At 41.9% G+C, this 72089-nt stretch overlaps 1 protein-coding gene across 1 annotated transcript; it reads left to right on the forward strand.

The window, feature by feature from the left end:
• Positions 1-32640: 32640 nt before the first annotated feature.
• LOC146776112 (general transcription factor II-I repeat domain-containing protein 2-like) lies at positions 32641-42368 on the forward strand. The gene is made up of 2 exons (XM_085637101.1): positions 32641-33134; positions 40511-42368. Exons 1-2 carry the CDS (start codon positions 32641-32643, stop codon positions 42366-42368), a joined length of 2352 nt encoding a protein of 783 aa, XP_085493227.1.
• Positions 42369-72089: the final 29721 nt, after the last annotated feature.

Below are 72089 nucleotides of genomic sequence, written 5' to 3' on the forward strand. Positions count from 1 at the left end.
TGCTGTGTTCTGTTGTCTCTTTTGCCTTCACAGATCTCCCTCCCAGCAGTCCCCACCCTTTCCTTCCCCCGCTCGATCACCCCAAAAGTCCGTGGTTTCAATAGCCGGACTTGGGGTCATCCAGAGGTGGGCCCCCATAGAGCATCAACACAGCCCCGGGGACATCGGAACGAGGAACCTGACAGAATTATCGGCCCAAGAATTCTCTTATCCCCCTGGTTGTGTTGAAAGCTGGTCATGACTACTTTAGACGACGTGATGGCTACGTTAGCACAGATGCAGGTAGACTTAGCCGCCTCACGCCAGGAAACAGCGTCGATGCAGGTGGACTTAGCCGCCTCACGACAGGAAACTGCGTCATTGCACTCACGTGTCGATTACATGCAAAGGAACCCGTTTAGCATGGGTAGCCCGTTGTAACGCCCTGAATGTCTCAGGATCGTTTAACAGACACGATAATGAGAACGCAACCACTTGTGAAGGTTTAGTTATTTTAATGAAGGCAAAAATAATACAAGGAATAAACAAAGGTTATAGTCACTGGAATCCTCCAGGCTCAGTACGTTACCAGCCCACAGCACGGATGGTCCTAGCCGTCCTCTGCATATACGCCGATCCCGGCGTATGCCAACAGAGGGCAGAAATGAAATGGCCGACAATGCCAATCGGTAGGCTGTGAGGGGCACGAAGAGTGTTGGGGAGAATCGAGGAGTCAGGGAAACACCCAGCCGGGGTCTCTACCTGAAGGGAGCAGCCGCTCAACCTCTTCCTCAGACTGCACCGGGACGCGGAGTCACCTCCTGGTGATGCGTCACCGATACCCCAATCACAAGCAAAGAAGACTGAACCGAGAGCAGCCGCTCGATCGATCCTGTGGACTTCCGAGTCTGTAACGCGGCAAACACCTCCTGGTGTGCGTTACAGCTGGCAGTCCCTGTATCTCTGGTCGGGCTGGGAGTTACGACTCCAACCAGCAAAAGCGCCACTGCGCTTTGACTCAGCCGAGTCGAAAAAGCGAAGCTCAATGGTTATCCGGTAGAGCTTCCGGGTCCTTCACAGGTGACGATGGGGCAAGACACGGCCCAGGGAGTAACGACTCGACCTACCTCCGTTCTTGCCTTACTGGAGCACCACTCCGGAACACTGCTCTTCACTAAGCAGGTACGTCGGTGTAAACACAATATCCGACAGCGTTGTACCTCCCGGTTCCTCCCTTTATAGGGCGTGTTTTCCTTGAGTTATGCAACAGCTCTCCTGTTTACATAAGGGCGTGTTTTCCTTGAGTTATGTAACAGCTCTCCTGTTTACATAAGGGCGTGTTTTCCTTGAGTTATGTAACAGCTCTCCTGTTTACATAAGGGCGTGTTTTCCTTGAGTTATGTAACAGCTCTCCTGTTTACATAACCTCTCAACCGCTAAGCATCCTGGGAGATGTAGTCCGTTTTCGCTGGTTATCGTTTTCCTCCCCTCGCATGACAGGAATTCTTGACACCCGTCTTCCCCTACGTCCTTAGTGGTAGAGGTGCCGGCGGCCATTCCCCTGGCCCCCCCAGAGAGGTTCCAGGGTGACCAGAAAAAGGTTCAGGTGTTTATAACACAGATATTGCTCCACTTCACTTGCAAACCGAAGATGTTTGTCACCAATCAAGCCAGGGTCGCGTTTCTCATATATTTGGGGGGCGAAGCTGCCCAATGGGCGGTCCCTATCGTAAGGAACGACGACCATCTGCTGTACGATTGGGACACCTTTCGCATGGCCTTCGAGAAAACATTTGATCGACGAGCCGAGACGTTCTCGGCGGATAAGGATATAATGGAGCTGAAGCAAGGCTCTCTTGATTTGGTGAGCTACCTGAACAACTTTCGAAGACTGGTGGCCGAGACCGATTGGCCGGAAGCCAAACAGTTGGTCGTCTTTTACCATGGCCTCACCGAGGAGTTGAAGGACGTCCTGGCCCAAATCGAGCCGCAACCTAGCACTTGTGCGGCCCTTATCGAGTTGACGCTGCGGTTGGACCATCGCTTGAGAGAGCGGAAAGGCGCGCATACCCGCAAAGAAAGGGGTACCACATGGAGTGATCGTACCGGACCGCCGGAGAAACCCCCTTCTAAACCCGAACCTATGGAGATCGGAGCAGTGAGGGCCTCGTTAACCGTGAGCGAAAGAGATCATAGGCGCAAACAGGGATTGTGCCTCTATTGTGGCAAGAAAGGCCACTTCATCAGAGAATGCCCCGTGAAACCGGCATTTTGACGGCCACGGATCGGCCAGGCGGCAGTCGCAACCACGGAAAAAGGGGAGGAAAACTGTCGTACCTGAAATCGGAAGGAGGGAAGGTTTCAGGGAAACATACCATCCCTTCAGTGGATTTTTTTTCCTTCCGGGAAAAAGAACACTTCTTTATAAACATGCAGATAGACATCAATAACGTGCTCCTCCCGGTCAGAGCCATGGTTGATTCCGGAGCCACAGGCTGTTTTATGGATATGCAGGAGGCCAACCGACTAGGCGTACAGCTCCTCCTAAAAGCCTCCCCTGAACTGGTCTACGCCGTGGACGGAAAAGAGCTGGATTCCGGACCCATACGACATCACACAGCGGAGTACGAACTCCGGTATGAGGGGGATCATCGCGAATGGATTTCGTTCAACGTCATCCACGCCCCGCAGTACGGGATCATCCTCGGACTCCCGTGGCTACAGAAACATGAACCCCGGATTCACTGGGCCTCGAAGACCCTCCAGCTGAGGTCGGCATTTTGTCAAGCCCATTGTAACTGCGAACCAGTGCAGCCGGCGGCGGTGCTCGCCGTTGTCCATGGGATAGCCACGGCGGCAGAAAAGGAGACCAAGTTACCCGACTGCTACCTTGCCTTCCAAGAAGTCTTCAGCGACAGTAAGGCAGAAGAACTCCCTCCACATAGGGAATTTGACTGTCGGATCGATCTGGTACCCGGGGCGGTGATACCCTGTGGGCGAATATATGCTCTAACCATCCCAGAAAACCTGCACCTACGAGCATACCTTGATAAGTACCTAGAACTCGGCTTTATTCGTCCGTCCCGATCACCTGCGGCATCACCACTCTTCTTCATACCCAAGGCCAATGGGGAGTTGAGATGTTGTATCGACTTTCGAGCGATCAACGCTATCACGGTGAAGAACCGATACCCCCTCCCGTTGATCCCGGTTCTTTTGGAGCAGGTGAGAGCTGCAACGATATACACCAAGTTGGATCTGAAAGGAGCTTATCACCTCGTGCGTATGCGCGACGGTGATGAATGGAAGACGGCATTCAAAACGCGGTATGGGCTGTTTGAGTACCTCGTAATGCCCTTTGGGCTCTGTAACGCCCCGGCCGCCTTTCAATTCTTTCTCAACGAGGTGTTGCGTGATTTTCTGGACGTCTTCGTGGTCGTATACATCGACGACATCCTCGTGTATTCCCTCACAGAAGAAGAACACATAACCCACGTGCAAAGAGTGCTACACGCCTTGTTCACAAACCACCTATACTGCAAACTCACAAAGTGTGAGTTTCATGTGACCACCGTGGAATTCCTCGGGGTGATGCTGACCCCTTCAGGACAAGTGATGGCCGAGAGGAAGGTGAAGGCAGTGACGGACTGGCCCCGTCCACAGAACGTGAAAGACATCCAAAGCCTACTCGGGTTCGCAAACTTCTACCGGCGATTTATACAACATTTCTCCAACACGGTCGCCCCTCTGACCAAATTGACCCGAGTGAAGGTTCCCTTTGTTTGGACGACGGAAACCCAAGGGGCATTCGATCAACTGAAACATGCCTTTAGCTCCGCTCCTATTCTAGTACATGCTAAACCGGAGATGCCGTTTTTTGTTGAAGCAGACGCTTCGGACATCGCGGTAGGAGCGGTCTTGTCGCAGAGACAGGAGAACACCGGATATCTACACCCCATCGCCTTTATGTCCAGAAAACTAAACCCAGCAGAGCTGAATTACACGATAGCTGAAAAAGAGCTCCTAGCAATCAAGGATGCCTTCCAGGAATGGAGGCATTGGCTGATGGGGGCTGTACATCAGATAACCGTGTATACCGACCACCGCAATCTGCAGTTTTTGCGAGCGGCTCGACACCTTACACCGCGTCAGTTACGCTGGACGCTGTTTTTCGCGGAGTATAACTTCATCGTCACATTCCGCCCGGGAGTCAACAATCGGAAGGCCGACGCCCTCACACGGCAGGAAAACACTTCACAGAAAGAACCCGTGAAGGAGGCATCGATCATAGAACCTAGTCGAGTGGTAGGTCTCGTGGCCACCGACGACTTCCTGAACGGCGTGCGGAGAGGGATCCGCCACACCACTTGGAGAACCTGGTTAAGGTTCCACCCCGAATGGAGACTCCATCAAGGCCTCCCCGTAAAAGGGAAGCAGCTGCTTATACCCACAGGAGCATTGAGGAAGATGGTCTTCGAATGGTGTCACAACTCTCCCTGTGCAGGACATACCGGGCGCACCAAGACACTAGAAAAGGTGCTTCGACAGTTCTGGTGGCCTTCGGTTCGTCCCGACCTTCAGCAATGGGTGCAAAACTGTTCCATCTGCGTCCAAAGGAAAGCGGACCGCCAACCTGTACAGGGTTTGTTACATCCTCTGCCCACACCAGAGCGACCGTGGGAACGAATTTCAGTTGATTTCATCGTGGGACTTCCTAACGATCACGGAATGACCGCCATCATGGTGGTGGTCGACTATTACACCAAGATGGGGCACTTTGTAGCCTGCAAACAGGCTCCCACAGCGGGGCAAACGGCCATACTCCTGCTAACGCACATCGTTAGGCTTCATGGACTTCCACAGGTCATAGTATCGGACAGAGGGGCCCAATTCACCTCGGGATTTTGGAAAACGTGGTGTTCCAAACTCCAGGTCACCTCTTCTTTGTCAACAAGCTTCCACCCACAGACAGATGGCCAAACTGAGAGACTCAATCAGACACTCAAGCAATACCTCCGTTGTTACGTGAGCTCAGCTACAGAGGAATGGGTGGAATGGTTATGGGCAGCGGAGGTAGCGTATAACAGTGCCACGCATGCATCCACGAAGTTCACTCCGTTCTTTAGCACTTACGGGTTCCATCCCAGGTTTACTCCCCTACTTCTGCCCAACACTAACACTCGACCCCTGAACTGCACAACAGGCTGAAGCTTATGCGTAGGGTGCTTGCGGTAGCCAGAGGAAATCTGTTGAAGGCAAAGGAACAGTACAAGAAGCAGGCGGATAAACGTCGGAGACCAGGGCCAGTGTATAGTCGGGGAGATTGGGTGTGGGTTTCAACACGTAACATCCGTTTTAAAAAGTATAGTGTGTTCAACCCCAAATACATAGGCCCATATAGAGTGCTGGGGCATGTAAACCCGGTAGCTGTGAAGGTTCGCTTACCATCGCACTTTCGGATACACCCCGTGTTCCATGTTTCCCTTCTGAAACGCGCCCCACAGCCCCCGTCTAGCCGTCCATCCTCGGTCCAGGTAATGCAGGAACAGGAGTACGAAGTCAGGGCCATCCGGGACGCAAAGACAGTGCGAGGCAGGTTGTGGTACTTGATCGCTTGGAAAGGGTACGGTCCAGAAGATGACTCATGGGAACCTGCCACAGCGGTCCATGCACCCAGACTGGTCGCTCGGTTCCATAGGCTGCACCCAGACAAGCCTAGCGGCCGGCGGTGATCCTCGGAAGAGGGATGTGCTGTCAGACTTATCAGCGCACGCCGGCCAATACTCGCGCAACACTAGGACTGCGCGAAGAACTACACTTCCCGATGGGCAGTGCGGGAGGTGCGCTGCGTAACACGCACCACGCCCCACCACAAGATGTCAAAAGGCGAAAGGTCGCCTCAAACGGAGCCGATAATTCTTCGACCCGGGAGACGAGACGAGATGAGGAGACGCCGAGAGACGAAGGTTCGGACGAGCTCATCACCCAGGTAGCGGCCCGTGAAATCCGGAGGTTCGTCGTGACCGAGGTAGGAGTACTGTGGCAGTATTTCCATCGGGGCTCGACCCATCCTAGTCGGAGACAAGCTCTCCGAGCCATAGAAAAATCCCAGACCCGCCCCTCTGTTGGCGAGACCGGCTGGTCTCATGCAGGGGAGCGACCAAGTATATTGAGAGTGACTAGACTTAAGGGGGCAAGCCTTGCTGTTCAAGACAGGCAGAGTGCGAGCCCGAACATTACTCTGAGACAACGAGACCTAGTGTGTTGTTACATGCAATCGTCCGAGAAATCGGAGGCATAGGAAAGCATAGGCGAATCGTGCTCCAGCCTCACAGACCTCAGTTCCCAGGCAGACACTAGCAGTGAGCGTCCGCCCCCAGCGGTGGCCTGGTTTACACTTTTGATTTCTTCTGCTTATATTCCTAGACATATGTGCGAGTCAGGAGAGAGGGGTGGTTACAAAGCCGAAGGCATGGAATGAGCTGGGCAGTCACAAGTGGGTATTGCTCCACAAAGTTGTATATGGTGTCTGTGTGTCTGTATGTTGATCCTTGTCATTCTCCCCACGTGTGCCTTTCCTTGTCGTTTATATTAGTGCCTGCAAAAGAAAAGACCACGACCTGTAGCTCTCCCCCATATGTCCGGGCATACCTTATTTTCCTTTTCAGGTGAGAGGGCAAGCTCGCGTTAACAATCCTGCTAAAGTAACGCGTATGTTTTCCATTGAGAAATTGGAAACAAAACGTCTTATGCTGTGTTCTGTTGTATCTTTTGCCTTCACAGATCTCCCTCCCAGCAGTCCCCACCCTTTCCTTCCCCCGCTCGATCACCCCAAAAGTCCGTGGTTTCAATAGCCGGACTTGGGGTCATCCAGAGGTGGGCCCCCATAGAGCATCAACACAGCCCCGGGGACATCGGAACGAGGAACCTGACAATTTAAAAAAAAAAAAGCTATATTCCAATTTTTGGAGTAGGTCTACGTTTGCAACCCCCAGACTCCTGCCCCGTAGGTTGTTGCAGCCTTAGGTTTTGCGCAGTAGATTTTTATAATCGTGTCCAGGGGGCTGGCGACTAACATCTTGGCAAAGGTCTTGATAGCTTGGAGGCTTATTTCCATACCTTGTGCTCTTGCTGCCACCAAGTTAGACCAGGAATGTTTTTTATCAAAAAGGACTTCTAAGTATGGAAAGGAATCTACCACCTCAATTTTCTTTGCTGCCAGATGAAAATAGGTGTGTTTCTCTCCTCAACCCGCTCCCCCTATGATTATAAAAGGTTTAGATTAATTTACTTTTAGGTCTAATGAGGCCATAAATGTGTAGGATGTTATAAGTAATTGTAAAGCTACCCCAGTTCTAGCCATTAGTACTGCGTCATCAGCGTACACCAATATCAGAAGAGGAGTGTGATCAAATGTGGGCACTTCCAAAGGTGAGGTGGTCAGGTCGGCCTCCACCCCATTTGTGTAGATAGAAAAGAGAAACGGGGCGAGGACACATCCCTGCCTTACTCCCTTCTCGATCTTAAAAAAGCGTGTGCATTCCCCATTCCTGCCATACCGTACACAGACAGTAGCATTGGCATACAACTGGCGAATAAAACAGAGTATCGGGGGATCAATGCCCATCCCTTCTATCATGGGCCACAACGTCTGATGAGAGACACAATCAAAAACTGGGGTCAAGTCCATGGAGGCCATGTAGATCTTCCCCCTTTTTGCCTTGGTATATTTATCTATGGATAATGAGAGATTTAGGCATTGATCGTCCGTCCCCATTCCCCTCCGGAAACCATATTGTGCCTGCATAAAAATACTACGGTCTTCAGCCCAAGCCTCCAGTCTGGCTAATAAAAGCTGTCCCAAGAGCTTGGCGGTGGTATCCACAAGGGAAATTGGGCGGTAGTTCTTTGGGGACCCCCAATCGCCTTTTTTTGTATATAGGCACTATTACACTCTGTTTCCAGGATGATGGAGGACCCTCTACCACAATGGTATTAAAAACGTTTGTAAGTAGGGGGACCCACATATCGTAATTCTCCTGGAAAAGGCTGATTGGCACTCCGTCAGGGCCCAGAGTCTTTCCAGGGGCACAAGCCTCCAGCCCCTTGTTAACCTCAGATAATGAGAAGCTTAGCCTGCTATGAGATATAAGGTCTAGCTCGGAGGGTAGAAGTAGTAGGGAGATACTGGAACCAAAGATATTTTCAAAATGTCCCACCAATGCTTCCTTTTCTACATGTGTATTAAAGGACGGGTCTTTAAAATCTTTAAAATAGGGGCATTTACAACTTTCCAAAAATCCCTACTACTACCTGAGATAGCTGCTTGTTTGATATCTTCCTAGGCCTGCTCCCTAAAATCCTTCTCTCTTTTTCCTCTTGCTTGTATATAGTCATTGCGTAGAACTCGTATCATGACGGGATCTCCAGGGTGGGTTTTTAAAGCGTTGATGAGGGCTCTTTTTGCAGTAGAACACAATTAATCAAACCAGCGGGTGGTAGGGATAATAGTTGGCGAATTCGAGCGAGTAAGAACCTCTTTCAATTTCACCAAAAGGGCTCTAAACTGGGCCACTAGGAATGAAGGGGGAAGAGATCTCCTCCAAACAATATGTGATTTCTTCCCTGGCTTGGGCTAGTATTTTTGGGGACCAGATTTAGTTTCTGTGCCTGTGTTCACTTAAGTTCGTAGGCATTTTTCCTGATTAGGGTTATGCCATCCATTACCTGATGATGTTCTTTTGCCTTACTCAGGACTTGCATTTGGACAAACTATCAGAGTTTTAATATCAGGAGACAGATATATCAGAAAAAACTATTGTGATAAAAACATATTGTGATGTAGAAATATCATTGTCAAGAATATTGTTTTTTCCAGTTAAGTAATATTGTTGTTAATAATATCATTGTTGTTAATATTGTATGAAATAATATAGTGGTAAAAAATATAGTTTTTTATTATCTTAATTAATCTTAATTTTATGTCATTGTTTGTATGATTGTTAATAATATTTTAAATATAGTTAGTAATTTTAAGTGATTTTTAATTTGTAATTTAATTGATAATAGTAATTTATAGTGTCGTTGCTGGTTGCTAGGTTTGAAGGGGTGGAGGTTTGAAAGTTAATTAAGTAATAATTAATGAACAATTATGTATTAATTTATTATTAATAATTTGATTACTAATGTAAGTAAATTGTATAATAATATTTTTTTGTTATATTTTAGGTGTGGGCTGCTGGGTTTGTAGGGGTATTATGTTGGGAAATGATTCAAGTTATAATGACCAATTATTGATTTATTTTTCATTATTCAATTGATCAATACATTTGTAAATTGTATAATAAATGTATATTTTAGTTATATTTTAGGTGTGAGCCGATGGGTTTGTATGAATATAAGGTGGGAAGGTATGCAATAATGAATTATCAATTATTTATTCATTTATTATTAATCATTTAATTGATAAGTATGTGCATTATGTAATACTGATTTAAGTTGGCTATATTTTAGTTGCAGGGTGCTATGTTTGTAGGGGTATAGGGTGGGACATTAATTAAGTAATAATAATGAAAAATAATTGTTATTGAATTAGTTGATTGATTATCAGTTATGCAAATTGTATTATACCTATTTATTTTTGTTATATTTTAACTGTGGTCTGCTAGAATTGTGGGGGTGTAGTGCCAGTAGTTAATTAAGTAATAACATGAATAAAAATGTATTGATAATTATTACATTGTTTAGTAATCATGTAAATATTATATATATATATATATATATATATTACCTACTGGCGGTCGCCAGTAGGTAGTTATAGTTAGGACCACGTTTCCATAGGAAAACCTCAACATTCTATTTTGAATAACTTTGGCGCCGGTCGACGAATCCTCGCGAATTTCTCAAAATAGGTGGGGCGCTACGCTCCGCTCCTACCCTGAAAGTCTCGGGGGGATCCGTCAAGCGGGGGCTGAGATAAAAGGGCGGTCCCAAAACGCGTTTTTCCCATGCATTTTTCCATAGGACCTTTAGAACGAGCTACAGCCCGAACGGCTGAACAGAATTACTCAAAATTTGGCAGAGAGGTAGTCCCTAGGTCAAGGAAGTGCCTTTTGTAGGTTTGGTGTAAATCTGTTCAGTAGATTCTGAGAAAATAGCCTTTAAATCAATATATATATCTGAGCCCGCTTACCGTACGCTTACCGTACGCTTACCGTACGCTTACCGTAAGCTTACGGTGGCGTGCGCGAGCGCGATTCTGATTGGCTCTTAGATCTTAGTAAACATTCGAATCGGCCGAAACCAGGAAGCGGCGTCCGCCATTTTGTGTGTTTCACTCAGAAAAAAAACAGAGAAAACAAGGAAAGGGGGCAATGAGGAGAGTTACAGACCCCCTAACATTTGTAAGGGGGTCAAAGAAGGACAGAAAAGTACAAAAAAAACATTTATTGATTTTAAAAAAAATCACGGGGTACGCGTACCGTAAGCTTACGGTAAGCGTACGGTAAAAAAAATAAAAAAAAAAAAATGAAAAGCAGATTTAAGAGTTTGCTCTTCATATGTCCTCCATGTGCGCACGGTGCGCGAAGCGCATCATGCGTTCATGGCCCATCTAGCGTAATGTGGGCACGCGGTGCGCGAAGCGCACCGCGTGCTCACTGTGCGCGCACGGTGCGCGAAGCGCACCGTGCGCGCATGGAACGAAATGCGTTAAGTGGGCGCGCACGCCACAAATGGCGTAAAGTAACTTAGCATTTAAAAAACCGTACAAATTCACTGAAAAAACCATAGGTTTCACACGTTATAGTTAGCTGGACATTTTACTGATAAAAAACCAATGAAATTCCCCCGTTATAGTTACTGTAGGCAACTATAACTCACGCGACCGTAATCCTCTGCTGATGACATATGTGTCTTTATGAAAAAAAAATATTTGTAATATATGTATAGCTAAAATTTAATGGAAGAAGACATGGGCAAATAAGTGTCTAAATACAGTATTAGCATCAGCAGAGGATTGCGGTCGCGTGAGTTATAGTTGCCTACAGTAACTATAACGGGGGAATTTCATTGGTTTTTTATCAGTAAAATGTCCAGCTAACTATAACATGTGTGAAACCTATGGTTTTTTCAGTGAATTTATATATATATGTATGTATATAGCACATCATCGCCCTTGTCCCTACCATCAAGGAACACAGGACTACTCCGAAATGCTTGTATTATTTATTCGAGCAATGCTGCCTCACCAATGCATTTCAGCCGTAGCCTTATTCATGGTATATAAAAAGGAGCTGACGTGACTATTTATATTGCCATGGTCATCAACGTAAACAAAAGCCTAAATTGTGCACAGTGCAAGATTCCAAAGAAAAAGAAGCCGCCATCTTCGAATGAATACATTTAAACATTCAAACAGCATTGGAACATCTAAGTTATGCCCAAGTTTGCTTAATAAATCAGCTTGAATGTTAAATACATTATCATATTGTGGTTTGAAGTGAAAACCTTATAGGGGCAAAATAGAATTCCATAAAGTGTAAATATGCAAACGAGAGTACCACACAATAGATTTGATAACATTGCCCTGTTTATATCACACACCGTCATTTGTTTACATGTAGGTTGTCTCTGTGTAATGGATAAGTGATCAAGGTCACGTATCAGTACCACCCACATGGGCCTGCAAACCCTGAAGAACCAGAACCTTTTGGACCTGGCGGCGCAGGGTACGCCTTAATCTCCTGGGTTCTCCTGCTTAGCTACACAGAGACACGGGGACACTCTTGTCGGCGTAAAAGATCAGATTTATTAGCTGCAGCTAGTACAGTTGTCCCAGAAGTACACAGGGTAGGTTCTCAGGAGACTGTCACTTCACTCTGTGGCGCACAATCTTATATACCATATAGGTAACATATACATTAACCAAGTATACACCCAGAACATACGAGAAAGAGCCAATAAGGAAAGTTGGAAAACAGGACAGAACCAATAGGAGAGATTTGAAAACAAAAGTGTCAGATGACTCGAAGAAACCTCTCCTCCAACTATGTTTGTCACCCCTCCCTCAAACTAATTTATTAACGGATTCGTAACTAACTTGCAGGTGGCGAGATATGTTTTGTGTGTATTGGAGGACAGTTGTGAAACGAGAGAATGCTAGCAGAGGACAGCGAAGGCCAGACGATTAGATAAAGTCAGAGAAGAATAGTGTGAACCAACAGATAGTTGAGACGGGGATTAGGAAAACCAGACAGGGATTAGTGTACTTGGCCAAACCTAACACCAGCTTTGCAAATAGAGGCAGAAGGCTAATTTTGACACGAAGCTTGCAGAAAAAGCAGAAAAAGACTTCGATCGTCGTGCTGCCTGAGTGAGGACAACACAAGATGGCGGCGGAGCACAAAATGGTGGGTCGATACGATCACAATCGAAAATCGAAGTTCCTCAGACCCTCCTTTTGCCAGAACTCAGGCAAGATACTCAGGCTCATATTAATCTGAGTCAATGTCGATGGCCATAAGGTCATCGAGCTGTTGCTGTAGCATCATTCTGATATTCTCTGTTCTTTGTGACTTGGGTTTAGGGATGCACATAGTGGCACAGAGGTCGCAGATGGCGGGGCCACAGTGCATACAAAGGCAACAAGAGAATATGATGGCTAAAATTACTCCAAGAAACGTCAATATTTTCCAACCCCATTTGGACAGTAGTCCCCAAAACCACTCCAATAATGACCAATCTCCTTCGTCCTGATGAATCGACTCAGAGATCATGTGTAACTTAGAGATAGCTTGGTATACTGTAGGAGCGTCATTTGGTATGAAAATACAGTAACTTGACCCGATCAATTTGCATACTCCACCACGATCTGCAAGAACAAAGTCTAAGGCAACTCGGTTTTGTAAAGTCATGAGACGATCGGCCTGTAGTTCTGCCGTGATATTACTTAAGGCTCCTACAGTGATGTCTATGGTGGTTTCTACAACACGAACCAATTGCCTTATATTTCTGCTGTTGGCCATTGGACCCCAAAAAGGAAGAAATCCTTTGAGGAAATCTCCTCCCTCTTGTCCTGCTGTGTCCTTCGAATCAATAATCCCTCTGCCGTATCTATTTGGATGATGATTTGCGGAAGCGGTGTAGGTAGGGGGAAGAAGGAAGGCTATATAGCAAGTACCGGAGAAACCCGTTGGCAACCACGTATAAGCCCTATTATAACAAATGAAATATGTGTCTTGAGACGGCACTAGAGGAGGCGAGTTTTGAGAGGAGTAGACATATGTGTGGGAACAGCTATTTCTTTGTATAGAGTCAGCAGACTGACAATTTATCTGTAAACAGAAATTGCCCTGATGTGGTATAGTCCAAATCGGTGAAGATTTTCCTTTTTTAACTTTATCACTAAGGCTAGTGACATATTGGGTGACGTTCCAGTTAGTGTACGCCTTTCTTTCGTCAATGGAGATCTTACTAATTTCCATGATTTTAGCCATAGCTACCATTCCCTTTATCAACGAACTATGACTAAAATCCGGATCACTAACACGTGAACTAACGAATCGTCTGAATTTGCTTTGATAGGCATTGGAGAAGATGACAAAATAAGCCCAAGCAGAACCTTCATAGGAGAACGGAAGGACTAAATACGGCATTCCTTTTTCTACGGTATGTGGCATGAGGCCACACACCCAACAGTCAGTTGTATTGATCACTAATTGATGTTGATGTAACAACTGGACAAAGGAATTGTTGTAATATTCAGTTCTTCTAATGAGTTCATGTCGAGGAAGGGTATGAAATAGATGTGGAGAGACAGTAGAAGAAGACGAAGAGGTAGAAGGAGAGACAACATTTTGCTGCAGGGTAATAGCAATCCAATTTATACATGCCAAAAGAATACATAATAATATAATAATACATAAAGCAATACCACAACGACTATACATTTCTTTGCAATAACTCTTTTTATCTTTACCTTCTCTTTTGCCTAATGTAGTCTCCATCTTTCTAAGTGGATGCTCACGGCAATCTTCCTCAATCACTTAGTCATGATTGTCTGCCGTCCTATGACACTGCAAGTCCTGCAGGCCTATTGCCACTACTCAGGTCGCAACTAAGACTTCTACCGTGACCTTGCAACCGGGACAGAATACTATATAGGAGAGAGAAATCTTAAGAGTTCTTTGGTCTAGGTCTTAAATTATAATGTTCTTTTTTAGGTGTGGTTTGATCTTGGAACAATGTTCGTGGATTGGTCGTATTCAAGCGACGATGTGATGGTATTGCTTCCTGAAGAATGTCGTCGTCCTCTTTCTCAGACAATGTTCCATTCAGGTGTGCATCACTGAAAGGTACAAATCGTGGAACTTTTTCACTTTCTGAGTCACCAACACCTCTACGAGCCCACTGATCAAAGGGTAGAGGCAAAGGCACTTTCTTACAATGCACACCGTGAATCCAATTTTTCTTTCCTTCGACTTTGACTGCTGTTCTCGTGGTTAAAAGTACTAAGCGAGGCTCCTTCCACCTGGGCTCCAAATTTTTCGTCCTTTGGAAATTCTTGGTGCAGACCCAATCACCTGGATGGATGGAATTACCTGGGTCTGTAGAAGCCTCCGGTAAAGCACTCTGAACCTGTTGATGGAGAACACACAATTTAGTCGTAAGGTCATGCAAGTAGTCAATTAACATTGGATATGGTAAGTCTGAGTATTTCTTAGGGCGAGGGACTCCCCATACGTTAACCGGGCGTCCAAAAACCACTTCGTAAGGGCTAAGTCCCAAACGAGAGTGTACTGCAGTTCTGGTGGACAGAAGAGCCAGAGGCAAAGCATCGGGCCAATTGAGTCCTGTACTAGCCTGAACTTTTGCTAGTTTTAACTTTAAGGTTCCGTTGTAGCATTCTACTAAACCCGCTGACTGTGGATGATTTGCTGCATGAAACCTTTGCTTGATACCAAGACCCGCACAAACGTTTTGCATGACTTGGCCCACAAATTCGCTCCCATTGTCACTCCAGACAATGCGCGGCAAACCAAACCTGGGGAAGAATTCTTTTAGTAGAACTTTAGCTGTGGATAAGGCTGTGTTGTCTTTTAGAGGGTATGCTTCTATCCATCTTGAAAAGGCGCATACTACCACCAGAACATATTTGAGGTTGTTGCATCGCTCCATATGAATATAATCGATCTGCAACACCTCAAATGGATATGTCGGAGGAGCAAAGTGACCCGCTGGAGTTGGGGTTCCCTTTTCCCGGATGTACATTAAACAAACAATACAATGTTTCACTACATTGTCTGCACATTTTGGAATCTCTTCATTTTGCCACACTGGAGCCAGAAGCTTGCATATACCTTTTGCACTTAAGTAAGCTGGACCATGCACCACAGTGACCACTGGGAGCACATAGGTATTTGGTAACAGCCAACGTTGGTGCTCAGACAATTCCACCCAACAACCCATCTCATCCAACATTCCTGTGCTTTCTTTCCACTTGCTCAACTCTTTCTCTGTAGCCTCTTTCTGAATCGCTCTTACACTTTCCACTGTATCCTCATACATTCCTCTCTCTCTGACCCAATTCGCAGGACCTGCCACATACATTCGACTCGTAACATCTTTTGCTGTATTTTTCGCTACTTCATCTGCAAATGCATTTCCTTGGCCAACATCATCTGTAATCTTTTTGTGCGCACTACACTTTACAATTGCTATTTGGGTGGGTAAGGCAAGTGATTCAAGAAGATCAGTCACTAACTGACCATGTTGTATTTTGGTGCCATGTGAAGTGAGGAATCCCCTTTCCTTCCAAAGACGCCCAAAGTTGAACGCTACACCAAAGGCATATTGGCTGTCGGTGTACACGTTTACTCTCTTCTCTTTTGACAATACACATGCTCTCGTTAAAGCGATCAATTCTGCTGCTTGAGCTGAATTGTGTCTGATACGTGCAGTTTCCACAACTGTATGCAAAGTAGTTACAGCATAGGCTGAAACTGTATCTCCATTAGGCATTTCAAAACAAGAACCATCTACCCATAGAGTTCCATCCGGATTCTCTAGCGGTGTGTCTTTCAAATCAATTCTTCCTTTTGTCTCTTCCTCAGTACGAAAGAAACAATCATGTTGCTCCTCAACACTTTCCTCATCTGGAAGAGGCAACAGAGTAGCTGGATTTAGGGTATTACATCGTTTGATGTGTACGTGACTAGCCAAAAGCGTCAGCTCGTATCCAGTTAGACGAGCACTCGTAAGATGCTGCGTTTTCGTTCTGTTTAGTAAGGTATCCACTGCATGTGGTACCATGACAATAAGTGTGTTATCTAACACTATTCCAGCAGACTGTCGAATAGAAATTGCTGCTGCTGCTGTTGCTTTGAGACAACTAGGCAATGCTTTAGCTTCTGGGTCTAATGTAGCTGAAAAATATGCACATGGTCGCTGTTTGTCTCCAAATCGTTGCGTTAAAACTGACAACGCACACCCTTCTTTTTCATAAACATAGAGCGTGAAGGGCTTACTGTAATCAGGAGTACCCACTACAGGAGCGGAACATAGAGCAGTACGTAAGTCAGTAAAACTCTTCTGACATTCGTCAGTCCATGGAAGGGGCTGAGGCATATCTTTTAAGGTGAGTGCCAACAAAGGCTTGGCCAACAAAGAGAAGTTAGGGATCCACTGCCTACAGTAAGAAGTAATACCCAGAAAGGCAGGTACCTCCCTTTGTGTGGATGACACAGACATTTGCGTAATCGCATGAATTCGTTCTGGTGTTAATCGTCGTCCCTCCTTTGATAGGAGATGACCCAAGTAAGTAACCTCTCTACGAACGTATTGTAGTTTGGAGGGTAAAACCTTATGATTCAGATTAAACAGATGGCGTAACAATGCAACAGTCACATCTTTACAAATATCTTCTGAATCAGCAGCAATCAACAAGTCATCCATATATTGGATAAGAGCAGCACCAGACGGCAAATGAAAAGCATCAAGATGACATTTTAAGGCTTGACTGTAAATAGAGGGACTTTCACAATAGCCCTGAGGTGCGCGCTTAAACCGGAAGCTTCGGCCTCCCAGAGAGAAGCCAAAAATATCCCTACTCTCTTCTGCAATGGGAATACTAAAGAAGTCATTCTTTAGATCGATAACAGAAAACCAGGTCGCTGTAGAAGGTATCATCGTCAAGAAAGCAGTGATATCTGGTACTACGGGAAATTGCGGCACAACAATTTTGTTTACCTCCCGAAGATCAATTACGAAACGATATACAGGTGGCTGAGAAGGATCAGTGCATTTAAGAACAGGAAGAATAGGACTGTTGCATATGTTACCTCTCGTTTCCTCAACTACACCCTTCTGAATCAAATCATGAATGATTTCCAAAAGCGCTTTTTCACCTTCAGTAGAAATTCTATACTGCGGAATGCGCTGTAATTCAACATCAGGCTTAAGAGTGACAACATAAGGTGGAATCTCAAGACAACCCACAACGTTCGGACCCGTGGCCCAAAGCGTTGCTGGAAGAGAAAGCAATTCAGGTGGAAACTGATCTTTGGTCAAATACATTGGAGAAATCAGTTTTTGTCCTAGGGTAAGCTGTACACCAGAAGGAGAACAATATATCGTAGCATGCATTCTTTTCAATAAGTCCAGACCCAACAGATTCTCACCGCAACCATTCGTCAAGAGAAGTGGAGCTTCCAAATCATAAGGGCCAATTGAAATAGGCAAAGGGCAAGAAACTAGGTTACGAACAGAGGCGCCAGAAAATCCTACAAAAACATTCGTTAAGCCAGACAAAGGTGCCTCAGGGAGTTTAGAATGAATGATAGAACTTCTCATCGCCCCAGTATCTAGAAGAAATTGCTCTAAAACACCCATTGTAATGACGTTAACATAAGGTCCATTCTGATCTACTGGAATCGACACAACTCCCTTACTTTGTACATGGCTGTCCTAGTTAGCATGAAGATTTTCATTCTCGCTTTCAACATAACAATCCTCATTATAATATTGCGTAGACCTAACATTTTGCTGATCAAAGTAGTTCATGGAATTGGGAGAAGGAAGGGAATGTTGCTCTTGAGTTGACATACCTCGACCTCTACCTCTGTTTGCTGACTGAAGGCCAGCACGACCTCGTGGAGCAGATGATGCTCCATTGCGTTGCAATAAAACCGGACAACTATTCTTAAAATGACTTTCCTCTCTACAATAGGCACATTGATTAGGTCCTAACAAAGGTCGCGGAATGTATGACTCAGGTTTTTGATACAACCTCTGAAACTGCGGAGGCTGTTGAAACTGAGGCTGAACATAGCGAGAAGGATAAGCTTGTTGCAAGAGAACCTTTGTTTTTAGTTCTTTCGTCTTTTTCTCTTGCTTTCCTTTTTCTTCTTTAGCTCTGTTTTCATAATATTGTGCAGTAGCCAATATCTGGGCAGAAGAAGAAACAGCCCATGAACTTTCAGAATCTTTCAATTTGTGTGACAACCCGGGAAGCAAATTGAACACAAATTTGTCCACAAATAATCGCTGACCACCCTCTGTAGCCATATCTTGACCACTGTGATCAATAAATGTCTCCTCGAAACGAGTGAAGAAATCAGCGACACTCTCATCTTTCTTCTGTTTGCATGCTGCTAATTTATCCCAGTTAACTCTCAATGCAGGCATCATCATTTTCATTAATGTAATAATCCTACCAGGGAGTTCTGAAATCAAAGCTTCAGGCTTTGCACCACCCACTTGGTCTCTATCTGTGACATCCCAAGTAGCACCTAATTCCTGTGCGTGATTCTCCTTACGAATCTTAGCCCATATTGTCTGTGGGACTACATTTCCCATTAACATATCGATATCAGCTAGATTCATGATGCAAGCATCAACTGTCTGTGATAATTCTTTATAATAACCTGCAGGGTTCTTGCGAGGATCCGGTAGAGTCTGTTTAAGGGCCAAAACTTCAGATTGTTTCCATGGAACATGTACCCATATACGTTGAAAATGAGCAGGAATAGCTGGATTAGCACCTGCTGCTGCAACCTCTTCTTTCCATACTGGAGGAACCTCTCTCATGGGATAATTTTTCAGTATCAATCTAACTGACGGATCAGAATCAAGGAAAGCCTGAGAGGACAATAAGGATCTATAAGAAATAAGTGTCCTTACAGCTTTCTCAACCTTAGAACCCACAACAAGTCCTTTATCAAAATCAGCCTGAACATCTAACAGATCTTGTGGGGTCAGACTCGAATTCACATCTTCCCATTCTTTAATGAGAGTATCGCACATTATATCGAAGACATATCTTTGTGTAGGCGCATTCCATTGTGAGAAAGTAGACATGATATCAAGTACACTGTATTGAGGACCCTTTTTGATCCATTTACGTGCGAGAGAGTCCAACCTTTCTCGTTCTTCAAAATCTGGGAACTGACTGCGAGATTGTCTTCGAGCAAAAGCCAGAGACACATTTAAAGCTTCAAGGAAAGGAGATAATATACCTGTGACCGTATCTGTGAGATGCTTACGCACAGACGGAGAATTAGACATAAGAATAGGGGACAACGTATTAAGCGAACTAGTGGAAGGAGAACCGATCTTTGCAGGAGGAGCAGAAGGCAAAGGAGATCGAAGATCAGTAGATGAGGGCAAAGAAGTTGAAGTTAAAGGCAAAACTGACAGAGGCAGTAATACTGGAGGAAGCAAATGCGGAAGAGCCGGAACGGGCGGAGGTACCGCTGGCGGCTGAACAGGCTGTAACAATTGGGGTGCATTGGCACTTTGTGCATAGGGCGGAGGCAATTTCAATAAGTGAGACATTAGGGGATCTTCTTCTAAATCTTTCTTATTATCGGAAGGGGAAACAGGCAACACCGGATAGCATTTATCTATCGCCATACGACGCTGTCTTTCTGAAATTTCCATCGCATTATTAATTTCATCATCTTTGAATTGTTGGGCAGCCTGTATAATTGTCATACCCTGTGCTTTCCTATCCCGTTTTGCTTGCTTAATCTCTCTCTGTTTGGCTTCCTTACGCCAAAGGCGGAAAGAGTCAAACATTGCCGGCCGGGCTTTTCTTTTGAATAGAACTGCTTCTAAATTATCTAGCACATCAGAATCGAAACTACCATTTTCTGGCCATTTTAGAACACCATCTTTCTTCTTGTATCGGGTCCATGCCTCGTTAAAGGCAATGGGGCCAACACCATGTTTTGAATAGAGCTCATAGGTGGGAGTTCCAACCGAAGGAATCGGACAAGAGTCCTCAAGCCGGGAATCCCTATTACAACCAAAGCAACAAAATTTTCCAAACTTAGTCAGACCAGGCATCTCGTGATTTCACCTGACTGTTCACAAAATTCAAGGGGGTAAAACTCAGTTTACGCAGCACAAATGCACTTACCCTTGGCTTCGGCTATTGCAATAGTCGAATCTAAGGACCACTAAGAAACAAAGGACAAAAATTGTGGGCGCTACCCACGAAAATACTTAACTAAGGACGTCTTCTTACACCAACAGAGGCCCGTCTATTGTCTCGCCTTACCATACATCATCAAAGGAAGGGCCAAGGCAGGGCGGCAGTCAGGGCAGCGGTCGTCAGTAGCCGTCAAGAAGGAGTAATCCTGCTGCAAAAGACCTTCGGACCACTTTCGACATACAGGGGTCGCTTGATGTGGCTCGCGATTCCTCCAGAATTTTCTTGCGGGGTTCCTCACGACCTTCGGGCAGAACCGGTACGACTGAAGCCGCCCAACGTTGGGCACCAGTTGAAGAACCAGAACCTTTTGGACCTGGCGGCGCAGGGTACGTCTTAATCTCCTGGGTTCTCCTGCTTAGCTACACAGAGACACGGGGACACTCTGTTGGCGTAAAAGATCAGATTTATTAGCTGCAGCTAGTACAGTTGTCCCAGAAGTACACAGGGTAGGTTCTCAGGAGACTGCCACTTCACTCTGTGGCGCGCAATCTTATATACCATATAGGTAACATATACATTAACCAAATATACACCCAGAACATACGAGAAAGAGCCAATAAGGAAAGTTGGAAAACAGGACAGAACCAATAGGAGAGATTTGAAAACAAAAGTGTCAGATGACTCGAAGAAACCTCTCCTCCAACTATGTTTGTCACCCCTCCCTCAAACTAATTCATTAACGGATTCGTAACTAACTTGCAGGTGGCGAGATATGTTTTGTGTGTATTGGAGGACAGTTGTGAAACGAGAGAATGCTAGCAGAGGACAGCGAAGGCCAGACGATAAGATAAAGTCAGAAAAGAATAGTGTGAACCAACAGATAGTTGAGACGGGGATTAGGAAAACCAGACAGGGATTAGTGTACTCGGCCAAACCTAACACCAGCTTTGCAAATAGAGGCAGAAGGATAATTTTGACACGAAGCTTGCAGAAAAAGCAGAAAAATACTTCGACCGTCGTGCTGCCTGAGTGAGGGCAACACAAGATGGCAGCGGAGCACAAAATGGTGAGTCGATACGATCACAATCGAAAATCGAAGTTCCTCAACTCTTGTTAATTATTACCAGTGGCAATAGCATTGCAGTCCTGCCCTAGTGGGTGTGTATATATATTCTGCCCTACTGCCAATTTTGATTATTTCAGGGTGCGCATTGACATTTTTCTTTTTATCAGAAAGCTTAAGTTGTTGAAAGTCCATATTCTCAGACAAAACAGGAGTATCCCCAATGAGACCCAACCCATCACACCTATGGACCCAACAGCAGAATCCCTATTTATAGGTGACATAGAGACACTAGCCACACTCAGAGAAATAGAGATGGGGGCTAGGGACTGGGCTACAGACTGGGAACTTCTGGCAAGTATGGGCATTTCCACTGACCGGAGGTCAAGAAATGATTTTAAGCCTAGATCTAGGTTCAACCCTGTCACTTTGCATGATAATATTGATACATACCACGAGACAGTACTGCTGAACCTAATGGAGTTATGGAAGAAGCAGACCAATCAGTTTGCCACTAACTTGTCACCAGCACAAAGAACGGGACCACAGTCCCTGCGGAAAGCAGACACCTTTGTCATCAAGCCCTCCGACAAGGGGGGGAACGTCATCCTCTGGGATATTAACAAGTACAGATTGGAGGTCAGACGTTAGTTAGAGTACTCAGGGAGCTATCTGAGGTCTAGCTTAATGGAGTACAATAAGACTATACTGGAGTACCACAAAATTCTGGATATGTGGCATGGCCAGGGCATTTTAAGTCAGAATGGGTTTTTTCTTCTTTTGGTGAAGAAACCGGTTATACCGGTGTTTTACATGCTCCCAAAAGTACATAAACATGCCACAGACCCACTGGGCAGACCTATAATTTCAGCTAACCAGAGTCTTTTAGAAAGTACCTCCATCTACTTGGACTATTTCTTATGCAAATATGTGATTAACTTGCCCTCCTATTGCATAGATACCATGGCCTTTCTTTCTAAAATACAGGGTATTCCCTGGAAGGAATCTTACATTCTTGTGAAAGTAGACGTGGTATCCCTCTACACTTGAATTGAGGACAGTTTGGGACTAGAAGCATGTAAACACGTTTTTCGTGATAGGCCACTCTCGATGTTTGACCATACCATGTTTTTGCTTGACATGTTACATTTTTGTTTACACAACAACTGTTTCTTGTTTGAGGACAAATGGTACAAGCAATACACAGGGACTGCAATGGGAAGCTGCTTCGCTCGCAGCTATGCCTGTATGTTTATGGGGTGGTGGGAGGCGGAGCATCTCTGGCATAGAGAAAATGAACCTTACATGGATAATCTTATCCTGTGGACCTGTTACATTGACGATATTTTTCTGATTTGGACAGTCCACACGATCTGTTACACAATTTCATCACAGGTTTGTCAGACAACAATTTGAGCCTCAGGTTCACAAGTGAGTTTCTTGACATCCTGGTAGAGGTGAAGGATGAGGTGCTACACACTAGTCTGTACAGGAAGGCAACTGTGGGGAACAGCTTGCTACATGCCCGGAGCCATCACCCTGATGGGTTCAAGAGAAGCATCCCCTATGGTGAGATCCTCCGGGCAAAAAGAAACTGCAGTTCCAGGGCAGCCTATGTCAAGGAAGAGGAGAAAATGGTAGCCCGTTTTAAGACACAGGGCTACATGGGCAAAAGAATCAGAATAGCATCTGAGAAAGCCTCTTCCAAGGACAGAAACAGCCTCCTGGTAACTAGAACAAAGGACAGAACTAAGCAGGAGGTTAGACTTATAACCACCTTTAACAGTGCCTCAAAGGCAATTCAAAGAATAGTCCGCAGACACTGGCATCTGGTTAGGTATGATGGGGTCATAGGTAAGCTGGTCAGCCCTAAACCACACATTACACACCGCAAATGTGACTCTCTACAGAGTATGCTAGTACACAGCCATCTGACACAGGGGAGCAGAACCCAGGGGACTTGGCTGAGGGAACTCCCAGGTTTCCACAAGTGTGGGCGATGTAAGGCCTGTAGCAACAGTCGAAATGTCAAGGATACAATCTTCCAACGGGAAAAAGCATGAAAATACACAATTTTATCAGCTGCACTACAGATTTTGTTGTTTATGTTTTGACCTGTATTTGTGGTATGCGCTACGTCAGAAGAACGATCTTCCCAGTTAAGAAACGTATTTTGGAACACCTGCACGCCATTAGAAATAAGGGCCTGACTTATACAGTTGCCAGGCACTGCGATTTGGAGCATAGGGATGTCATTGATATAAGTACTAAAATGTCTTATTTTGGTATTGACAGGATTCTAGCCCCAGTTCATGGTGGAGATTGGGAACACAGCCTGAGGTGCCTGGAATCTGAATACATTATACCCCTGCAGAGCAAGATCCCTGGAGGCCTCAACCATGAGGAGAACCTCCATGTGCATCTAGGGTAGAGAAGATATTATATACCTTTGGTGCCATTCTGAGTTTGGACACTGTATATATCCATATCTTTCTGTTGAGTTGACTTTGCCCTTTTTCCCTTTCGCCGGCAGTAACACCTAGTCTATTTGATTTCTTCTCCACCGTTACCTGAATAATAAGTTGCATGGCCTCAAAGTGGCTGCTTTGATTATGAGTGTCTGGCATTCACGCACTCTCTTGTATAGCACCTTGGGTGGGTTTACGCCATAGGTTTGTTGTGTTTTTTTGCTTCACCCTTGTTAGGGGATTCTGTACAGAGAAGGGGCAACCATGGTACTGTGTTCCAAGAGAGACCGTGTAGATGCCAACAGGCCTATAGGGGTCACATGCTACAAGGGAGCCGCATGGATTCAGACAGCACCTCTAAGTAGACCAACAAGATCACTTGAATGTTGGAGACGTATGGGCAAACTTAGGCACATGCCTAACAGCATTATCACTTGAAGTGTTCACTGGCTAAGTCTGCTGGTGCAGATAACAGGTAATAGCACTTGCATCTCCCGTGACGCTTTTCACTAAGCCTGAAGGTGTTGTAGACTCTAAGCACATGCGGTGGAAGCGCGTAGAGGAGCGAGCCATTATCAGTGTTGCAAACTAGATAGAAGTCCTTAGCACTTGCATGTCACACTGGCTGAGCCTGCTGGCGCGGGTATCATGAAAGCACTTGCACAGCATGCCGCATTGTACACGATCCTTGAACAGCGTAGTTGACTCTGAGCACACACGGTGGCAGCGCGTGGAGAAGCGAGCCACTATTATATATTTTTGTAACCATGGTACCCGCACAAATGTTATATATATAAATATGCATTATCATTTAACATCAATTATGGTATTTGATGAATTGTGATTAATGCTGAAAATGTCAAATGTCAATCACATGACTCGAGTCTGTCTTCTATCAATTGGAGATTCGTTTGCTTGCATATGTTCTCTAAGTTTATTTAAAATGCATTGAAGCACGGCCACTTCCGGGTTACGGAGTGACTTTGACGAAGAACGTGAGGTTGAAACATGTCAGTCAATAAAGTTTTTGTTTCCTTGAATCTTGAGTGCGACTCTGCCTTAGCTGCCTTAGGGACGCAGGTAGTAAGAACTTAAAAAAAAAAATATATATATATATATATATATATATATATATATATATATATATATATATATTCAAAACAACAGTTGCCTGTTAAGGAGGGAGCCCACAGCAGGTAAGTTCTGAGCCACAATCTTTAAGGAAGGGAACAACGAGGAACAACTGCCCTGCTTCAAACCGTCTCGTTTCCAGCCGACGCGTTTCGTGTATTAAACACTTCTTCATGGGCAAAGGACTTCAGGGCTGTAAAAACGGCAATTGTAGGCACCACCTTTATACATTGAACCCCGCCCGAGTGGGCGTGACCACACCTGTGGCCCGATGGTTATTGTAGTGCTGTAATCTTGCTGCAGTGAGCCGCCGTGATTAAAACCCCCAGTTTAATTCAATGGAACCCCAGTGGGTCGTGGAGCAAGGCTTGGGTCCCCGCTGTACATTGTCGTCCTTCATCAACCAGCTCCTGTTGCCATAGGCAGCGACGTCGAATGGCGTCGCAGCTGGAGTGCTTCGCAACACCAAGGCTCTTCTCCGCGGCTCAGGCAAGCCGCCAAATATATATATATATATATATATATATGATAAGAAGTTCTCCTCACTTCTCCTCCAATTATAGAAGGTGCGTCGCAGGTAAGAATCACAGCACCACAAAGTTCAATCCGTTAGTATTTATTCGTCAATGGAACAGGGCATACGCAAAAGACGGTCTACGCGTTTCGGCACTCGGCCTTCGACTGGACCATAGAGTCTCGAGGCCCAGAGTGTCCATTTTAAGGTGTGGATACAAATTAACAAATAGAAAGTGAAGACATACTGGGCATGGTCGACAATACGTTTTTTTGAAGTAAACAATAATTTGATTGCTACAATTTATCCACAATTACAATTGGTTGAATGGAAGAATAATGAATGGTAGCATTTTGCTCACGGTCTATAAGATAACAGAAAGTCAAGGTAAAGTACCTTATTAAAGGAGGGGGGAACATAATTTGTGAAAGGGAGTGATTCCAATTTCATATTAACTTCAACTTTGACAATGAATAATATACATATATACAAAGTATTTACAATGATTCCTATAGTATCTACATATAGTATCCTAATGAGATTTAATTCTTGTGAAAAGAAATATATGTATATTCTAATTCATGTATACGTAAAGTACTAAGTGGTCAAGGTTGACACGAAGAAATAATACTGGAAATCACATCGAGTAATACGTTCCCACCTTTCCAAATAAACCACTTGCAAGGAGTTTATATAATTAATCTAGTCTGTTACAGAGAAAATGAAAGGAGAGCAGCAGTGTGTAGTTGAGTGATATGTATAACAAGGATCAACTAGTTAGATGAAAAAAGTCAATTAATTCTATCCTCTTTGGAGAGGGGATGTCCATGTTCTGTTTACTTTTTATTCTGGTTTATAAGTGTACATGTAGTTCAGCATCCAGATTATGGCCCCATGGCTTTTCGGTGCCAATTGATAATATTGTTCTTGACTCTGCTCTTCTTAGTTCAAGGATTCTATTACCACCCCTTTCTTTCTGTTTGATGATTTTAATGCCAAAATACTTTAAAAGAGTACTATCACCAATGTGAAATTCAGAAAAGTGTTTGGCCATGGGGTAGGAAAAATCTTGATTTTTGATGGCGCGGAGGTGTTGAAGGATGCGGAGTTTAAGTTTATTGATCGTACTCCCTACATATAGTTTCTTACACGGACATTCTAGAATGTAAATGGCAAATTTCGATTCACAAGTGATGTGGTCCTTGATTAGTTCCTCGCGACCATTTTGTAGTAGATATGATGTTGTATTCTTTCCATGTTCACATGCTTTGCACTTTGAGCACTTCCAAAAACCCGGGGTGTTCAACCAGGATGTTGTAATTGTTGGTTTGATCTCAAAGTGACTGTGTGTCAGTAGATCACCCAGAGACGCAGTTTTCCTGTAGGTGATCTGTGGTCTTGAGGATAAGATGTTTTTGACAGTTTCATCCAATAACAATATTTCCCAGTGTTTTCTGACAATTTTGCGTAGGTTATCACTTTGATTGTTAAAATCAATGATTAACCTGGAAGTTGTTTCAGTTTTTTTTGCCGGCTTGGTTTGAAGAAGATCAGATCGTTTTTTCGTGCTGACTCTGTCTTTAGCCGTATTGATGACTTCCATAGGATATCCTCGTTGTAGGAAACGTTGACTCATTTCTTGGAGTTGGAAGTTTAGATCAGAAGGTTCTGAGCAATTTCTTTTTGCTCTCAACATTTCCCCGTAGGGTATACTCCATTTAAGTTTTTTTGGATGTCCACTGTTGGCATGAAGAATGCTGTTGCTGGCAGTCGGTTTCCTATGCATTTTTGTACAAATTTTGCCATTTGAGATATAAACTTCGACATCCAAAAATACAATGCTAGTAGTGCTTGTGGTGGAGGTAAAGGTCAGCTTATATTTGTTGGTATTGAGAGAGTCAAGGAAATTCCTGAGGCCATCAATGTCGCCTTCCCATATGATGAAAAGGTCATCGATATATCTAGACCAAGATCTTATATTCCTAGCTTTCTCCTCTTTTAGAACCTCTGTCTCCCATACAGCCATCAGGAGATTGGCATACGTTGGAGCAAATGAAGTCCCCATCGCGGTCCCTTGTTTTTGCAAGAATAGATCTCCTTTGAAAAGGAAAATATTGTGTGTCAAGCAGAACGTGAGCATTTGTATTAACATGTTTGAATGTTCTAAGTAACAAATTGGTCGGGTGTCAAGAAACTGTTTCACCGCTGCTATTCCATCTGAGTGATGAATGGATGTATACAGGGATGATACATCAATGGTAGCCATGATATAATTTTCTTTCCATTCCAATTTTGCAATTTTTTGTAAAAAATCCATAGTGTCTCTTAGATAGGATGGTAAGGCTGTGACGTAGTTCATCAGGAAGATGTCAATGAAACGAGATGTGGATTCCAACAGAGAGCCGATGGAACTGACAATGGGCCTGCCTGGTGGATTGATGATGGATTTGTGGATCTTTGGAAGAAAGTAAATGGTTGCCGTTATAGGATGGTTTGTTTTCAAGTATGAATATTCTTCTGAATCAATGAGGTCTCTTTCTTTCCAGATCAAAAGATTTCCATGATATTCCTTGGTCCAGTCCTTAATCGGATTGGTCGTGAGCTTCTCATAATGTTCCTCAACGTTCAATTGTCTATAGGCTTCTTTAACATAGTCCTCACATGATTGGATGACTATGTTACCGCCTTTGTCTGAGGCTTTGATGATTATACTTGAATCTTCCCGTAATTCTTGTAATGCCGTGTGTTCAGTGGGTGTGAGATTCCATGTCTTTTTCCTCTCCTTTTTTGAATGTGACATCAGATGATTGATGGACATTTTGTTAATTTCCTCTACCATGATTTCTTGGAAAAGGTCTATTTTATTTCCTGGAGGGAGTTGTGGAAAAAAAGTTGATCGTGTTTTGAGGCCACTGTTGCCACCTCTGTTAGTTTCATGACCCATTGATTGGCAGTATTGTAGATCAGATACTTGGGAGGATTCACTTATTGTAACTTGTGTGCTTGACTCAGTTTGTAGTGAGGTTGCTATTCTAAGTGCTGGAATATCCTTTATGCTCAACGGTGGAGTACTTTGGCTTATGAGTATAGGTGATGGTTGAGACTTCCTTTCTTCGAAGTATTTCTTGAGTTTAATTTTTCGTCAAAATTTGTAAAGATCAATGCGTATATTTGCCAGATCCATATCTTTATTTGGACAAAAAGATAAACCTTTGTTTAGCAGCGAGGATTGTGCTGTACTTAAAGTTTTGTTAGAGATATTGACAATCAAATTGGTTTTTTGTAAGGCTTTCTTCAATTTTGCTTTGTTCTTCCTCTTCCTTTCTTGGGTCTTGCCACCTCTTCGTGTTCTTCGTTTTGGGGCTGTGATCGTCCTCTTCCCCGTGTTGATCCTCGACCTCGTCCTCTTTGTCGCGTTATCATCTGCATGAGGCGCATTTCCCCGGAAAAATCCAAATTTGAAGTAGTTTGATCCTCGTCTGCTGAGCTCAATTCGGAGCTTTCTGGTGTTCCTGGTGTTTCATAACCGCTGTGTTTGTCCATCACGACACGATTTCTGTATGTGTCGTACTTTCTGGCAAAGGTGTATATCCGCCCATTGAGATAATCCAGCCTATCCCTGTTGAATTTACTTGCTTTGCGTTTTTCAATATATATATATATACGCTTCACAATTCCCCCAAGATAGAAGGAAAGACAGCACTCACGGGACTTAATCACAGCAGTGATTTACTCGAAAGCCACAAACAGACGCATTTCGGAAAAGATCCTTCGTCAATGTTTACAAAAAGCATTACGAGGCACCATTTTAAAGCGTCATACATTGTCATGAAAACAAACAAGGGTTGGTGTTTCGCTAAATAGCGAGCGCCATTTCGGAACGATTCTCGTTACATTATTAAATGCGCAGATTACAGCCAAAGCTCCTTATGAGTTAGGGGTTTTTAGTTAAAAACACATTCATTCATACTTTTTAAATATTGTAGCTGTTCTAATCTGTCATTTGACAATCATTGCAAAAAATCTCACCGTGTATTGGCCTAACGCAACCTAATTTAGGTTGCGAACATCCCCTGTCTGTTTCTTTATATTGCCGTGTATCGGCCCCCCATTTTTAGGATAGATTCAAAACACTACATTCATTAGTTCATTAAAATCAATAGGTCAGTATCGGATCAATGGATAACAGCATAACCTTAGTTGCCTAGATGTACGGTCAATTCTTCTCCACCATTTAGACCATTAGGAGATTTTGTTTGGAGGTCTATAATGTAACGAGATTCCAGTCTCCTTAACTTCAACACACCATCCCCTGCTCTCACATTTGGCGATACATGGTCAATACCAAAATATTGGAGCAAATCTCTGTCACTTTTATGTTTGATAGCAAAGTGTCGCGCTACAGGATAATTAAAATCCCTTTTAGCAATGGCCCGCATGTGTTCCAGTATTCTCATTTTAACACAGTGTATAGTGCTTCCTATATACATGAGTCCACAAGGGCACTTTAGACAATACACTACATGTGTTGTTTGACAGGTCATGAATTTAGTTATCTTTCTCTTTGTTTTTAGGCCTTTTATTTCATAGGTAAATACCCTTTTGCTAAAAGTGCACGCCTTGCATTTCCCACATGGGAAAAACCCTCTCATCTCATTAAGAGTTCCCTGTCTTGATGGTGTGACATCTAGATGACTATGGACCAAGCTATCTTTGAGTGAACGTGCCCTTTTAAAAGTTATCAGAGGTGCCACTGGAATGTCTGTACCAATAATTGCATCAGTTTTTAACACATGCCAGTTTTTATTCATTATGTTTCTCAAGGTATCGGCATCTTCGGAAAATGTTGTTATCATCCGAAATTTACAATTTTTTTCTGCGGTTTTTTTCAGTTTAAACAGATCCTCCCTAGGTAACAGTTCTACTTTCCTGAGGGTACTCTCCAAAAGATTAAGGCTATAACCTCTCGCCAGAAAGCGACTCAAGCTTGCTCTGGCTGCGAGATCAAAGTCATCCTGTCTTGAGCAGTTACGTTTCAATCTATGAAACTCTCCGTACGGGATGCTGTTTTTTAGTTTTTGAGGGTGACTGCTTTCCGCATGTAGCGTACTGTTACCAGCGGTCGGATTTCTGAATAATGCAGTTGTGATCATTCCTTCCCGTATCTCAACTCTCAGGTCTAGATAGTTTACTCCCACTAAACTTATCTCCCCTGAGAACTGTAGATTAACCTCATTTTTGTTTAGATGTTCAATGTATCCTTTCGGCCATCCCACACCAAAAAGAGGTCATCGATATATCTATACCAAGACACTTTGTTTTTAGTCCATTCTTCATTGGCTGTGGACCAGGCCACCTGCTCCTCCCACCAACCCACAAATAAATTTGCGTGGCTGGGGGCGAAGCAGGTGCCCATCGCAGTTCCTGAGACCTGTCTATAGAGGTCCCCCTGGAAAAGAAAGATGTTGTTAAATAGGCAAAATTCTATTAACTCCAATAACATTAAATTGTTGGTTGCAAATTTCAATGCCCGTTTCTGTAGAAAATATTTCACTGCGTTGAGTCCCTGTCTATGATTGATGCAGGTGTATAGACTCGTGATGTCCAATACAATCAAGCAGTAAGATGGCTGCCATACCAAATCATTGATATGTTTGATGAAATCCGTTGTATCTTTGATATAAGATTTTAAATCAAGCACAGCCTCAAATAAAAAATGATCTAAGAACCTAGAGAGATTCTCTGTTAGACTGCCCATGGAAGAGACTATTGGCCTCCCTGGTGGTCTGTTTTTGTCCTTGTGCACCTTAGGTCGGTGATAGAATGTAGGTAGGATTGGATTAATTGTTCTCAAAAATAAATATTCATCCGAATCCAACATTGATTTGTCATGCCATTTTTTTATTATAGTATGCTGTTGCTGAATACTCTCTTGATATTTCACTGAAGTTGTCAATTCATAGCAGTCTTTGTTCTTCAATTGTCGTAGAGCCTCTTCTACGTACATTTCTCGTGGAATTAAAACAATGTTCCCCCCCTTGTCCGCAGGTTTGAAAATTATAGATTTATCTTACACCAGATTTCGTATTGCAAGTTTCTGAGCTTTGGTCAAGGTATCTTTTTTTCTTTGAGTTTTTCCACATTGTTTCATTCGGAATTTAATCAGTTCTTTAATGACTGCTTCTGAGAAAGTGTCTATGGCGTCAAAGGGCATCTGGGGTAAAAACTGCGAGGGTAATTTCATCCCGCTTTCTGGTGCTTCTTGTTCAACACCGGCACGTTGTATCCTTTGACTCATAGTTGCTAACTGCAGTTCTTCCATTGTTCCTTCTTGGCGTAAATCCTCCAATATTTCCAGAGTAGCCAAATCATTGGCAGCCAATAGATCTGTGTCTGTACTTTGCGATTTAAGTAATCTGATCTCCTTAGGTGTTGGTCTTAGTTCGAAATATTTATGCAACTTGAGTTTACGAACAAACTTGAAAAGATCGATCCTGGTTTGAGTAAGCTCCATGCGATTTTGTGGGCAAAACGTTAGTCCCAATTTGAGTACTGATTCCTCTACTGTGGTCAGAATCTTTGATGATAAATTGATTATGGGATGCGATGGGAAGAATCGTAACTTTTGCCCAAAAATTTGAGCAACCACGCAAAGAGATGGTTAATAAGTATAAACAATGGCCATTGAAAAACTACCAAGAGTAGAAACATCAGAATCTGAGGTAACTGAAAATGAGCAATCTGGAGATGATCTAGCCGGTCCCTCTGGTGAACCCCAGAAAACTCCTTTTCAACAGGAGTTCAACATCATTCGACAATCATGGCTACGAGGGGGCAAGAGCAAACCCCCGGAAGGAGAAAAACCAGACGGGGCGGCTGGAAGAGGAAGGGCAAAATCCAATCTAAAAACCAGAGCCACACGGAGCAAAAGAGGAGGCAGATGGTAAATAATGAGGATCATCTAACCATAATCAATTTATCATCAAAGATTCTGACCACAGTAGAGGAATCAGTACTCAAATTGGGACTAACGTTTTGCCCACAAAATCGCATGGAGTTTACTCAAACCAGGATCGATCTATTCAAGTTTGTTCGTAAACTCAAGTTGCATAAATATTTCAAACTAAGACCAACACCTAAGGAGATCAGATTCCTTAAATCGCAAAGTACAGACACAGATCTATTGGCTGCCAATGATTTGGCTACTCTGGAAATATTGGAGGATTTACGCCAAGAAGGAACAATGGAAGAACTGCAGTTAGCAACTATGAGTCAAAGGATACAACGTGCCGGTGTTGAACAAGAAGCACCAGAAAGCGGGATGAAATTACCCTCGCAGTTTTTACCCCAGATGCCCTTTGACGCCATAGACACTTTCTCAGAAGCAGTCATTAAAGAACTGATTAAATTCCGAATGAAACAATGTGGAAAAACTCAAAGAAAAAAAGATACCTTGACCAAAGCTCAGAATCTGGAGCAAGATAAATCTATAATTTGCAAACCTGCGGACAAGGGGGGCAACATTGTTTTAATTCCACGAGAAATGTACGTAGAAGAGGCTCTACGACAATTTAAGAACAAAGACTGCTATGAATTGACAACTTCAGTGAAATATCAAGAGAGTATTCAGCAACTGCATACTATAATAAAAAAATGGCATGACAAATCAATGTTGGATTCGGATGAATATTTATTTTTGAGAACAATTAATCCAATCCTACCTACATTCTATCACCGACCTAAGGTGCACAAGGACAAAAACAGATCACCAGGGAGGCCAATAGTCTCTTCAATGGGCAATCTAATAGAGAATCTCTCTAGGTTCTTAGATCATTTTTTATTTGAGGCTGTGCTTGATTTAAAATCTTATATCAAAGATACAACGGATTTCATCAAACATATCAATGATTTGGTATGGCAGCCATCTTACTGCTTTATTGTATTGGACATCATGAGTCTATACACCTGCATCAATCATAGACAGGGACTCAACGCAGTGAAATATTTTCTACAGAAACGGGCATTGAAATTTGCAACCCACAATTTAATGTTATTGGAGTTAATAGAATTTTGCCTATTTAACAACATCTTTCTTTTCCAGGGGGACCTCTATAGGCAGGTCTCAGGAACTGCGATGGGCGCCTGCTTCGCCCCCAGCTACGCAAATTTATTCGTGGGTTGGTGGGAGGAGCAGGTGGCCTGGTCCACAGCCAATGAAGAATGGACTAAAAACATAGTGTCTTGGTATAGATATATCGATGACCTCTTTTTGGTGTGGGATGGCCCTGCAAGTAAAGCAGGAGGATACATTGAACATCTAAACAAAAATGAGGTTAATCTACAGTTCTCAGGGGAGATAAGTTTAGTGGGAGTAAACTATCTAGACCTGAGAGTTGAGATACGGGAAGGAATGATCACGTCTGTATTATTCAGAAAACCGACCGCTGGTAACAGTACGCTACATGCGGAAAGCAGTCACCCTCAAAAACTAAAAAACAGCATCCCGTACGGAGAGTTTCTTAGATTGAAACGTAACTGCTCAAGACAGGATGTCTTTGATCTCGCAGCCAGAGCAAGCTTGAGTCGCTTTCTGGCGAGAGGTTATAGCCTTAATCTTTTGGAGAGTACCCTCAGGAAAGTAGAACTGTTACCTAGGGAGGATCTGTTTAAACAGAAAAAAACCCAGAAAAAAATGGTAAATTTCGGATGATAACAACATTTTCCGAAGATGCCGATACCTTGAGAAACATAATGAAGAAAAACTGGCATGTATTAAAAACTGATGCAATTATTGGTACAGACATTCCAGTGGCACCTCTGATAACTTTTAAAAGGGCACGTTCACTCAAAGATAGCTTGGTCCATAGTCATCTAGATGTCACACCATCAAGACAGGGAACTCTTAATGAGATGAGAGGGTTTTTCCCATGTGGGAAATGCAAGGCGTGCACTTTTAGCAAAAGGGTATTTACCTATGAAATAAAAGGCCTAAAAACATAGAGAAAGATAACTAAATTCATGACCTGTCAAACAACACATGTAGTGTATTGTCTAAAGTGCCCTTGTGGACTCATGTATATAGGAAGCACTATACACTGTGTTAAAATGAGAATACTGGAACACATGCAGGCCATTGCTAAAAGGGATTTTAATTATCCTGTAGCGCGACACTTTGCTATCAAACATAAAAGCGACAGAGATTTGCTCCAATATTTTGGTATTGACCATGTACCGCCAAATGTGAGAGGAGGGGATAGAGTGTTGAAGTTAAGGAGACTGGAATCTCGTTACATTATAGACCTCCAAACAAAATCTCCTAATGGTCTAAATGGTGGAGAAGATTTGATGGTACATCTAGGCAACTAAGGTTATGCTGTTATCCATTGATCCGATACTGACCTATTGATTTTAATGAACTAATGAATGTAGTAATTTGAATCTATCCTAAAAATTGGGGGCCGATACACGGCAATATAAAGAAACAGACAGGTGATGTTCGCAACCTAAATTAGGTTGCGTTAGGCCGATACACGGCGAGATGTTTTGCAATGATTGTCAAATGACAGATTAGAACAGCTACAATATTTAAAAAGTATGAACGAATGTGTTTCTAACTAAAAACCCCTAACTCATAAGGAGCTTTGGCTGTAATCTGCGCATTTAATAATGTAACGAGAATCGTTCCAAAATGGCGCTCGCTATCTAGCGAAACACCAACCCTTGTTTGTTTTCATGACAATGTATGACGCTTTAAAATGGTGCCTCGTAACGCTTTTTGGTAAACATTGACGAAGGATCTTTTCTGAAACGCGTCTGTTTGTGGCTTTCGAATAAATCACTGCTGTGATTAAGTCCCGTGAGTGCTGTCTTTCCTTCTATCTTGGGGGAATTGTGAACCGTTCATATTATGCGGAGCACTGCCGAATCTCGGCACCCGCCCGAAGAGTGACTCGTGGACTGGTGCAGTGGAGCAGGATATATATATATATATATATATATATATATATATATATAGATAGATATGTATTCACTGAAAAGAACATAGATTTTACAGACGTTATAGTTAGGAATTAGCATTTAAAAAACCTTAGAAATTCACTGAAAAAACCATAGTTTTCAGGGACGTTATAGTTAGTTGGACATTTGACTCATATAAAACCAGAGAAATTCACCTGTTATAGTTAGTTGAGCTAACTATAACTCGCCCGCCTGCAATGCACTGCTGATGATGTCACATATTACATCACTCATAACATGGTCCGTGACATCACTCATGACATCACTCATGACATCTCAAATGACGAGTCCACGCTGCCACGCCCTGTGTTACGTCATAGACGTACGATGTCGCGCCGCATATGCCATTCCCTCATTTTTTTTGTCTCAAAACTATATCTAAAAAACTTTAAAGTGTATATGACAGCAGGCGATAATTAAAAATATTTTAAACAGTTATATATTTCTAACTCTAATAAACTTATATTATAATAAATATATTTTCTCAAAATCACATCGGGTGCGGTCTCATTGCGCACTGGCTGCGCGATTGCCATGTAACCATAAAAAAAACATTTAATTAGTTCATAACATTTCCCATTGTAACAGTTCGAAAACGCCACCCATTTTAGTCAATATCTGTACTGCATTTCAAGAGACACACCTCTTCTGCTAAGAGAGCTTTGTTCAAAACTTTTTGCAATATACACATATCTTACACTACACACAACATGCAACAATCATTTTCATCAATATTCCTGCTCTGTAAAGTAGCCTTCCACCTATGATACCCATACACCTAAAAGTTACCTTACCGAAATTTTCTCCAATACCACAGGTAACATGGTTGCATACGCTGTCCCCAAAACAACGTAATATAGTACTGCCCAGAGACAGTATCATGCATAGAAAATGAACACATGGACACAGATGGATAGTGGAAGTGGATATGGGCACGTACGCTTGACTCCTTTTTATTACCATGATGACATATCCAGTGACGTCTGTGCTTGATGTGTGTGCGGTAAGTCTAAACCAGACTTCAGACAATGGTTGCTGCTAGCATCAACTACAACAGTAATCATTGGATCAACACAGAGATTCAATATTAAAAGAATCAATAATTTATGCTGCAGTAAGGTAGGGACAGTAGATGTGAAATAATACAGAAATATTTCCATCGTAAAAAAGAACAACAACTTGTGGTATACTGACACACAATCAATAGGTCTGAAATAATACACAAAAAGATTATATCATAAACGCTCCATCAGTTCTAGTGCACTCACATAACCACATCAAAAGAATTCAGCATGTGCACAGCCACTGATAATGCGTGCTGTAGACAGGCCGTAATAGGAGCAATATCTGTTGCCATCAACACTGCATCATCTGCAATACCGACTCAATCTGAATTATAAACACTGCTGTCTGCAGTGTAGGCCATAGAGTGCGGTCACAAAGGACCCACAGATATGTAAAGTGGCTTCACCTACCCAGTTTGTCGTCAGCGAAGCAACAAAAAAGAGTGTGCAAAGCCTGCAATGATACATATGCATGGTGCAGACAGTACACACTGGAGCAATGTCTTTTCCTACAGGACTAGCTCATCTACAATACCGACTCAATCTCAATTGTGAACACTGCTGTCTGCAGTGTAGGCCAGAGTGAGCGGTCACAAGGGCCCACAGCCACATGGCATTCACTTGAGCTCTACAGTTTGCAATACACAAACTAAAAAAAACGTGTACAGAGCCTGCAATGATGCATATGAGTGGTGCAGACAGAGCGCACTGGAGCAATATCTTTTCCTACAGAACTGCATCATCTACAATACCGACTCCATGTCAAATGTGGACACAGAAGTCTGCAGTATAGGCTAGAGAGAGCGTTCAGCAAGGGCCCACGGCTACGTGGCATTGTCTTTTCCTACAGAACTACCTGATCTACAATAGCGACTCCATCTGAATTCTGAACACTGCTGTCTGCAGTGTAGGCCAGAGAGAGCAGTCAGCAAGAGCCCACAGTCACTTGGCATTCACTTGAGCTCTACAGTTTGCAATACAAGAACAAAGAAAACTTGTGCAGATCCTGCAATGATGCATATCAGTGGTGCAGACAGAGCGCACTGGAGGAATGTATTTTCCTACAGGACTGCATCATCGACAATACCAACTCAATGTCAAATGTGGACACTGAAGTCTGCAGTATAGGCCAGAGAGAGCGTTCAGCCACGTGGCATTCACTTGACCTCTACAGTTTGCAATACACACAGAGAGAGCAGTCAGCAAGAGCCCACAGTCACTTGGCATTCACTTGAGCTCTACAGTTTGCAATACACGAAGAAAGAAAACGTGTGCAGAGCCTGCAATGATGCATATCAGTGGTGCAGACAGAGCACACTACAGCAATGTCTTCTCTTACAGGACTGCATCATCTACAATAGCAACTCGATCTGAATTGTGAACACTACTGTCTGCATTGTTAATTAAAAGCAGTACTCACACACACAACCATCAATACTTTTTCTCACTCCCTCTTTACAAAATAAAATAACATAAATTACAGAGAACTCTACAATGAATAAATCAAAACAATTCGAATTGGGATTTCATCTCTCCACAGTCTACACCAGCGGTGTCAAACACAAGGCCCGCGGGCCGAATCCGGCCCGCCAGACCTCGTCATGTGGCCCGTGTAGTAGTGCTGTGTAGTAGTGCTCCGTTCAGCGACACGAAAGCTCTTCGTCCTGCAGGCACTAAAGGACTGTCACTGCAGAGTTAACTTTTGCTGTTTTCGTGCGGCGATCACCCCCGCAGGAGCAGCACTTTCCCTTTGACCCCCTCCCTCCCTCCCGCTCCATGGCAGCCCATCTCCCTCCCTCTCCCGCTCCTCAGGCCGGCCGCCATGTTACTGGGGAGAATGTAACAGTTTCAGAAACTGCAGCTCCGAGGGGGACTGTCGCTGTCCTTCCTGCGCTGGGGGCGCACCACGCACCGGAGAGAGGAGTGAAAGGAGGAGGGGCAGGAGGCGGGCAGGAAGGTGCAGCAGCCCTGGGAGCAGCGAGTGCAGCACGCGTCCCTCTGCCCTGCAGGGCCCCAGCCAGCGCTGACTTTGCTCCGCAGGCTCCTGGTCGCTGGTCTCGGCTTCTGCAGCCCAGGATAACGCAGGTAAGCTCTCCCTCCCCCGTGTCCCCTTGTTTCAGGAAATAGAGGGGTGCTGTGCTGTCCTGTTCCTCACCCTGGGATCAGCAGGAACTGGGCGAGGAGAAGGATCTTGGGGAAATCCGGAGAGCTAGGCCACAGCCACGCTTCAAGGTGTGTACTCGGGCAGCACTCCCGCCCCCTTAACAATTGACACGTAACACGAGTGAGTAACCTCTATCGTTGCAGACTGGGCCAGAATCGGACAGGATTAATTCTATTCTTGCCTGCCCGAAATAAAAGTGCCATTTTCCTTGTTTGTCCCTGATTCTGAGTCTGGCAGTGTTCTGTACCGCTAAAATGAATACAGACAATTGTAAATAAAGTTCTATTTAAGTATCATGTCCGGGTCTTTGCAGAACTTTAAACAAGAACAAATGTCCATTCTTTTCTCTGGTAAAGGTGGCATTCCTAAGGGTGAGGTATTTAACACACTTTGTAATTGCCAGGTGTGATAACAACTCAGAATTACAACCCCAGCGCAAATAAGGTTTTACATAGGACAGGGTTTGGAAAATCGCGACAAGAGGCCTGACATTAAAGTTGCAACCTGGGTGGTTTTATACCAGCATGACTGATATTGTAATATCCTGCTGGTTGAAAAGAAAAATCACTTAAAGACGGTATTTTTTCCTCTTATCTGTGCATACTTAAACAGTAAATGTTAGAGGAAAACGGTTTAAAATGTGTTATACAGCTGCTCTAATGACCCCCGGCTGTGCATTAAAGTAAACAAAGTACGATGAAAACGAATTGCAGAAATTTCAAATAAAGTTCTACCTAAGAATCAGGTCCGCGCTTGCAGCATCCTTAAACGTGAACAGGCTGCCTCTATTTTTGCCTGGGAAAGGTGTCATATCCCAGTGTTGTACATTCACATTAATTCATTGTGTATATTATTGTTTCTTTAATTTCCATTATTGTTCTCCTACCTGTTCATTTGCATTGCACTTTCTCCATCCTATCAAATCACCTATCGTCATGATATGTCATCATAGAACCCTGACTAGGTATTTATATGATGTCATGGAATGTTGGTTATTCGACTTGACTTGCTGATCTGTACTTGACCTGTTACCCTCTGTAAACCTGTGGGCCTTTGTACTATATTGTAATTTACTTTATTAAATACTTTATATGACGGATCCTGTCACATTGTTTTCTGCGCCTTTACAATCCGTGAAGCGCGATATCCCTAATCAGTCCTGGAAAATGCTTTTAAATATTACAATCCTGTCCGGGAGCAGGCTTGGACGAAGCTAGTGACAATGTTTTTTTGTGTTTAATGATTGGAAGACAAGTGGGCTGCTGCCCTGTCGCGTGAGGGTTAGTGTTCGGGTTGCCTTCACTCCATTTATTTTTTAAACTGATTGCTTTTCTGAGTGCTATTGTAAACTCAGTTAGCAAACGTATCTTGGTGTAGCTTGAAGAAGTCGCATGAGCCACTATTTAAAAGAGTTTTTTCGCAACAACTTACTGTGAGGCCTTTGCAAACATTTGTACTGCCTCTTTTTTGGTTAAGTCTACCTATGGACAGTTTTCAGCGCATGCGCGGCCGCCTCTCCAACGGCTGCCTGAACCCATCTCTCCTGTACTGTAAGTACATATGATGTATGTGGGGGGGGGGGAGTCTGCTTATTAGGGGGGGTCTGCTTATTATTCTGCTGAAAAGTCTGAGCGGTAAACTTTGGATATACTGACCACTTCCGTGTCTCTTTACAGTGGTATAGGGACCATAAACTACAATCAAATTAATAACCCAAAAATGTCCAAGAAAAGAAAAGTTGATGCAGAGGGAAGGCAATTTCAGGAGAGATGGGAAAGTGAATACATGTTTGTGATTAATGGAGACAAGCCGGTATGTCTTATTTGCTATGAGGCAGTGGCAGTGATGAAGGAATACAATTTACGCCGGCACTTTGAGACCAAACATGGAGCCAAATTTGCTAACCTTAGCCACCAGGAAAAGCAACAAAAGGTCCAAGAATTAAAAGGAAGCCTGCATTCTCAACAGAATATTTTTGCAAAAATGACAGCAAAAAATGATGCAGCAGTGAAAGCCAGCTATCTTGTGGCTATAGAAATTGCACGAGCTTCAAAGTGCTTTTCAGAAGGTGCATTTGTAAAGCAGTGTATGCTGAAGGTATGTGAACAGGTGTGCCCTGAGCAGAGACAGGCTTTTAGCAATGTCAGCTTGTCAAGAAACACCATCACAGACCGAGTCAGGGACCTAGCCTGTAATCTTAATACAAAGTTGGCTGAAGAGGCATGCAGTTATCTGGCCTTTTCATTAGCTGTTGATGAAAGCACTGACAATACTGATACAGCTCATCTAGCTATTTTTGTAAGAGGTGTGAAGGAAGACTTGTCTGTCAGTGAGGAGCTCTTGGATGTGGTCGCCATGTATGGGACAACAACTGGGAGGGACATCTTCAATGCAGTGGAGGAATCCGTAAATAAAATGAAATTACCTTGGGAAAAGTTGGTGGGACTTACTACTGATGGCGCTCCAGCAATGTGTGGAGAGAGAAATGGCTTGGTTGGACTGTTAAAAGAGAAAATGAAAAAAGGTAATTGCCACACGCCGCTGATAACTTATAACTGCATTATCCACCAAGGATCTCTGTGTGGCAAGGTTCTGCAACTGGATAACATAATGTCCACAGTCACGAAAACAGTGAATTTTCTCCGTGCACGGGGTCTGAATCATCGTCAGTTCCAACAATTTTTGAAGGAGGTGGGCATGGAACATACAGATGTGCCATACCATACAGAAGTAAGGTGGCTGAGTAGGAGCACCGTTCTCAAGAGATTTTTTGAGCTTTTGGAAGAAATTACTCTTTTTATGCAAAGTAAAGGGAAGCCCTTGTCAGAACTGTCAGATCCAAACTGGCTGTGCGATTTTGCCATGTTGTGTGACATAACCGAGCATCTCGCCCAACTGAATCTGAGGCTGCAGGGCCGCAAACAAGTCATAACCTCAATGTATGAGGCAATAACAGCTTTCCAGGAGAAACTGCGCCTATGGAAGTCACAGCTTGAAAAAGACAGTCTTGCCCACTTTCCTATCTGCCAGAGCATCTCAACCTCATTCCCAGGTACTTTTTCATGTGCTCGATTGGGTACCAAAGTGAATCGGCTGATTGATGAATTCAATCGACGCTTTTCTGACTTTAAAGGACAACACTTAACCTTTACCAGCTTTGCCAATCCCTTCAACATCGATGTTGACAGTGCACCACATCACCTTCAAATGGAATTAATAGAACTTCAGTGCAACAGCAGCCTGAAAGCGAAGTTCCAAGATGCGACAGTCGACGACTTTTACCGTCTCCTCCCCCCTGCTTTGATGCCACAGCTCCGACTTCAAGCTGCACGTGTTCTGTCCATGTTTGGGAGCACCTATCTATGTGAACAGATGTTTTCAGTCATGAATCTGAACAAGACCAAGCTCAGATCACGCATCACTGATGATAACCTCCATGCTGTTTTGCGAATTGCTACAGCACAAGACCTAACGCCAGACATCGATGGACTGACCTCAGGAAAACGATGTCAGCCATCTAGTCAGAAAAGTTAAAAAAAAGTTAATGGCTTATGTTTGCCATATGTGCAATAAACAGTGTTTGGCAATATTTGTATGTTTAAAAATTACTGTCTGTTACCAAAAATCTTTTTTCAATAAATTGTACAATAATTGTACATTTGAATATCTACTTGCCATTATTCTGACTATGTTTCTGCTTTCAGAGCTAGTTATTACTTATATTATTACAAAAAACAGTAATAATTGAATGCAGTGACAATAATTTATGATAATAAAGAGTGGACACATACTCTTACAGATACAACCGGCCCTTTGAGGGTGACCAAACTGCTGATGCGGCCCCTGATGAATTTGAGTTTGACACCTCTGGTCTACACTATTCACTGTTCCTTTGGACTTCCAAGATAAATTTGGTCATTTCACTAAACCTATAACTGATATAAAAAAACTTCTTGAAGCAAGTATACTAAAACAATATTGTGTCTGTTTCAATAGACATTCTAATTACTTAACTACTGGATTCTGTAATTAAACAATCACCATGCAATCTAAATTATGAACCCTGCGAACTGCAGTCTACACCAAATCCAGTGGTCATTCACAGCTCACAGCCACATACCGTTGGATTCGGAAGCACAGAGTTGGTTGCTCCTGATCAGAGGGGGTACACAAAAATCATCACAGACTTTAACTTATGACTTCCTCAATCATAGAATCAAGACCCCATTTCACTGTTTGCACCTGCTGTACCACAGTTTACTCCACCGACTACTGTCAACCAAGCCCAATAATCATGTGCAGCAGTTAGCTATGGAATCACAGACTGTGATGCACCTCAACACACGAACTTTTGAAAAAACCAAGCAGCAGGTAATATCGGACATCATCCATTGTGGGATCAAGACACGGTTCTACAGTTGGGACCTAAAGTTGGATGAAACTGATCGAAAAGAGTACATCTCCACACTCAAATGCAGTTCTAATATCGTCCATTGTGGAGTCAACACACCGTTCTACTTTTGGAACCTAGAGTTGGTTGCAGCTGGTAGAAGGGAATACCTCCATCTCCACTCTCAGATACAGTTCTAATCTCATCCATTGTGGGATTAACACACCATTCCACTGTTGGGACCTAGAGTTGCTTGCACCTCATCGGAGGGGGTACACAGAAATCATCAAAAACTGTAACATCCTCAATCATATAATTAACACTCCATTTCACTGTTTGGACCTGCTCTACCGTGGTGTATTCCAGCAATACCAGTCAACTAAGCCCAATAACCATGTGCAGCACTTAACTACAGAAGCACAGAACCTGATACACCTCAACAGATGGAGTTGTGTGAAAAACCAGCAACAGGTAATATCGGACATCGTCCATTGTGTGATCAAGACACCATTTCACTGTTGGTACCTAGAGTTGGTTGCGCCTCATCAGAAGCTATACACAAAAATCATCACACACTTTAACTTCTGACATCCTCAATCATAGAATTAAGACCTTGTTTCACTGTTCGAACATGCTGTACCGCGATCTACTCCAGCAACTGCAATAAACCATGCCTAATAATCATGTGCAGCAGTTAACTACAGAAGCACAAAGTCTAATCCACCTCAGCGGAAGGAGTTCTGTAAAAATTAAGCAGAATCTAACATCGGACATCTACCATTGTGGAATCAAGACAACGTTCCACTGTTGCAACCTAGAGTTGGTTCCACCTGGTCAAAGGGAGTACCTTCATCTCCACTCTCAGATGCAGTTCTAACATAATCCATTTTGGCATCAAGACACCGTTCCACTGTTGGGACCCAGAGTTGGTTGCAGCTGGTCAAAGGGAGTACCTCCATCTCCACTCGCAGATGCAGTTCTAACATCTTCCATTGTGGGATCAAGACACCGTTCCACTGTTCGGACCTAGAGTTGGTTGCACCTGATCGGAGGGGGTACCTTCATCTCCACTCTCAGATGCAGTTCTAACATCGTCCATTGTGATATCAAGACACCGTTCCACTGTTCGGACCTGCTGTACCGCGGTGTACTCCACCGACTGCAGTCAGCCAACCCCTATAATCATGTGCGGCAGTTAGCTACGGGAGCACAGAGTCTGATGCACCTCAACGAAGGTAGTACCTTGAAAACTCAGTAGCAGGTAATATCGGACATCGTCCATTCTGGGACCAAGACACCATTGCACTGTTGGGACCCAGAGTTGGTTGCAGCTGGTCGAAGGGAGTACCTTCATCTCCACTCTCAGATACAGTTCTAACATTGTCCACTATGGTATCAAAACACCGTTCCACTGTCGGTACCTGTCGGACTACTGTGTTACTATTATACAGAGCACTCCACGCTCCTGGGCCTCAGGCTGGGCTCTGTGTGCCTGTGTCGCGGTAGCCAGCGTTAATCTCAGGAGCCTTCCGAGCTCACAGACCTCGGCCCAGGACCTTCCGCCAGCACGTGGTCGGCCCTCTTTCACATACAGCGGTGTCGAAAGGTGAACTGTGGGACAAATATGCTGCACAGCGGCCATGGCGGTTTCTGAGTACCAGCAGGCTGAGAGCATCATTCACGCACCCACCTTCACTGACAGCGTCAGCCTCATGGCGGTGTAAGCTGCGCAGACCTGGCAGACAAGCTCGCCAATCCGGAAGAGAACCACACCCAAAGAAACATGCCTTTTATTCATACCCCTACGCTAGCCTTGCGTACGGCGAGCCAGCCCACTTCCCTAAACATTTGGGGGGGGAGGGGGGGGGGGGGAGGCACGTACGCACTACCATTCCGTAATCTTCCCTACTGACTGTACTATCATGGTTGCGACCACTGTCCACTTCACTCAATAGACCATCAGTGTATGTTGACATGTACATGTCTGTGCTCTGCATACTCAAGTCTGTCCGGCAAATCCCCTCAAGACATTGCATTGTATACTTTTATAATCGAGAATTACTTGCCACCTTCGCACATACTTTGCTCCCATCTCTCCCCGCATTCTGCATTGTGTGGCAGAGGTGCCATGCCATGTTTGGTTTGTGTACATAGCAAGCCACGGTTCCCACAGTACGCAGTGTCGTTGTGTCTGCTAGGTGTACATGTTGTTTGTCATGTTGTATGTGATTATATGAAGTAGCGCGTTTATTCACGAGCAGTGGTTTCTCCCATTTACATATTGCTGTTTTAAAGAGCATACAGAGGTTTTTCTCACAGGTGAAAAGTGCGACCACAATGGCAATCATTCTTTACTATCCAAGAATGTCCAACTACTTTCTTAAAAGGATGCTAACTCCCACAATCAGACCAACATTCACACAGCTTTCTAACGGCAGTTATCTGCTTCTCAATAATATGCACTCATACGGAATGTGAGCTGGCATACCGTATGTCCTTACTGTTTCAAACCGAGTAACTTCCTGTGGCAATGTCCAGTCCCACCCACACAAACTAACTCCCAAACTTCAACTTGGCCTTCAATCCCTACTTTGAAAACAGAATTCATTAAACAAACCCTGTCCCTCACTTCTGCAAAAGAAATTTATCGACTACAGATACCACGAACTTCAAGTAAAATACACTCCCTTTTAAATACGAACCTCCCATTACACTTTGTGAATTGTTACACAATTTTCAACACATGTCACACTCCAGGTCTGGCACACTTTTTTAACACAGTCTCTCACAGCCTTCCAACACGCTTTCAAACTGTTCTTCTTTTAATACCAGACTACATTCAGACATTCTTTCGATCATTTCTGGAATAACAAGAACAGTGCCCATAATTCTCACCCTATTTGCGGCCATCCTACTACTAATTCTACTTCTAGAAATGGCTATGCTCTCTATGGTAACAACTATGTCCGACAGAATACGCATCTACGCTAAGCTACATCAATACTGTAAAAAAACTGAAAATCTTTTCGGCTGCCTGCCTCTATCTATTATCGGAGCTAGCTACAACATAACATTTATCTACACTTATGCAATATACGTACAACCATCGTTTGATTGCAAAACTTGCCCATTCGACTGGCGAATGGATGTATGCCTTGCCAACATCTCATCAATCGCTCCAGATATCCAGCAGGTAATGGAGTATCTTGAAAACCATGAATGTGATTGTTCTGGCAGCGGAGCAATGGAAAATGCAATGCAAAAAGGAATCTGCGCAGCCGCGAAAGATCTCCTGCAACGTGCGACCTTTCACAACATCGCAGATTGCCTGCCCATTCAAATTACCGCTCCAACATTCGAGGAACATTACTGTCCCTTCGAGGATATGAATTGAATCGCTTTGCTTTTCTCATGTGATGGCAACAGTAGCCTCTTGGAACATTACTCATCTCAAGCAGCTGAAGAACTTCTGGACTGGAATCTCCAAGACTTGTAAGAAACTCACATTATTCTTGAATGGATTTTTTTCCATCTTTTTTTTACTTTTTTCTTTAAATTTTTTATAATGCACTTCAATCCTACTACTTTGACATAATAACTATCTAAGTATACTCAGACATTTGAACTCTATCCTCATTATTCCCCCTGTATGGCCTATGCAAATACGCTATTTACTTCCAAAATTAACCTAAACCAGACACCCATTTAGAAACCACGTCTATTCTTTGTGCACACACCTCTCTGCCTGCCTGTTATTCACAAAGCCCTTTCACACAATTTTACTCAAAGTCAGCCTCTGCTCAGAACCTCACGATAAAAATGTAAAAAGACGACTTTGTTGAGGAACTGGTTGGCACAGTGTGGTAATCGTAAACTACCTTTATTTTCATTATACAATGTATTTATTCATGTCTAATAGCTATTCTGTAGGTCACATAGAACTGTAACATATAATGTGCAATTCACTGATGCAGGAGCTTCGATTTGACTAAAGCAGAAGCAATTGGAGTTTGTCTAAGCTCGATGCCTTAGCTCTCTACACAAGAAAGTTTTTTTTGAAACAGCTGAAGACAATAATGTACGGTTTGACTACAAAGGTATAGAATGTGCTTCTCAGAAGCGAAATGTTTGTATTCATCCTCAAAATTCCAATGTGGGTAGAACTAGTACCAATTCTGACACGCACCACATTGAATCTACTGTACAACAGATTGCTAACTATTCTACTGTTGTTAATTTTCTGTTACAAAAAAGCACTGTCAAGGTACATAAACAGGTTGATGACTACATTTTTCAATTTCTTTTTTATTTCTTTCTTTTCTTAAATGATACCTGTGGTAATCATATCCTACCTTTATTTTCTTTATAGAATGTAGAGTCATTCAAGTGTAATAGCTATTGTTTATTTCACATGCAACTGTAACATGTAATATACAATTCACCAATGCCGGAGCTTACGTTTGAATACAGCAGAAGTGGTTCAACTTTGCATCAGCTGGATATGCTAGCTCTTGCACCAGTGGGTCCACTTATAGCACTGAAAAAAAGACACTTTCTGTATAATTTTCAAACTCAATCCCTTTATTACACACAACCACTTTCTTAGACACAACTCATTTTACCATTTTCCTTCTCTGGCATTGCAACATTCTGCATTATATTCTTCACGATTATTCCTTCATTCCTGCTTCCTAAAACACTACATTCCACTCTTCAGACCAATAGGGATGAGTAGTTTGTTTCACACTCCCTGTATAGAATGAACGCACACTAACACTACTTACACAGGTATGCTACAGCAGCCAGTATCCTACAGCACCCACAGCACATCACTTCACAGCAATAAACTTATGACTTACACTCACAGTTTCATCCCCGAGTCTTCATACCGATACCACTAAGTACTTTGCTTCCCACTCCCCCTATACTCTAAACGCATACTAACACCACCTGCACAGATATGCTACAGCGTCCACTATGCTACACCGCACAGAGCACATCATTTTACAGCACTCAGCTCACAGTTTAGACGCATGGATTCATACCAGACTGTACCGGCACCTCACCTCAGCACCATCTCACAGTGGGCAAAACAGCACTTTCACACCAGTAGGGATAAATAATTTGCTTCACACTCACTCTATAGCACACCCTACCCACCCAACAAACCTCACAGCGCTCCTACCCTCCTCTTTCCCACTTTTTTCTCCCTTTTTTCACATTACTCACTTCAACGGAATCACATAATGGCAGCCAACAATTCCTAGTTGCAACCGCTCGCACCGCACGCAGTAAATCACCAGCAAGCTCGTGCTCCTAACGCCTCAGCCAATCAGATGGCAGAATTCCCAAATATCAATATCTGTAAATTTCGATATTTCTCAAAAACTACTGAACGGATTTACACCACGTAAACAAAAGCGTGCTTTCTAGACCAAGACCCTTCTCCCTTCCAAATTTGGGGTAATTCCGTTCACCCGTTCGACCTGTAGCATTGTGTAAAGTTTCCTACAGAAATTAACATTTAAAAAACATGTTTTGGGACCCCCCGTTTTTCTCGCCCCCCCTTTACGAATCACCCCCAAACTATCAACATAGGAGCTGATCTCAACAAAGAATTAGTTTTGAAAATTTAGCGAAGATTCGTCAATCGGCACCAAAGTTATTGGGAATAGAGTGTTGCCATTTTCCTATAGTAACTAGGTCCTAACTATAACCACCTACTGGTGACCACCAGTAGGTTATATATATATATATATATATATATATATTATTAACCTCATGCTGGGTGGTGTGCTTGTCACTGCTGCCCCCGCCAACAGGAATCCTGATCTCTGGGGCTGAAGCGGTGAGGGGACCAGAGGAGGTGCCTTTTTGAACTTGCAAGCAGGAAATGGGATTTTAATTTGCACGCATCATACCCTGTACCCCCGCATACCCACTTGGTGTTAACTTTACCCCCTCGCACCACCTACCTGGATTCACAACAATGGATTCTGGGTGTTGGAGTTCAATCAAGTATCGTGAACTCAAAACAGGTGAGCGGTCCATTAGGGGGCGGAGCGGGTTAGAATCAACAAAAAGGAGGTAGGACTTACAAACATCTTGCTGCAAAAGTCCTGGACACTTGGGCGCTGACGAAGGCTAAATGATGTTATGCTGCCCTGGGGTCCTCTCCTCGGGATGAGGATGATGCTAGTTATGGGTCCACCTCCCATCCGTCCCCAGTCCGGCGTATGTATAACACCCTCGGACTTGGGAGACAGGTGGGTGAGAGAAGGAAGGGTAGGAACCGCGGGGATGGAGACCTGAAAAGAGAGAGAGGACAGATATCTCCAAGGCGGTTCCCCAGCGCTCAGCTCCCACCCTGTGCCTGCGATTGCTGCTCACCTGGGATTCTGTCCTTCTGGCGTGAGTTCTGTCCGGGCCACACCAGAACCACTTAAGTCCCGTGAGTGGGCTTGTGCAGGTGGCTACCGTGTTACTTCACGGGTAGCGGAGACGAAGAGCCCAGTGTCTCGAAGGGGTGAAGGTTTTACCTGGGGTAGGCGCTACCACTCAACGCCTTTCGGAGTTTGTAAAGGCTGAGGAGCGCTCGGAGGGTTCTAAACTTCTTCCGTTCCTTTACGGAGAAGTTCAAGATCAACCGATGAAGGTTCCTGGCGCTGCTACGTCACGCCCTCAATCCTTGGGCGGAGGAGCGCTAGGAGCCGGATCTGGGTTCTCCCGTATCGGAGACGACGGAACCTGAAGGGAAGGCGGTGCGGAAACCCTGCGCTTCAACGTCACACCCGGAATCCTGGGGCGGAGGAGCGCCGCGGGGTTTTGCACCAGCAAGAATAAGGCGTTCTCTGGACGGCTTGTTCTCGGCCTGGATACTGAGCAGAGAGCCGAGCGGAGAATGTTTTCGGCGTGGCTGGCGGAGCCAGCGGAGGAGGAGTGCCACGAGGCATAGCACACCCTGGTAGAACTAGGAACATTACCTGGATCTCCTAGCAATCAGGAAACGAAGGCACTCTGGAAACGATGACAAAACGGGAAGCCAAGATAGCGTCCGAGTTCGAACGCACAGGCTCGATGAAAGGAATCATTGGCCCCGCCTCCTGGGAGGAGCCGCGTTAAGTGTGCTTCCGGAGATCACGTGATGCCGGCCGGCGCCTGGAATTCTGGATGTTGGTGTTCCAGCGACGCTCCAGTGCGGGGCGGTGTTTCGAATCATGACAAATGAAAAGCCGAAATGCATTCGCCAATTACAATTTCAATAAAGTGCTTCCAAAGGGTTTCCCCTGTGTGGCCTCTGCTCTCTCTCAGGAAGGAGTTTGCTGGATGTGTTGTCGCGTCAGCCAGAGACGCGAAATAGAGGCCCCCGCTTTGCAAGATGGCCTGGACTTTACTGGCTCTGCTGTGGCAGTTTTTTTTGTGTTCTAAGGTATTGGATGGTCCAGGCACGCCTCGGATTTTGGGAAACGATTTGGCGGTCATGAGGTTATTAACCTCATGCTGGTTGGTGTGCTTGTCACTGCTGCCCCCGCCGACAGGAATCCTGATCTCTGGGGCTGAAGCGGTGAGGGGACCAGAGGAGGTGCCTTTCTGAACTTGCAAGCAGGAAATGGGATTTTAATTTGCACGCATCATACCCTGCACCCCCGCATAACCACTTAGTGTTAACTTTACCCCCTCGCCCCACCTACCTGGATTCACAACAATGGATTCTGGGTGTTGGAGTTCAATCAGGTATCGTGAACTCAAAACAGGTGAGCGGTCCATTAGGGGGCGGAGCTGGTTTGAACCAACAAAAAGGAGGCAGGACTTACAAACATCTTGCTGCAAAAGTCCTGGACACTTGGGCGCTGACGAAGGCTAAATGAAAAGCCGAAATGCATTCGCCAATTACAATTTCAATAAAGTGCTTCCAAAGGGTTTCCCCTGTGTGGCAGCTGCTCTCTCTCAGGAAGGAGTTTGCTGGAGATATATATATATATACATATATATCTATATCTATATCTATATCTATATATATATATATATATATTCAATGAAAAAACCAAAGGTTTCACACACGTTATAGTTAGCTGGACATTTTACTCGTAAAAAACCATTGAAATTCCCCCGTTATAGTTAGTTAAGCTAACTATAACTCGCGCGCCCGCAATGCACTGCTGATGACGTCACATATTACATCACTCATGACATGGTCAGTGACATCACTCATGACATCACTGATGACATCTCAAATGACATCACTGATGACATCACTGATGACATCATCCCGTGAATGTGTGTTTTTCTGAAAATTAAATATGTTTTATATATGTATATCTCAAGGTCGATGGAAGAATAAATGGGTATATAAGTGTCTAAATGGATGATTTGTTTTTGAAAAATTGATTGTGTAACTGACTGATTAGGTGTATCATAGTGAATACATGGCTTAGTGAGTAATGTTTAAATATGTATATATCTGTATCAGTCTCTCACTTTGTGTATAAGTGGCTGCATGGGTTGGTGAGCAGCTACATGGGTGTCTATATAGGTTATTAGTTGTTTTTTTGAGTATGAGTCTGAGTGTCTGTATGGTTCGGTGGGGGGTATTACGTAGTGCATAGGTGCATGAATGAGTGACTCACTGTTTGTATGTGTTGAAGATAGTATGTATGCAGGACTACATGGGTGGATGAGTGTGTGTATGGGTGTGTTAGTGAGTGAATGACTGTCTCTACAGTGTCTTTATGAGTAACTACATATGTTTTAAACTAGTATATGTGACTATTGGTGTATATAAGTGAGTATATGTGAGAGTGAGAGATTGAAAGAGTTCCTGTGTGAATAAGTATGTGTTTCTATAAGTGATTGTTTAAAAGACTAAGTATGTGCAAGTTTCCGTAGACGTAAGTGTGGTGGTGTGTGTATAACTGTATATGCAAGTAAATGGATGTTTGATTCTTTATTAGCATGAGTGACTATGTGTGTGAGTAACTCTACGGATGAGTGGCATTGTGTAACAGGATGTATAGGTGTATGAGTACATATGATGAGTGAGTACATGTATGAGTGACTGTATAGGACTGTTGGTGAATGAGTGGATGTGTATGTGGATCTTAGAATTACTGAAGAGGTTGTTGTAACTGGTATTGGTATGTCCATTGTTTTGAAAATTGTAGTCTCTATTTATAAATGTGTGTATCAAAGGTGATATTAGGGTGAGAGGAGGTCTGCCACTCTATCACAAGGATGATGTCATCAGTGATGTCATCAGTGATGTCATTTGAGATGTCATCAGTGATGTCATGAGTGATGTCACTGACCATGTCATGAGTGATGTAATATGTGACGTCATCAGCAGTGCATTGTGGGCGCGCGAGTTATAGTTAGCTTAACTAACTATAACGGGGGAATTTCAATGGTTTTTTACGAGTAAAATGTCCAGCTAACTATAACGTGTGTGAAACCTTTGGTTTTTTCATTGAATTTCTAAGGTTTTTTAAATGCTAATTCCTAACTATAACGTGTGTGAAACCTATGTTTTTTTCATTGAATTAGCAAGGTTTTTTAAATGCTAATTCCTAACTATAACGTGTGTGAAACCCATGGTTTTTTCAGTGAATTTGCAAGGTTTTTTAAATGCTAATTTTTTTTTTTTCTTCTATTTTTTTAAACATATTTTTAATTTAATGTTCTAACCTTTTATAAAGACTATGGTTAAATTTTTAAAATTCTTTAATATGTTTTTTTAAATATATTTCATAAAATAAACATGTTATAATTTTTTCCAGTACATTTTTTCCTTTTTTTTTTAGTACGCGTACCGTAAGCTTACGGTAAGCGTACGGTTTACGCAACGCCCGTAATTTATCTACGCTGTTTGCGTATAGTTACGCAATTTGCGTAGCCGCGCGTACTCCGCGTGGGACGCGTACGCGTGTACGCTACACGCGCACGTTACGCGGAAGTGTCGGGTAGTGACTGTTATGCGCATGCGCGCAAGCGCGTGTCTTTTTTACGCACATGCGCACTTTTGCCGTAAGCGTACCGTAAGCGTACCGTAAGCGTACGGTAGGTCATGTGATCATGAAACACAACTTTTGATTGGTTGAAACTACTTTCAGTTCTAGAACTCTCCTACACCACACCCATTCCCCTCATTTCTGCTTGTGATCCCTTAGGAGAAGGAGCTGGGTTGTCTTTGTGATACGATGGCAGACCAGCAGAGCCCTTCTGAGAGTGAGGCTAGCACTAGCAGCACTACCTTGAGGCAGAGAGCGAGGAAACAAAAGACTTCTTATGTATGGGATTATTTTACTTTTCCTGAAGGCCAGCAAAAGGTAAATGCACCCTTAGTAACTTGTAGGCTGTGTAAGCGTGTACTTTCAAGAGGTAATCCTGACAGGAAGTATTCCTTTGGGAATCATACCATGATGAGGCACCTCAAGGACGTACACAAGAGGACACATGCTCGACTTACTGGAGGTAACCCTTCAGTAAGTGAACCAAGCACATCCACAGCAGCTCAGCCTGGACCATCATCTGCAGGGCTGACTCCTTCTTCTGCAGGTCAGGTGAGCCCTTCATCTGTGGGGGGAGCATCTCCTTTTGCTGGCCCTCTGGAAATTAACCCTCGGTTTGCGAGGGTTGAAGTACGGTGCGCCCATTGTCACGATCTAATTACTTATAGGGAGACCAGTGTTTCCCTAGTGAACAGTAAAATAGATCAGCACACTTGTCGTACCGTCTAATATTCCCAATCTTTCTTTCCTCTGTCCCTGCATGAACACAACGGCTCTTTTAAGAGCCAACCATACCTTTCATCTATTTTTTATATATGTTTTTAAAAACTTTTTTTTTTTTTTTTTTTTACCGTACGCGTACGGTGCGCGTAATTTTATTTTTTTTATTTTTTAAAAACACAAAATCAATTATCACATTACAAGGTCCTTGAGAGACTACAATTATTATTATTGACTTACCATACCCACTCAAAAAAATATTTATTCATTTGTTTTAAAAAAAAATTGCTTTAAAAATGGTTCTAGTTTTCGAAAATTTTCTATATCAATCTGAAAAAAAAGAAAAAAGTATTAATATTTTTAAAACATTTTATAATACAGTACACATATTTACATATTTATCAAAAAATATTTTTGCCTTATTTTTGCTGTTTTCAGAATATATTGCATTTCACTATAAATTGTGAAAGCAATTGCATTCATCATTTTACAGCGGGCAAAAAAAAATAACAATCTCAAAGATTGTATTAAAAAAGCCCAGAATCTCTTTTTACTTAAACTTAACATTATAAAAAATACATAATATTCTAAAAAAATATCATCTAATACCAATACTTATTTCTTTAAAATACCGTCTGATATGTTTGTTTCAGAAGTATAATCACAATATTATATCTCAAATAACTCCACAATACATCTGATTCCATTTCCTTTAGGCCAAATAGTAATTTAAAAAAAATTTTTGGATTAAATTTCCAACGGTAATCCAATAAAATTCTAAAGTTTAATTTGTCCAGATCTCACCGATTCTCTGTAACATTTTGGTTCACGAAAATTTTTTGAATAATTTATTAAGTCCACAATAGAATTGGTTACTTTTCCGCATGGCCAAATAGTAATTTTTAAAATCATTTTTGAAAAAATTTCCAATGGCACTCCAATAACATTCCAAAATTTAAATTGTGCAGATGTTACCGATTATCTCTAAATTATTGGTTTTTGAAAGTTTCATTAAAAATTAAAAAAGTCCACATTACAATTGGTTATCTTTCCATTAGGCCAAATGATAATTTAAAAAATCTTTTTTTTAGAAAATTCCAATGGTAATCCAGTAAAATGGTAAAATTATTTTGTCCAGATCTTGCCAAGTCTCTCTAAAATTTAGGTTTCAGGAAGATTAGATAGGAATTTGCTAAATCAAAAGGCAAACGTTGTTTGAAAATCAATTGGGAATCATTACACAGTGTCCAGCCTTGTTCACATTTAAGATAAACTGTGTAATGTCCAGAAGTAACAGTAGGTCCATCATGGAAAATTATTGCAACAGTTACAAAAGTTTTTCCTGAAATTGATAATTGCTGTCCTGTAAACTTCTTTATTAAAGTATCCAATTTTGAACCATCAGCTCTACATCGTTGCATCATTAAAATTACATACTGTCCGTATTCCTTTAAAATTAATGTTGAAAACATGTCAGATTTACACTCACCGCATTTCATGCTATGATTAGCATCTTTAACTAATTTTGCAAAAGTGACTGTTTTACTCTCTGGCAATGTCAAATAAATAAACCTTTCATTATCAACATTAGAGCCACATATATTATAACAGTTTTCACAACTATGTTCCCATTTATAAGAGAGACCAAATAAAATATCAATTGCAACTTCTTCTACTTCCAGTACTTGAAGAAAATACATCAAAAATTCGTGTGCATCTTGCTGTTCATTTTGAGAAAACTGTGTTCGTCCTGAACATATATCTAAAAGTTTTCTAATTTCAGTAGCACTTTCTATTTGAGTTTTATCTTTACTCAGCTTTTGAAAAAGGAGACTCAGCTCAGAACAGAATCTTTTTCCCTGATTTACTATTATCTGCTCTTGCAAACTTTCCAGATAAAATGCAACATTCAGCACTACATTTGCGTAGCAGTTGACACCAGAGCTATTTTCAAAATGACATCCTACAACCTGTTCTTCATTTTCCTTTTTCTTTTTACTTGCAATTACATCACTCCTCTTTTTTTTCCTCTTCTCTACATCTTCATTACAGATATTCTCATTTTTTCTTTTACGAGAAACTACACGTTTCTCCAACACAGGATACTGACCTAAATGAGGAGCATAGCTTCTTCTTAATCTATTATACTCCTTTACACAGTTTGTATCAGCACTAACTTTTGAATCATCAAAGTCTATCATGAATAAACCTGATAATGTTTTCACTCGTGACAAAGCAACATATGCCATACCTTCTTTGAACACAGTTGAACCAATGTTCACAAATGCACAATCTACAGTCAATCCTTGAGACTTGTGAATAGTTACAGCATATGCTAGAGAAAACGGAAACTGCTTCCTACGTACATATAAGTCTTTCACAAGCATGAAACGAACTGTACAACGACAAATATCTTTAACTTCTTCTATCTGATCAAATTTTATTTTTAAACATTCAATTCCATCTTTTTTCTGATAATTAATAAAACCCACAACTCTTCCCATAGCTCCATTAACTAAACCTTTTTCAACATCCACATTTCTTCTTAAAAATACTCTACAGTTCATGCAAACATATAGATTTTTTTCTAATCCAGCTGTTTTGGAGATGTTCTTCTCTAGTGAGTCCAATTTATTTTTCAGTTTGCCTGTTACTGTGACAGTAATTCTTCCATCCTCAATTTTGTCCACTGCTTCCAATTTCCTGATCTCTTCCTTTTCCAATTTCAAAAGCTCCTCATTAAATATTGAGCATTCACGTAGAGTTGGCATTAAGCAGATGACACTTTTGTTTTCTGCAATGTTCTTGTATATTTTCTCTGCAACTATTTCTTCCTTTGGAAATAAATTATGTAGCAGCCGACTCTGTAATGCTTTTTTGCCAACTTCTGTGAGTAGTCCAATTCTGATATCTTTCAGAATACTTCCATATTCTTCATCGCTTGCTTGCCTCATATTAGTAGTAAGTTCCTTGTACCCAAAGAAGGACCAAATATTTGTATTTCCGATGCTTCCCAATGACTTCTTCGTGTCTTCATGTGTGACAGTATTAAACACTGGTTGTCCTTTAACTGGAGTAAGTTGCAAAAGATCTCCAAAAACTATGACGTGTTTTCCACCAAATAACATGTCATAGTCTGTCTTCAAAATTTGCTGCATTCTTAAATGCACAAAGGCAAGCATTAAGTTTGATACCATGCTCACCTCATCAATAATGAGAACTTGCATCTTCTTCAATACTCTTGAAACTTCCAAGGATGCTTCTCCAGTTAGCTTGTTGTATTGTATTTTGTTCTCATGCTCCACTGGTAACATTAGCAAACGATGTAAAGTGATTCCTTTTATGTTATATGCTGCTAACCCAGTTGGAGCAGTAACCACACAAGACAAAGTAGAATCTGTTTTTTGCTGTAGGTAGCTTCTGATGACTTTTATAAGGAAACTTTTTCCAGTTCCATCTTGTCCGCTTACATACATCCTGATTGGATGAAATGATGTGCATGAGCACTCTTTTTTTTCCATTTAGAAATCCGTGATCAATTTTGTTTCTGATCTCTTCATAAATTTGTTGCTGCTCTTGATTCAGTTGTCTTTCCAAATTTTCTAAGTCTATAAATTCTTCTTGAGCTTGATTCATAGCCGTTTCCACTTCATTCATGGCTATTGATGCTTCATTTTCAACGATTGGTTGTCCTAGGGGATCTTGACTGAGTGTTCCTGAACTTTGGCTGTCCTGAGAACTGTCTCTAGCTATTTCTGCTGCAATTGTAGTTTCCTGTTCAATTTCTTCATTTAACATTTGCAGATAACTTGAGAATGTACTGCATTGTATGCTGTCTTTGCAAGCATTAAAAGAATCTTCATAGCTTTGAAATTCTCCCAGTAGTTCATCCTCTGTACGCCATGGTTTAAACAACTGTAAAAGAGCCAAGTAGTAAAATTCCTTCTTGTCAGTAGTGTCGCAACTCAGCTTCCTGTGATTTATCAAACTTCCTTTTGTTTGCTTCACCAAACATCCTTCCTCACCAACGACTTTATATTTTCCATTGTTGATGTCTTCTGCGGCTTTCCGTGAATAAATGTAGTTCTGCAGCACTTCATAGAGACACATGTTCTCCAGATGTTGACTTCTCTTGGGATAATATGTGTCCAACATGTTTGATTTCAAAATATCTGTACTTTCTGGGTCATTCTCGGCCAAATATTCAATTTCTCCAACAGATTTCAGTACCCGATTTCTCATTGCTGCAAGGCCTAAACTTGCCCAAATTATTCTTCTTGACTTCGAGTAGAGACTTGCAGAAGATAACCTATCTGAACATTCGTAGGATCCAATTTCTCGATGCGATAACATCTTCAAACTGAAACTGTACAGCTTCTTACTGACAGTCTTCTCGTGAGAAATCTCTTCCCACATTTCCTTCAATTCTGTTTTTTCTGATTTCGTAATGTAAGACGTTACATATCGAGCAACAGCAATGGAATTGTCAGCTACATACTGTATATCCATGTTAGCGTTCCACATGGATAAAATGACTGGGTTGTAGTCATTTATATTTTTTGATTCTTCTTTTCTTTTTAGGTTGTAGGTATTCTTAGGTGATTTTCTTGTGATAGTATGTCTCACAGCTGACATAAAACTGTTGACTCTTCCATTTGAAAGAACAGGTCTAGGAAATCCAAATCGACATTTAGTGTAGTATTTATCTTTGCTCTTGTATTTCCGTCGACAGTATTTTCCACACCGATGACTTTGGAAACGTAAAACTTGCTCCTTTAACTTTTTCTCTTCTGTGCTTTTTGGTATAGCACATGTTGCATATTCTTCAATGAAAGATAACACTGCTTCATCAGTATCTGTTCCAAACTTTGGGGCATCCTTGATCCACAACAGCATATGAATATGAGGAGCACCTCTTGCCTGGTACTCTTTTCTCCAAAAGATATCTACTACTTCTCCAAGAGGTGGATTTTTTTTATTGCAGATGAAGGACATCATAGCCTCAAATCTATGATTGAAATATCTGCAAACATTAACCGGATCCAATGAGCACAGTTCTCCTGCTGTCTTGTATTCGATGTTTTTAATGTTTGAATTTGCCTCTCGTAGAAAATCCAGTAAATCATCCCAAGCGTACTCCGCACAGCTTAGGGTAACGAACCATGTTGGTGTTCCTAAATTCCGTAACATGCATTTTAGTTCACCATGGCGTCGGTACCAATATTCATTTGTCCCACGCTGACAAGCCATCAGATTGATCAGTTGTGTTTCCAAATGATCATCTCGGTGCTGCACTTTCTCCATAAAATCCTTAGCAGACACATTTTGTAAATGTACTCCACTTTTTAAAATGTGATTTACTGCATAAGACAGTGCAGACAAGTCGCTTTCAAATAAAAGATGGAACAAATAAGGAATACTTTGTCGAAATCTGGGATCTTCAGCATATAGTCTTGTAGTCCGATACTCAGAAGCTGGAATCTGTTCTGGACGTTCATCGTATCGTCCTCCTTTTCCTTTAGGAAACAGCTGGGGAAAACATCGAGCTTCCAAGCTCTCCTCCCATACACTCACGGGAGTTCCTTTTGCTTTCTTCATCTGAAAGAGATCAATATTATCTCCCATAACTTCTTTTGAATGAAGAGGATGTATGCTAAAATGTTCATAAATTTCTTCTTCCTTTGACTTGTCCACTTTTTCTATTTGTCCAGTTGGTGTTTCTGTGTCTTCTTGTAAATCATCTTCTTCTTCTTCTTCTATATAAATTGATTCATACCATTTGTTATTCCTTTTCAAATACAAATTTGCTCTTTGTTCTTTCCGCACATCTACCAGCTCCTGCCAAATCTTCTTATTCTTTGTAGGTACACCATTAACCAGAATAACTAATGGTTCAGTTTCCAAAGTATCCGCATCAATAGTTTCCATATTTTTTTTCAAATCCAAGGGCAAATACACCACTCTTCCTTTTAAACCTCTCAGTAAATCAGAAGGAGGTAATTTACCAGTTTTGGGCTCCATACGTACTATGGTCTGGAACGGATGAACACATTGAATGAGTATAGACTCATATGTATTTAATTCAGAAAGTTCAGCAGGAATAGCATCCAATTCTAAATTATTATGTACAGCTCTGGTCGGCATTCTATTTTCCTCTAACTTGTTGTAACAGTATTTACAAATACGCTGATCTTCACCCAAATCAAAACAATTTTCTAGAAATATATATGTGGCAAAATCCTTCCACTTATAATTATCTTCATTTTCACTCTTTCTGTAGAGATCAACATTCCTAGTTTGTTTTCTATAATGAGTTCTGCGGCAACAAATACAAGTAAAATTTGGTCTTTCATTAGAGACTATTGCAAATTTTGTTATGTGATCATTAAATGTGTTACTTACAGAGGGTTCTACATTCTCTTCCACTTCTTCCTCATTTACTGTGTCCTTCTCTGCACTGTTTTGTTCAGGACCAAAGTAACAAAACTGAATTTCATCAACAACCTTCTCTACATCTGATACTGACCCACGGAACAGAGCCCTATTTAATTCATTTAACTTTATTGCTGGACTTTTTGGCAAAATACAACCGTCTCACAAACTTTCTCATTTCAGTATGATGAACAGCCAGCATCCTAAAATGATGGAAAACACTATTGCACACTTTTCTAGATAGACAAGCCAGAGAATGACCCTGCAAACCAGTATTCTCTCTCACTCTGCATGGATCCAGACTTTGAAGCACCTTAATCTTCTGTTTTATACTTTTTTTACTATATTCTCTTAGAAACTCTCGAAATTTGTCAATAGATTCCTGACGCACAGTGCAAATACTACTACAATTCCAAGTGTACACTGGGGCTTTAGGACGTCTCCCCATAGCCTCATCTGCCATCACTTGTACCTCATCTCTTGGAACCATTATCTCCTTCTCCATTATGCAACCATTTTTTACTTCGTAAGAACGACCTCTGGTGTCAACTGCATGCAGCAAACTATTACTTTGAAAATAGCTCTCTTCATTAAAAAAAGGTTCACTACTTGAACTATGCATCCACTTTCCTAAAAACACTTTACAAAAGTTTGTTCTGTTCACTACTCTTTTCCTTTTGCTATGTGATTTCAGTACATTAACCATTTTGTCTAATGTACGCATCCTATTCAAAATTAAAATGAATAGTTTCCTTTTTAATTCTAATGCCTTTGCTGCAATGGCTTCTATTTCTTTTTTTCTTTTATAAAACTTTGTCTTTTTCTTATATTTCTTCACATCCTTCATCAAATTGGACATAACTCTTCTCTGAAACATTTTTCTACGTATCTCTTTAAACGCTGTTTTTCTATTTATATAAATCTTTTCAGTTGCTGAAGGTATATTTGCATTAACTAAATTGTCAATTTTTTCCTCTCCTTTTTTGTTCAAAACATCCTTTCGAGTACAGACATTTTGTACATTTTTCATTCTTTTGAATATATTTTTTATATATTGTTTTTTCTGCTTACCAGAAGATTTTTTCTTTTTCCCAACATGAGCATCTTCTACTAACTTTGGTCCTCTAGTTGTCTTCAAATATAGGTTTTTTTTGTGCGTTTTTTGAACTCTGGATTTTGTAGGCATCTTAAATTTTGTCCACTGCTCTTCAGCAATACCTGAAAAAAACTAAAAAAAAATTCCTTTATTTTATTTAAATATATTACTACATTTCTTTTCACAATAGTCACAAAACGTAATTTCTTTGCCAATTTGAATGCACACTTACTGCTCTTTTTTTTTGGCAAGTTAAAATCACTTTTACAGACTGACACATTATGAAACCACTTTTCAGTTTTTTTAAAAAGCCCATGTCCAGACTGCTTTTTCAGACCACCACCATGTGTATCCTGGGTGACTGCCTACACTCCAGCAAGGGCAACCAGCCTTAGTGATGCTGAATGTATTTGCATTACAGACTGAAACCTGAAAACCCCACTCGCTTGTAAATACTGTGCATGATTCCACATGGCAAGCAGCTGGGTGTGTGCTAAGAGTCTGCTTCTTCCCCCCAAAAATCGCTCCCCCTTTTTCCTACTAATGCAACTGTGAAATCACCAGAGCAAAACGCAATAAATCTCTGCCTGTAATTCCTATTTGCACACAGAGTCATGTTTTCACATTAGTCCCAAAACGAAATTTCTTTGCCAATTTGAATGCACACTTACTGCTCTTTTTTTTTGGCAAGTGAAAATCACTTTTACAGACTGACACATTATGAAACCACTTTTCAGTTTTTTTAAAAAGCCCATGTCCAGACTGCTTTTTCAGACCACCACCATGTGTATCCTCGGTGACTACCTACACTCCAGCAAGGGCAACCAGCCTTAGTGATGCTGAATGTATTTGCATTACAGACTGAAACCTGAAAACCCCACTCGCTTCTAAATACTGTGCATGATTATACATGGAAAGGAGCTGGGTGTGTGCTAAGAGTCTGCTTCTTCCCCCAAAAAATCGCTCCCCCTTTTTCCTACTAATGCAACTGTGAAATCACCAGAGCAAAACGCAATAAATCTCTGCCTGTAATTCCTATTTCCACACAGTCATGTTTTCACATTAGTCCCAAAACGAAATTTCTTTGCCAATTTGAAAGCACACTTACTGCTCTTTTTTTTGGCAAGTGAAAATCACTTTTACAGACTGACACATTATGAAACCACTTTTCAGATTTTTTTTAAAAAAGCCCATGTCCAGACTGCTTTTTCAGACCACCACCATGTGTATCCTCGGTGACTGCCTACACTCCAGCAAGGGCAACCAGCCTTAGTGATGCTGAATGTATTTGCATTACAGACTGAAACCTGAAAACCCCACTCACTTGTAAATACTGTGCATGATTATACATGGCAAGCAGCTGGGTGTGTGCTAAGAGTCTGCTTCTTCCCCCAAAAAATCGCTCCCCCTTTTTCCTACTAATGCAACTGTGAAATCACCAGAGCAAAACGCAATAAATCTCTGCCTGTAAATCCTATTTGCACACAGAGTCATGTTTTCACATTAGTCCCAAAACGAAATTTCTTTGCCAATTTGAATGCACACTTACTGCTCTTTTTTTTTGGCAAGTGAAAATCACTTTTACAGACTGACACATTATGAAACCACTTTTCAGATTTTTTAAAAAAAGTCCATGTCCAGACTGCTTTTTCAGACCACCACCATGTGTATCCTCGGTGACTGCCTACACTCCAGCAAGGGCAACCAGCCTTAGTGATGCTGAATGTATTTGCATTACAGACTGAAACCTGAAAACCCCACTCGCTTGTAAATACTGTGCATGATTCCACATGGCAAGCAGCTGGGTGTGTGCTAAGAGTCTGCTTCTTCCCCCAAAAAATCGCTCCCCCTTTTTCCTACTAATGCAACTGTGAAATCACCAGAACAAAACGCAATAAATCTCTGCCTGTAAATCCTATTTGCACACAGAGTCATGTTTTCACATTAGTCCCAAAACGAAATTTCTTTGCCAATTTAAATGCACACTTACTGCTCTTTTTTTTTGGCAAGTGAAAATCACTTTTACAGACTGACACATTATGAATCCACTTTTTAGATTTTTTTAATTGCACATGTCCAGACTGCTTTTTCAGACCACCACCATGTGTATCCTCGGTGACTGCCTACACTCCAGCAAGGGCAACCAGCCTTAGTGATGCTGAATGTATTTGCATTACAGACTGAAACCTGAAAACCCCACTCGCTTCTAAATACTGTGCATGATTATACATGGAAAGGAGCTGGGTGTGTGCTAAGAGTCTGCTTCTTCCCCCAAAAAATCGCTCCCCCTTTTTCCTACTAATGCAACTGTGAAATCACCAGAGCAAAACACATTATGAATCCACTTTTTAGATTTTTTTAAAAAGCCCATGTCCAAACTGCTTTTGCAGACCACCACCATGTGTATCCTCGGTGACTGCCTACACTCCAGCAAGGGCAACCAGCCTTAGTGATGCTGAATGTATTTGCATTACTGACTGCAACCTCAAACCCTTAAAGTATTCCTTATTTTTACCAGTACACCTTAATTTATCATGAAAAAATAGTCCATATTATTTTACATATTCCATTTAAATTTCTCCCAAAACAGAAAATAATAAACACAACTTCTACAAAAGGAATTCCAATTCTATTATTCATTTCTTAATTTACCATATACATCCCCTCTCAAACTCTAAACTCACCTTTAAAATTAGTTAGTTGTGAAAGAAATGTGGCACTCAAACAGCAGATTATCAGAGCCAGGATCTCTGTTCTCTACACCTCTCTCCTCTCAGCAGAACCAGATAATGGCAAACTTTCCCACTATTTTTCCACACATATACATGTAAGTTTCAAATCTCAGTGCTTCCCCCTTTTTTTCAAATGTAATCACACATTTCTATTGGTTGAAAACCAACCCTTTTCCAAAAGTACCCTGCCCCCAACTTGACTTCTGCCTAGTACCCTTCCCCCAACTTGACTTCTGCCTGCTACCATAGCAACAGCTCATGGAACACTGCTGTGTGGAGTTAGGTCAGAAGTTCGCCACACATTGTTTCAATTCCACAGAGCAAGAGTGCTTGACTTTTCAAACCTAACAGCAAATCCATAGTACTGTTCTTTGGTAACACATTTTTTTGTACCAATACAAAACATGCTTCTATTAATTTACACATACAGCCTAGTTTTTATTCTAGAATGGTATGAAACAGCCAATCAGTTCTTTTTGTTTTGAAAAAAATATGTATGCCTCCATTTCCAAACTGTCTTTCTTTTCATATTGCCATTCTACTGAAAGACACCTCCTGAGTGCATCCAGTTCTCCTTTGAAGATGTTCACAGTGTGGATTGTAGGGCACAGCTATGTCTTCTGGAGTGAAAAGTTTGCAGAGAAAACAGGTATGGTGAGAGACCTTGCTTTGCCAAATGTAGACATTAAATGGATTGGTCAGAGAGGGTTAAAGTGGCACCAATTGATGCCATTGGTGAAATCCTTCATGCAAATCCAACACCCTGACCTCATAATAGTGCACTGTGGTGGCAATGACCTAGGCACTTTGACTGGGGTAGGTCTGGAAATGCTTATGAAGGACACCTTTGCACAACTCTTTTCAGTTTTCCCTAAAACTGCCTTTGTGTTTTCCAACATATGCCAAAGGCAAAAATGGAACTGGTCCAATCATTTCTGTCCGCAAATTGACAAAGCAAGAAAGCACGTCAACAAATCTGTTTCTGCTTTCCTCCATGACTATGGTATGGGTGCCATTTACCACAACAACTTGCGTTATGACATGCAAGACATTTATAGAGGAGATGGTGTGCACTTCAATGATGAAGGGAACAGAGTCTTCCTCTTGAACCTTAGACTCTGCATCGGTACTTACTTGTAGGTACCACTTAAAAAATCACTTCATAAACACAACGGCTCTTTTTAGAGCCCCCTAATATCTAAACTCTTAAATCTGCATTTCATTTCTTTTTTAATTTTTTTTTTCTTCCGTACGCTTACCGTAAGCTTACCGTACGCGTACCCCGTGATTTTTTTAAAAATCAATAAATGTTTTCTTTGTACTTTTCTGTCCTTCTTTGACCCCCTCACAAATGTAAGGGGGTCTGTAACTCTCCTCCTTGCCCCCTTTTCTTGTTTTCACTCTTTTTTTCTGAGTGAAACACACAAAATGGCGGCCGCCGCTTCCTGGTTTCGGCCGATTCGAATGTTTACTAAGATCTAACAGCCAATCAGAATCGCGCTCGCGCACGCCACCGTACGCGTACGGTAAGCTTACGGTAAGCGTACCGTAAGCTGGCTCAGATATATATATTGATTTAAAGGCTATTTTCTCAGAATCTACTGAACAGATTTACACCAAACCTACAAAAGGCACTTCCTTGACCTAGGGACTACCTCTCTGCCAAATTTCTAGTAATTCTGTTCAGCCGTTCGGGCTGTAGCCCTGTCTAAAGGTCCTATGGAAAAATGCATGGGAAAAACGCGTTTTGGGACCCCCCTTTTATCTCAGCCCCCGCTTGACGAATCCCCCCGAGACTTTCAGGGTAGGAGCGGAGCGTAGCGCCCCACCTATTTTGAGAAATTCGCGAGGATTCGTCGACCGGCGCCAAAGTTATTCAAAATAGAATGTTGCGAATTTCCTATGTAAAAGGGGTCCTAACTATAACTACCTACTGGCGACCGCCAGTAGGTAATATATATATATATATATATATATATATATATACATACATACACACATATATATATATATATATATATATATATATATATATATATATATATATATATATATATATATATATATATATATATTATATATATATATATATATAAATGTTCAATCAAAAGCTGCTACCTGTATAAAGGTACTGTCACTGCCAATCTGATATGAGAAGTTATAAAGTGGTCCTACCAGCATGCACATGCATCTGTCAGGCAAGGACTAGCACATGTGCCCCATGCCAGGTGACAGTCTAGCCCATGTGGGCTTATGAATCTCATTCTGTTCCAAATCTGCTAGAGTGCTGTTTAAAACGTGGGTGCAATGCTCAGCTGGCTACTCTTAAATGTCATTCAGTGATTGATCCAGCACCATGACCTAATCATGGATCAATACTCAATAACATTTCATTCAAATGGCCCATACAATTTACCCATTTCCCTGATGCACTGGGGGTCAAGTTTTAATGACGATAAATCAATAGTTACTATTCTGGTTCATATCTAACTGTCTAAATTCATAACTGAACCTTTAAATCAACTCTCTTTCTTTGGTCGATGGACCAATTAGTTGAGTAGTGATGGTAATAATAGTACTATCTAACTAACTATCTAGCTAGCTACATAATCCACAGACTCTCGCTAAGATTTCTAAAGTTTTATTGCAAAAATGTTAAATCAATGCTCATCGCATAAAAGTTACAAAACAAAGAATGAAAATCTCACAAGAGGGAGAGAAAAACAGTGTCATCCTCATCATCAAATGTACGATGTGCATATGAAGGAGTGGATAGATGAAGAGACATACGTTTCAGCAAATTAATGTGAAATGACATACATATGACAGAGTAGATAGGTGAAGAGACATAAGTTTCAGAGACAAAAATACATTTGCAAATGATTATGCAAAGTACGAGTCAGATAGTTAACACAAACCCAAGGATCAGTGAAATACCACCCCCCTGGCCAAGGAGGTAGTGGCGGTCCCCTGGAATATAGTCAGGGAACAAAAATTTCAGGAGTCAGGAACGGGACAGGGACAGGAACAACTAGGCCTCTCTGCAAACCGACGGACAGCGACAAATCTCCTATCTATCTCTCTCCATCCGACCTAAGCTAAAACCACACCCCCAAAGGCACCCCAGTTATACTCTAAAACCTACATGTCCAACGCACAATAGTTGAAACATTTTACAGAATTTGACTGATTATTGTTTGGTTTGGGAGGTGGTGTATCACACCACTGTGATCACATTCACAGTTCGACATGCTCATTGTTCTACATCCTTTCACATGACATAACTTTTTACCAGTTTATTAATTTTAATACTTGTAACATTTCATTATTTTCACATAAGTTTCTCAGCCACGTTTGCGGAAGAAGTCTTGAGTCGCAAGGCCAGTCTCATCTTTTGGCAGGTGAACAATGTTCTCTGAGCTGAACAACCTTGGACCTTTGGTCCTCTTTTGCAGCGCTCAGTGCTTCTGTCTGTTTTGTCAAGCCATTCTTGCTCACTTTCCAGTCCCTCATCTATCTGGTCAATTTAGGGAAATGCAGCCATTTATTTCACTATAACGAATGAAACATAGGCATTTATTAATTGCACAGAAATTTACTTTTCACTGTTTACCACCCACCTTTGCACTATCCCATGTTAATAATTGTTTAATGCAAGCTTTAAGCAAAAGAGGCATTATTTACTATTATTTTCAAAAGCAAGATGCAAGATGCGAAATGCGGCCTAGTAATGCATTATTTTGTTTGTTCAAAGCGCAATGTAAAATGTGGCCTAGTTCTTTCATGCATTAGTTCACATTAGTGCACACATGCGCAAAGCGATTCCCCATGTATCTCATGTGATATGCATATTAATTTCCCACTGCACACTGTTAGTAAATATTATGGGGGTGTTAATTCAAGCAGATTTCTTTTTGCGAAACCCTGCTCCATCAATCCCTCCTTTGATGGCATCTTTGAGCCATCACAAAATACTCTTCATACCACGTGCCATCTTTATTTATCTAAAGATCAGTATTCTCTTCTCTTTTCATCAATTTCTCGTCTAAATCTTTCATTCGGTCATAGTAATCCCCTTTCATATCTTCTAGTTCTATCTTATCTCTTTTTCTCTTTCTTACTCTCGGTTTGTTATTTGATCCTGTCATCTCTTTTTTTCCACACCTTCATTTACAACACTTATATGTTGTTATTATTACTAAGGTTACTACAGCTACTGAAAGGATTGGTATTATTATTTTTCCTAATAAACTACTTCCAAAAGTAGAAAACCATTTGCTTACAGAGGAGAAACTCTTACCAAGTCTCTCCCAGACACCATCAACCTCCAGTTGGGTAAAATCTTCATGTAATTTCATAATATTCTTCATATATCCCTCAATACCTTTACTTTTGTCATGGATATAAGTGCAGCAGTGTTGAATTTTCAACATACCACAGGCTCCACCCTCTTTTGCCAATAAGATATCAAGGGCAAGTTGATTTTGCAAAACCATTGATTTGATTGCAGCCATTTCGGTGTCAAACATCAAGAACCCTCCGGCAGTATCTGTGGATAAACGATCAACCACTGTGGACAATTTTCTAATTTTATGTGAATTCAGAATGACTCCAACTGAGGGTATCAGTGCACCAAATATATCACCTACTATTTCTGAGAAACTTTCTCTCTTTTTACGTGTTAGTCCCTGTTTTATTTTATTGATTCTATTATTATTTCTGTCTACATGGTAGACCTTTGGAAAGACAATGGCAAAATAACAACTACCATACCTATGTGCAGGCAACCTGTAATAGGCTTTCTTACCACACACATAATAGAATCCTGGGAAAACAGGATCAGTTCCACCCTTCAATCCCCAACCTCCAATAATTTGGAAAGTATGTTCACATTCACTAGTACCAATAAAATAATTATTATAGTTAGTTTTTAGTCTAAGTAAGCAGATTTTCCCTTTTTGATACTAGTCCAGGGGCATTGCAGCGTATGTCTTGCCTTTCATATATTTTCCTTCTCTGAAAGCCCATGGTGGTACCTGTGACTTCCGTTCAGCAGCTTTTCTTTGGAAACTTTCTTTTCTATTTTCTACCATATCTATAAACACCATTTCTTCAACCCACAAACTACATGTTAGATTATGTTTGTAAGCATATTCTATGTCTAGTGTCTTGGTAATATGAAAGAATTCTCCCATATAACGTGCACTTTTACCACTTAAATCCTTGTTCAGCTCTTTTATAACAGATGTTTCTGAAAATACTAAATCTATATTGGAATAATGATACTCCAGCTTCCCCATCACGTAGAATAGGCTGGTTAAAACGCTGCACGGCACACCATATGTTAAAGGTAGGTGATGGTAAGTCACACCCTCTGAGACAGACGAAGGTAATTGCATGTATGAGAGAACAATCACTCACATTCATTGTATTAACATATTCATACAACAATTTAGTAAAAACATTTAACGAGAAATCACTAATTGATTTATCATGTTGGAGAATGCTTCCATCTATTTGCTCTATGTTAGTATCAGTGGTTTCATTAGTAACATCACTCACTCTTTCACTTATTACATTATTAGTATTGGTTCCGTTATTAGTTACCATTAGAATAGGTGCAATGACAGTTAATAATATCCACATAATTGTTAGTAAAAAGACACTACGTGAGCAAACTTTAATACATCTACGTTTTAGACTAGATTTTGGATGTTCAGTCACTTTGGCTTTGGCCATTTTATACTATAAAAATATAAAAATCTAACCTAAAATATTTAACATTTTGCTCCAAAACTTAATGAAACATTGTGTAATCCTACACTTCAAGGCTTTTCTTCTTTACCCCTTTCTTTTATTTATTTCTTCAAGTCTTCTGAGTCTTCCAATTTATTTCGACTGACAATGTTGCACCTTTTTTTTTAATAGTTCTTTAAGATGATTTCAATTTGCTTTCATTTATTTGCTCAATGTCAGTACTGTCTTTTTCTTTACTTGGATCTGTGCTCTCATTGTGTTCCAAGATAACATATGTCCATTCCGGTGCAGTGTATTTCTTGCTCGGAAATCTCACACTCCTTGTTTTTCATACTGGCTCTTCTCCTGACTCTTCCTATTCTGTTTGACTTGAGACCTCATTATTTGCTCTGGTCTTTTCTTTCACTTTCTTCTTACAAGAGTGTGTTTCAGTCTTTTCACTCCCCTTGGCCAATTGTCAACTTTTCTTGGTCTTTTAGTTTGAACTGCTTCTTCACCTTCCTTCTCTGGCTCACAGGTTCTTTTACTTGGCCTTTCTTTTATTTGTTGTTCTTCTTGTCTTTCAGTAACTTCCCTTTCTTCTGGTTCAACAGTAATCTCAGTCAGTCAGTCAATTAAGCTTTATTCGACCATGAAAATTACAGTCATAAAAGCACGTATCACAATCATTAAATATTTCCAGATATAAGCGCACAGTTAAAATATCCAAGCTAAAAGAAAGGATTAAATAACAAAGACACTTTACATTAAAAATCTAGTTTGCATGATATCCAAACATAATTCGAGTCCCAATAATTCACCTAAGGTGCAACCTCCCAAGATTCGAGAGACATGCTTTTCCTCAACCGCAAGGCCTTTTTCAGAAAAGTGGATAGCCTCCAGGCCACATTTTCATTTTCTAGAAGTTGTAAGCGAACAAGTGCTGGACAGCATTGCCTAAGGCCCTGCTGTCTTAAAAGGGGAACTAACCAGACTCTCCTTTATTCTTTAAAAAACTTGCAAAAAAAGACTAGGTGAATGGTGGACTGCTCTGAGTGGGTGTCACACAAGCAGGGGGTAACACTCTGGACCAGTCATTCATTCTGGGTGTGGTCACTAGTCTGTGTACCACACCCAGTCTGAATCTTATCAGCAGCATTCTGTCATGTCCACTTGGGACAACATTTAAATAAGGTTCCATACCCAGAGAGCTAAGCCTTAGTTGGTGTTGGATGACTGTAGGTTTGGAAGCCTCATCTGCTATTCTAACAGAGCCCAACATTTCGAGGCACTCATTCTTCAGGGTTTTCCTCGATACTCGGGCCATAGAGCTGGGATTTGTATAAAACTCTGGGTGTCCAAGATCATTCATAAACCTATAGATAAACTTAAGCCAAGGTATCTTCAGAGCCCCATCAAACTTAATACAGTCAAGCAGGATGTCTTTATTTAAATGGGTCTGCTCATTGATCCAGATCCTATGCCATAGAAGAATTGGCTCAAGTTTGAGAAGGTCTGCTAAATACGGGAGGCCCAACTCTTCATGGTACGCAAAAGAAGACGTGCCACGAGTGACGGAGAGGATATACCGAAGGAAAGCGTTTTCTACATTTTGTAAAGGAAGGGAATTCGCAAAGCTCCATACCCCTGCCCCATATATTGCTGCTGAAGTACACTGGGCCTTGCAGATTTGCAAGAGTTCACCGGGTGTCTTCCTTCCCAGTCTCTTTGCAAAAGTAGCCAGGGCACTGGTTGATCTACTAAAACCCAGTTTTTTCTGCTCAATTGCTTGAGTCCATGTGTCGTTATGACTGAAAAGGACGCCAAGATACGAGAAAGTAGTAGTAGTTTCTAGCTTCCTACAATCCAGATAGATGTCCCGACCCATAATGCTCCGGGTACCAGTAGCACAGTTCATTATAAAAGTTTTGGAAAGATTAATTTTTAAGCCCAAATCAAACATAAAAGTATTAAAACTGGTCAGGACCCTTTGTAACCCATTGCCTGTATGCGCCATTAAAACGGCATCGTCAGCGTAAAGGAGAGCCGGTAAAGGTCTCCCACCTACCTGAGGAAAAGCATGCCCACTCTTAAGGAGTGCCTCGGCCAGACCATTAATTTATAAATTAAAAAGAAAGGGGGCCA

This window comes from Triturus cristatus, chromosome 12 (genome assembly GCF_964204655.1).
Source record: "Triturus cristatus chromosome 12, aTriCri1.1, whole genome shotgun sequence".
Classification (NCBI taxonomy): Eukaryota; Metazoa; Chordata; class Amphibia; order Caudata; family Salamandridae; genus Triturus; species Triturus cristatus.

Excerpts from the sequence above, each read along its gene's own strand:
- LOC146776112 (XM_085637101.1), top strand. The coding sequence starts at position 32,641 with ATGGAGTTTACTCAAACCAGGATCGATCTATTCAAGTTTGTTCGTAAA. Across the intron at positions 33,135-40,510 it reads GTTTTAATTCCACGAGAAAT|TGGTATAGGGACCATAAACT; the intron begins GTACGTAGAAGA and ends GTCTCTTTACAG.